Source organism: Pseudophryne corroboree, unplaced genomic scaffold (assembly GCF_028390025.1).
Source record: "Pseudophryne corroboree isolate aPseCor3 unplaced genomic scaffold, aPseCor3.hap2 scaffold_213, whole genome shotgun sequence".
Classification (NCBI taxonomy): Eukaryota; Metazoa; Chordata; class Amphibia; order Anura; family Myobatrachidae; genus Pseudophryne; species Pseudophryne corroboree.
The window spans coordinates 479,735-549,198 of record NW_026968774.1 but is presented as its reverse complement, the minus strand read 5'-3'; the positions used below and the strand labels follow the sequence as shown (position 1 = coordinate 549,198).

At 44.7% G+C, this 69,464-nt stretch overlaps 21 non-coding genes and 2 pseudogenes across 21 annotated transcripts; 2 read left to right on the top strand and 21 right to left on the bottom strand.

Moving 5' to 3' along the window:
• Positions 1-35,081: 35,081 nt before the first annotated feature.
• Positions 35,082-35,260, bottom strand: LOC135006552 (U1 spliceosomal RNA; annotated as a pseudogene).
• A 3,497-nt stretch (positions 35,261-38,757) lies between these two features.
• On the top strand, positions 38,758-38,921 carry LOC135006409 (U1 spliceosomal RNA). The gene has a single exon (XR_010206609.1). It is a non-coding gene; the product is annotated as a U1 spliceosomal RNA (small nuclear RNA).
• Positions 38,922-39,073: 152 nt separating this feature from the next.
• On the top strand, positions 39,074-39,236 carry LOC135006450 (U1 spliceosomal RNA). Its single transcript, XR_010206648.1, has one exon. It is a non-coding gene; the product is annotated as a U1 spliceosomal RNA (small nuclear RNA).
• An 824-nt stretch (positions 39,237-40,060) lies between these two features.
• Positions 40,061-40,223, bottom strand: LOC135006482 (U1 spliceosomal RNA). Its single transcript, XR_010206676.1, has one exon. It is a non-coding gene; the product is annotated as a U1 spliceosomal RNA (small nuclear RNA).
• A 152-nt stretch (positions 40,224-40,375) lies between these two features.
• LOC135006406 (U1 spliceosomal RNA) lies at positions 40,376-40,539 on the bottom strand. Its single transcript, XR_010206606.1, has one exon. It is a non-coding gene; the product is annotated as a U1 spliceosomal RNA (small nuclear RNA).
• Positions 40,540-41,213: 674 nt separating this feature from the next.
• Positions 41,214-41,374, bottom strand: LOC135006537 (U1 spliceosomal RNA). Its single transcript, XR_010206723.1, has one exon. It is a non-coding gene; the product is annotated as a U1 spliceosomal RNA (small nuclear RNA).
• A 152-nt stretch (positions 41,375-41,526) lies between these two features.
• Positions 41,527-41,690, bottom strand: LOC135006628 (U1 spliceosomal RNA). The gene has a single exon (XR_010206803.1). It is a non-coding gene; the product is annotated as a U1 spliceosomal RNA (small nuclear RNA).
• A 674-nt stretch (positions 41,691-42,364) lies between these two features.
• LOC135006472 (U1 spliceosomal RNA) lies at positions 42,365-42,527 on the bottom strand. The gene has a single exon (XR_010206670.1). It is a non-coding gene; the product is annotated as a U1 spliceosomal RNA (small nuclear RNA).
• Positions 42,528-42,679: 152 nt separating this feature from the next.
• LOC135006426 (U1 spliceosomal RNA) lies at positions 42,680-42,842 on the bottom strand. Its single transcript, XR_010206626.1, has one exon. It is a non-coding gene; the product is annotated as a U1 spliceosomal RNA (small nuclear RNA).
• A 674-nt stretch (positions 42,843-43,516) lies between these two features.
• On the bottom strand, positions 43,517-43,679 carry LOC135006471 (U1 spliceosomal RNA). The gene has a single exon (XR_010206669.1). It is a non-coding gene; the product is annotated as a U1 spliceosomal RNA (small nuclear RNA).
• Positions 43,680-43,831: 152 nt separating this feature from the next.
• On the bottom strand, positions 43,832-43,995 carry LOC135006401 (U1 spliceosomal RNA). Its single transcript, XR_010206602.1, has one exon. It is a non-coding gene; the product is annotated as a U1 spliceosomal RNA (small nuclear RNA).
• Positions 43,996-44,669: 674 nt separating this feature from the next.
• Positions 44,670-44,832, bottom strand: LOC135006481 (U1 spliceosomal RNA). The gene has a single exon (XR_010206675.1). It is a non-coding gene; the product is annotated as a U1 spliceosomal RNA (small nuclear RNA).
• Positions 44,833-44,984: 152 nt separating this feature from the next.
• LOC135006400 (U1 spliceosomal RNA) lies at positions 44,985-45,148 on the bottom strand. The gene has a single exon (XR_010206601.1). It is a non-coding gene; the product is annotated as a U1 spliceosomal RNA (small nuclear RNA).
• A 674-nt stretch (positions 45,149-45,822) lies between these two features.
• LOC135006448 (U1 spliceosomal RNA) lies at positions 45,823-45,985 on the bottom strand. The gene has a single exon (XR_010206647.1). It is a non-coding gene; the product is annotated as a U1 spliceosomal RNA (small nuclear RNA).
• A 152-nt stretch (positions 45,986-46,137) lies between these two features.
• On the bottom strand, positions 46,138-46,301 carry LOC135006361 (U1 spliceosomal RNA). The gene has a single exon (XR_010206563.1). It is a non-coding gene; the product is annotated as a U1 spliceosomal RNA (small nuclear RNA).
• Positions 46,302-46,975: 674 nt separating this feature from the next.
• On the bottom strand, positions 46,976-47,138 carry LOC135006453 (U1 spliceosomal RNA). Its single transcript, XR_010206651.1, has one exon. It is a non-coding gene; the product is annotated as a U1 spliceosomal RNA (small nuclear RNA).
• A 152-nt stretch (positions 47,139-47,290) lies between these two features.
• LOC135006466 (U1 spliceosomal RNA) lies at positions 47,291-47,455 on the bottom strand. The gene has a single exon (XR_010206663.1). It is a non-coding gene; the product is annotated as a U1 spliceosomal RNA (small nuclear RNA).
• Positions 47,456-48,126: 671 nt separating this feature from the next.
• Positions 48,127-48,289, bottom strand: LOC135006493 (U1 spliceosomal RNA). Its single transcript, XR_010206686.1, has one exon. It is a non-coding gene; the product is annotated as a U1 spliceosomal RNA (small nuclear RNA).
• A 152-nt stretch (positions 48,290-48,441) lies between these two features.
• Positions 48,442-48,605, bottom strand: LOC135006625 (U1 spliceosomal RNA). The gene has a single exon (XR_010206801.1). It is a non-coding gene; the product is annotated as a U1 spliceosomal RNA (small nuclear RNA).
• Positions 48,606-49,276: 671 nt separating this feature from the next.
• Positions 49,277-49,439, bottom strand: LOC135006447 (U1 spliceosomal RNA). The gene has a single exon (XR_010206646.1). It is a non-coding gene; the product is annotated as a U1 spliceosomal RNA (small nuclear RNA).
• Positions 49,440-49,591: 152 nt separating this feature from the next.
• On the bottom strand, positions 49,592-49,757 carry LOC135006523 (U1 spliceosomal RNA). The gene has a single exon (XR_010206713.1). It is a non-coding gene; the product is annotated as a U1 spliceosomal RNA (small nuclear RNA).
• Positions 49,758-50,449: 692 nt separating this feature from the next.
• On the bottom strand, positions 50,450-50,591 carry LOC135006428 (U1 spliceosomal RNA; annotated as a pseudogene).
• Positions 50,592-50,743: 152 nt separating this feature from the next.
• LOC135006490 (U1 spliceosomal RNA) lies at positions 50,744-50,907 on the bottom strand. Its single transcript, XR_010206684.1, has one exon. It is a non-coding gene; the product is annotated as a U1 spliceosomal RNA (small nuclear RNA).
• Positions 50,908-69,464: the final 18,557 nt, after the last annotated feature.

Here is a 69,464-nt window from a genome sequence, read left to right as displayed (position 1 = left end):
AAAGCTGTATTGTACCTTTGCATTTTTCTCCCAAACGAAAGACACTAGAATGAAAATTTTAAAGCCTCCTGTTAGTGCTTCATCTACACATTATAGCCCTGAATTTTCCAATGCCTAGCTCTTTGCAAAAGAGAGATATTGGCAAGGAAAAGCTGTATTGTACCTTTGCATTTTTCTCCCAAACGAAGGACACTAGAATGAAAATTTTAAAGCCTACTGTTAGTGCTTCATCTACACGTTATAGCCCTGAATTTTCCAATGCCTAGCTCTTTGCAAAAGAGAGATATCGGCAAGGAAAAGCTGTATTGTACCTTTGCATTTTTCTCCAAAACGAAAGACACTAGAATGAAAATTTTAAAGCCTCCTGTTAGTGCTTCATCTACACGTTATAGCCCTGAATTTTCCAATGCCTATCTCTTTGCAAAAGAGAGATATCGGCAAGGAAAAGCTGTATTGAACCTTTGCATTTTTCTCCCAAACGAAGGACACTAGAATGAAAATTTTAAAGCCTCCTATTAGTGCTTCATCTACACGTTATAGCCCTGAATTTTCCAATGCCTATCTCTTTGCAAAAGAGAGATATCGGCAAGGAAAAGCTGTATTGTACCTTTGCATTTTTCTCCCAAACGAAGGACACTAGAATGAAAATTTTAAAGCCTCCTGTTAGTGCTTCATCTACACGTTATAGCCCTGAATTTTCCAATGCCTATCTCTTTGCAAAAGAGAGATATCGGCAAGGAAAAGCTGTATTGTACCTTTGCATTTTTCTCCCAAACGAAAGACACTAGAATGAACATTTTAAAGCCTCCTGTTAGTGCTTCATCTACACGTTATAGCCCTGAATTTTCCAATGCCTATCTCTTTGCAAAAGAGAGATATCGGCAAGGAAATGCTGTATTGTACCTTTGCATTTTTCTCCCAAACGAAAGACACTAGAATGAAAATTTTAAAGCCTCCTGTTAGTGCTTCATCTACACGGTATAGCCCTGAATTTTCCAATGCCTAGCTCTTTGCAAAAGAGAGATATTGGCAAGGAAAAGCTGTATTGTACCTTTGCATTTTTCTCCCAAACGAAGGACACTAGATTGAAAATTTTAAAGCCTCCTGTTAGTGCTTCATCTACACGTTATAGCCCTGAATTTTCCAATGCCTATCTCTTTGCAAAAGAGAGATATCGGCAAGGAAAAGCTGTATTGTACCTTTGCATTTTTCTCCCAAACGAAGGACACTAGAATTAAAATTTTAAAGCCTCCTGTTAGTGCTTCATCAACACGTTATAGCCCTGAATTTTCCAATGCCTATCTCTTTGCAAAAGAGAGATATCGGCAAGGAAAAGCTGTATTGTACCTTTGCATTTTTCTCCCAAACGAAGGACACTAGAATGAAAATTTTAAAGACTCCTGTTAGTGCTTCATCTACACGTTATAGCCCTGCATTTTCCAATGCCTAGCTCTTTGCAAAAGAGAGATATTGGCAAGGAAAAGCTGTATTGTACCTTTGCATTTTTCTCCCAAACGAAAGACACTAGAATGAAAATTTTAAAGCCTCCTGTTAGTGCTTCATCTACGCGTTATAGCCCTGAATTTTCCAATGCCTATCTCTTTGCCAAAGAGAGATATCGGCAAGGAAAAACTGTATTGTACCTTTGCATTTTTCTCCCAAACGAAAGACACTAGAATGAAAATTTTAAAGCCTCCTGTTAGTGCTTCATCTACACGTTATAGCCCTGAATTTTCCAATGCCTATCTCTTTGCCAAAGAGAGATATCGGCAAGGAAAAACTGTATTGTACCTTTGCATTTTTCTCCCAAACGAAGGACACTAGAATTAAAATTTAAAAGCCTCCTGTTAGTGCTTCATCTACACGGTATAGCCCTGAATTTTCCAATGCCTAGCTCTTTGCAAAAGAGAGATATTGGCAAGGAAAAGCTGTATTGTACCTTTGCATTTTTTCTCTCAAACGAAAGACACTAGAATGAAAATTTTAAAGCCTCCTGTTAGTGCTTCATCTTCACGTTATAGCCCTGCATTTTCAAATGCCTATCTCTTTGCAAAAGAGAGATATCGGCAAGGAAAAGCAGCATTGTACTTTTGCATTTTTCTCCCAAACGAAGGAAACTAGAATGAAAATTTAAAAGCCTCCTGTTAGTGCTTCATCTACACGGTATAGCCCTGAATTTTCCAATGCCTAGCTCTTTGCAAAAGAGAGATATTGGCAAGGAAAAGCTGTATTGTACCTTTGCATTTTTCTCCCAAACGAAGGACACTAGAATGAAAATTTTAAAGCCTCCTGTTAGTGCTTCATCTGCACGTTATAGCCCTGAATTTTCCAATGCCTATCTCTTTGCAAAAGAGATATATTGGCAAGGAAAAGCTGTATTGTACCTTTGCATTTTTTCTCTCAAACGAAAGACACTAGAATGAAAATTTTAAAGCCTCCTGTTAGTGCTTCATCTACACGTTATAGCCCTGAATTTTCCAATGCCTATCTCTTTGCAAAAGAGAGATATCGGCAAGGAAAAGCTGTATTGTACCTTTGCATTTTTCTCCCAAACGAAGGACACTAGAATGAAAATTTAAAAGCCTCCTGTTAGTGCTTCATCTACACGGTATAGCCCTGAATTTTCCAATGCCTAGCTCTTTGCAAAAGAGAGATATTGGCAAGGAAAAGCTGTATTGTACCTTTGCATTTTTCTCCCAAACGAAGGACACTAGAATGAAAATTTTAAAGCCTCCTGTTAGTGCTTCATCTGCACGTTATAGCCCTGAATTTTCCAATGCCTATCTCTTTGCAAAAGAGATATATTGGCAAGGAAAAACTGTATTGTACCTTTGCATTTTTCTCCTAAACGAAAGACACTAGAATGAAAATTTTAAAGCCTCCTGTTAGTGCTTCATCTACACGTTATAGCCCTGAATTTTCCAATGCCTAGCTCTTTGCAAAAGAGAGATATTGGCAAGGAAAAGCTGTATTGTACCTTTGCATTTTTCTCCCAAACGAAAGACACTAGAATGAAAATTTTAAAGCCTACTGTTAATGCTTCATCTACACGTTATAGCCCTGAATTTTCCAATGCCTAGCTCTTTGCAAAAGAGAGATATCGGCAAGGAAAAGCTGTATTGTACCTTTGCATTTTTCTCCCAAACGAAAGACACTAGAATGAAAATTTTAAAGCCTCCTGTTAGTGCTTCATCTACACGTTATAGCCCTGAATTTTCCAATGCCTATCTCTTTGCAAAAGAGAGATATCGGCAAGGAAAAGCTGTATTGTACCTTTGCATTTTTCTCCCAAACGAAGGACACTAGAATGCAAATTTTAAAGCCTCCTATTAGTGCTTCATCTACACGTTATAGCCCTGAATTTTCCAATTCCTATCTCTTTGCAAAAGAGAGATATCGGCAAGGAAAAGCTGTATTGTACCTTTGCATTTTTCTCCCAAACGAAGGACACTAGAATAAAAATTTTAAAGCCTCCTGTTAGTGCTTCATCTACACGTTATAGCCCTGAATTTTCCAATGCCTATCTCTTTGCAAAAGAGAGATATCGGCAAGGAAATGCTGTATTGTACCTTTGCATTTTTCTCCCAAACGAAAGACACTAGAATGAAAATTTTAAAGCCTCCTGTTAGTGCTTCATCTACACGTTATAGCCCTGCATTTTCCAATGCCTATCTCTTTGCAAAAGAGAGATATCGGCAAGGAAAAGCTGCATTGTACTTTTGCATTTTTCTCCCAAACGAAAGACACTAGAATGAAAATTTTAAAGCCTCCTGTTAGTGCTTCATCTACACGTAATAGCCCTGAATTTTCCAATGCCTATCTCTTTACAAAAGAGAGATATCGGCAAGGAAATGCTGTATTGTACCTTTGCATTTTTCTCCCAAACGAAAGACACTAGAATGAAAATTTTAAAGCCTCCTGTTAGTGCTTCATCTACACGTTATAGCCCTGCATTTTCCAATGCCTAGCTCTTTGCAAAAGAGAGATATTGGCAAGGAAAAGCTGTATTGTACCTTTGCATTTTTCTCCCAAACGAAAGATACTAGAATGAAAATTTTAAAGCCTCCTGTTAGTGCTTCATCTACGCGTTATAGCCCTGAATTTTCCAATGCCTATCTCTTTGCCAAAGAGAGATATCGGCAAGGAAAAACTGTATTGTACCTTTGCATTTTTCTCCCAAACGAAAGACACTAGAATGAAAATTTTAAAGCCTCCTGTTAGTGCTTCATCTACACGTTATAGCCCTGAATTTTCCAATGCCTATCTCTTTGCCAAAGAGAGATATCGGCAAGGAAAAACTGTATTGTACCTTTGCATTTTTCTCCCAAACGAAAGACACTAGAATTAAAATTTTAAAGCCTCCTGTTAGTGCTTCATCTACACGTTATAGCCCTGAATTTTCCAATGCCTATCTCTTTGCAAAAGAAAGATATCGGCAAGGAAAAGCTGTATTGTACCTTTGCATTTTTCTCCCAAACGAAGGACACTAGAATGAAAATTTAAAAGCCTCCTGTTAGTGCTTCATCTACACGGTATAGCCCTGAATTTTCCAATGCCTAGCTCTTTGCAAAAGAGAGATATTGGCAAGGAAAAGCTGTATTGTACCTTTGCATTTTTCTCCCAAACGAAAGACACTAGAATTAAAATTTTAAAGCCTACTGTTAGTGCTTCATCTACACGTTATAGCCCTGAATTTTCCAATGCCTAGCTCTTTGCAAAAGAGAGATATCGGCAAGGAAAAGCTGTATTGTACCTTTGCATTTTTCTCCCAAACGAAAGACACTAGAATGAAAATTTTAAAGCCTCCTGTTAGTGCTTCATCTACACGTTATAGCCCTGAATTTTCCAATGCCTATCTCTTTGCAAAAGAGAGATATCGGCAAGGAAAAGCTGTATTGTACCTTTGCATTTTTCTCCCAAACGAAGGACACTAGAATGAAAATTTAAAAGCCTCCTGTTAGTGCTTCATCTACACGGTATAGCCCTGAATTTTCCAATGCCTAGCTCTTTGCAAAAGAGAGATATTGGCAAGGAAAAGCTGTATTGTACCTTTGCATTTTTCTCCCAAACGAAGGACACTAGAATGAAAATTTTAAAGCCTCCTGTTAGTGCTTCATCTACACGTTATAGCCCTGAATTTTCCAATGCCTAGCTCTTTGCAAAAGAGAGATATCGGCAAGGAAAATCTGTATTGTACCTTTGCATTTTTCTCCCAAACGAAAGACACTAGAATGAAAATTTTAAAGCCTCCTGTTAGTGCTTCATCTACACGTTATAGCCCTGCATTTTCCAATTGCTATCTCTTTGCAAAAGAGAGATATCGGCAAGGAAAAGCTGCATTGTACTTTTGCATTTTTCTCCCAAACGAAAGACACTAGAATGAAAATTTTAAAGCCTCCTGTTAGTGCTTCATCTACACGTAATAGCCCTGAATTTTCCAATGCCTATCTCTTTACAAAAGAGAGATATCGGCAAGGAAATGCTGTATTGTACCTTTGCATTTTTCTCCCAAACGAAAGACACTAGAATGAAAATTTTAAAGCCTCCTGTTAGTGCTTCATCTACACGTTATAGCCCTGCATTTTCCAATGCCTAGCTCTTTGCAAAAGAGAGATATTGGCAAGGAAAAGCTGTATTGTACCTTTGCATTTTTCTCCCAAACGAAAGACACTAGAATGAAAATTTTAAAGCCTCCTGTTAGTGCTTCATCTACACGTTATAGCCCTGAATTTTCCAATGCCTAGCTCTTTGCAAAAGAGAGATATCGGCAAGGAAAATCTGTATTGTACCTTTGCATTTTTCTCCCAAACGAAAGACACTAGAATGAAAATTTTAAAGCCTCCTGTTAGTGCTTCATCTACACGTTATAGCCCTGCATTTTCCAATTGCTATCTCTTTGCAAAAGAGAGATATTGGCAAGGAAATGCTGTATTGTACCTTTGCATTTTTCTCCCAAACGAAAGACACTAGAATGAAAATTTTAAAGCCTCCTGTTAGTGCTTCATCTACGCGTTATAGCCCTGAATTTTCCAATGCCTATCTCTTTGCCAAAGAGAGATATCGGCAAGGAAAAACTGTATTGTACCTTTGCATTTTTCTCCCAAACGAAAGACACTAGAATGAAAATTTTAAAGCCTCCTGTTAGTGCTTCATCTACACGTTATAGCCCTGAATTTTCCAATGCCTATCTCTTTGCCAAAGAGAGATATCGGCAAGGAAAAACTGTATTGTACCTTTGCATTTTTCTCCCAAACGAAGGACACTAGAATGAAAATTTAAAAGCCTCCTGTTAGTGCTTCATCTACACGGTATAGCCCTGATATTTCCAATGCCTAGCTCTTTGCAAAAGAGAGATATTGGCAAGGAAAAGCTGTATTGTACCTTTGCATTTTTTCTCTCAAACGAAAGACACTAGAATGAAAATTTTAAAGCCTCCTGTTAGTGCTTCATCTACACGTTATAGCCCTGCATTTTCAAATGCCTATCTCTTTGCAAAAGAGAGATATCGGCAAGGAAAAGCAGCATTGTACTTTTGCATTTTTCTCCCAAACGAAAGACACTAGAATGAAAATTTTAAAGCCTCCTGTTAGTGCTTCATCTACACGTTATAGCCCTGAATTTTCCAATGCCTAGCTCTTTGCAAAAGAGAGATATCGGCAAGGAAAAGCTGTATTGTACCTTTGCATTTTTCTCCCAAACGAAGGACACTAGATTGAAAATTTTAAAGCCTCCTATTAGTGCTTCATCTACACGTTATAGCCCTGAATTTTCCAATGCCTATCTCTTTGCAAAAGAGAGATATCGGCAAGGAAAAGCTGTATTGTACCTTTGCATTTTTCTCCCAAACGAAGGACACTAGAATGAAAATTTTAAAGCCTCCTGTTAGTGCTTCATCTACACGTTATAGCCCTGAATTTTCCAATGCCTATCTCTTTGCAAAAGAGAGATATCGGCAAGGAAAAGCTGTATTGTACCTTTGCATTTTTCTCCCAAACGAAAGACACTAGAATGAAAATTTTAAAGCCTCCTGTTAGTGCTTCATCTACACGTTATAGCCCTGAATTTTCCAATGCCTATCTCTTTGCAAAAGAGAGATATCGGCAAGGAAAAGCTGTATTGTACCTTTGCATTTTTCTCCCAAACGAAAGACACTAGAATGAAAATTTTAAAGCCTCCTGTTAGGGCTTCATCTACACGTTATAGCCCTGAATTTTCCAATGCCTATCTCTTTGCAAAAGAGAGATATCGGCAAGGAAAAGCTGTATTGTACCTTTGCATTTTTCTCCCAAACGAAGGACACTAGAATGAAAATTTAAAAGCCTCCTGTTAGTGCTTCATCTACACGGTATAGCCCTGAATTTTCCAATGCCTAGCTCTTTGCAAAAGAGAGATATTGGCAAGGAAAAGCTGTATTGTACCTTTGCATTTTTCTCCCAAACGAAGGACACTAGAATGAAAATTTTAAAGCCTCCTGTTAGTGCTTCATCTGCACGTTATAGCCCTGAATTTTCCAATGCCTATCTCTTTGCAAAAGAGATATATTGGCAAGGAAAAACTGTATTGTACCTTTGCATTTTTCTCCTAAACGAAAGACACTAGAATGAAAATTTTAAAGCCTCCTGTTAGTGCTTCATCTACACGTTATAGCCCTGAATTTTCCAATGCCTATCTCTTTGCAAAAGAGAGATATCGGCAAGGAAAAGCTGTATTGTACCTTTGCATTTTTCTCCCAAACGAAAGACACTAGAATGAAAATTTTAAAGCCTCCTGTTAGTGCTTCATCTACACGTTATAGCCCTGAATTTTCCAATGCCTATCTCTTTGCAAAAGAGAGATATCGGCAAGGAAAAGCTGTATTGTACCTTTGCATTTTTCTCCCAAACGAAGGACACTAGAATGAAAATTTAAAAGCCTCCTGTTAGTGCTTCATCTACACGGTATAGCCCTGAATTTTCCAATGCCTAGCTCTTTGCAAAAGAGAGATATTGGCAAGGAAAAGCTGTATTGTACCTTTGCATTTTTCTCCCAAACGAAAGACACTAGAATGAAAATTTTAAAGCCTCCTGTTAGTGCTTCATCTACGCGTTATAGCCCTGAATTTTCCAATGCCTATCTCTTTGCCAAAGAGAGATATCGGCAAGGAAAAACTGTATTGTACCTTTGCATTTTTCTCCCAAACGAAAGACACTAGAATGAAAATTTAAAAGCCTCCTGTTAGTGCTTCATCTACACGGTATAGCCCTGAATTTTCCAATGCCTAGCTCTTTGCAAAAGAGAGATATCGGCAAGGAAAAGCTGTATTGTACCTTTGCATTTTTCTCCCAAACGAAGGACACTAGAATGAAAATTTTAAAGCCTCCTGTTAGTGCTTCATCTGCACGTTATAGCCCTGAATTTTCCAATGCCTATCTCTTTGCAAAAGAGATATATTGGCAAGGAAAAACTGTATTGTACCTTTGCATTTTTCTCCTAAACGAAAGACACTAGAATGAAAATTTTAAAGCCTCCTGTTAGTGCTTCATCTACACGTTATAGCCCTGAATTTTCCAATGCCTATCTCTTTGCAAAAGAGAGATATCGGCAAGGAAAAGCTGTATTGTACCTTTGCATTTTTCTCCCAAACGAAAGACACTAGAATGAAAATTTTAAAGCCTCCTGTTAGTGCTTCATCTACACGTTATAGCCCTGAATTTTCCAATGCCTATCTCTTTGCAAAAGAGAGATATCGGCAAGGAAATGCTGTATTATACCTTTGCATTTTTCTCCCAAACGAAAGACACTAGAATGAAAATTTTAAAGCCTCCTGTTAGTGCTTCATCTACACGTTATAGCCCTGCATTTTCCAATGCCTATCTCTTTGCAAAAGAGAGATATCGGCAAGGAAAAGCTGCATTGTACTTTTGCATTTTTCTCCCAAACGAAAGACACTAGAATGAAAATTTTAAAGCCTCCTGTTAGTGCTTCATCTACACGTAATAGCCCTGAATTTTCCAATGCCTATCTCTTTACAAAAGAGAGATATCGGCAAGGAATTGCTGTATTGTACCTTTGCATTTTTCTCCCAAACGAAAGACACTAGAATGAAAATTTTAAAGCCTCCTGTTAGTGCTTCATCTACACGTTATAGCCCTGAATTTTCCAATGCCTATCTCTTTGCAAAAGAGAGATATCGGCAAGGAAAAGCTGTATTGTACCTTTGCATTTTTCTCCCAAACGAAAGACACTAGAATGAAAATTTTAAAGCCTCCTGTTAGTGCTTCATCTACACGTTATAGCCCTGAATTTTCCAATGCCTATCTCTTTGCCAAAGAGAGATATCGGCAAGGAAAAACTGTATTGTACCTTTGCATTTTTCTCCCAAACGAAAGACACTAGAATTAAAATTTTAAAGCCTCCTGTTAGTGCTTCATCTACACGTAATAGCCCTGAATTTTCCAATGCCTATCTCTTTACAAAAGAGAGATATCGGCAAGGAAATGCTGTATTGTACCTTTGCATTTTTCTCCCAAACGAAAGACACTAGAATGAAAATTTTAAAGCCTCCTGTTAGTGCTTCATCTACACGTTATAGCCCTGCATTTTCCAATGCCTATCTCTTTGCAAAAGAGAGATATCGGCAAGGAAAAGCTGCATTGTACTTTTGCATTTTTCTCCCAAACGAAAGACACTAGAATGAAAATTTTAAAGCCTCCTGTTAGTGCTTCATCTACACGTTATAGCCCTGAATTTTCCAATGCCTATCTCTTTGCCAAAGAGAGATATCGGCAAGGAAAAACTGTATTGTACCTTTGCATTTTTCTCCCAAACGAAAGACACTAGAATTAAAATTTTAAAGCCTCCTGTTAGTGCTTCATCTACACGTTATAGCCCTGAATTTTCCAATGCCTATCTCTTTGCAAAAGAGAGATATCGGCAAGGAAAAGCTGTATTGTACCTTTGCATTTTTCTCCCAAACGAAGGACACTAGAATGAAAATTTAAAAGCCTCCTGTTAGTGCTTCATCTACACGGTATAGCCCTGAATTTTCCAATGCCTAGCTCTTTGCAAAAGAGAGATATTGGCAAGGAAAAGCTGTATTGTACCTTTGCATTTTTCTCCCAAACGAAAGACACTAGAATGAAGATTTTAAAGCCTCCTGTTAGTGCTTCATCTACACGTTATAGCCCTGAATTTTCCAATGCCTATCTCTTTGCAAAAGAGAGATATCGGCAAGGAAAAGCTGTATTGTACCTTTGCATTTTTCTCCCAAACGAAAGACACTAGAATGAAAATTTTAAAGCCTCCTGTTAGGGCTTCATCTACACGTTATAGCCCTGAATTTTCCAATGCCTATCTCTTTGCAAAAGAGAGATATCGGCAAGGAAAAGCTGTATTGTACCTTTGCATTTTTCTCCCAAACGAAGGACACTAGAATGAAAATTTAAAAGCCTCCTGTTAGTGCTTCATCTACACGGTATAGCCCTGAATTTTCCAATGCCTAGCTCTTTGCAAAAGAGAGATATTGGCAAGGAAAAGCTGTATTGTACCTTTGCATTTTTCTCCCAAACGAAGGACACTAGAATGAAAATTTTAAAGCCTCCTGTTAGTGCTTCATCTGCACGTTATAGCCCTGAATTTTCCAATGCCTATCTCTTTGCAAAAGAGATATATTGGCAAGGAAAAACTGTATTGTACCTTTGCATTTTTCTCCTAAACGAAAGACACTAGAATGAAAATTTTAAAGCCTCCTGTTAGTGCTTCATCTACACGTTATAGCCCTGAATTTTCCAATGCCTATCTCTTTGCAAAAGAGAGATATCGGCAAGGAAAAGCTGTATTGTACCTTTGCATTTTTCTCCCAAACGAAAGACACTAGAATGAAAATTTTAAAGCCTCCTGTTAGTGCTTCATCTACACGTTATAGCCCTGAATTTTCCAATGCCTATCTCTTTGCAAAAGAGAGATATCGGCAAGGAAAAGCTGTATTGTACCTTTGCATTTTTCTCCCAAACGAAGGACACTAGAATGAAAATTTAAAAGCCTCCTGTTAGTGCTTCATCTACACGGTATAGCCCTGAATTTTCCAATGCCTAGCTCTTTGCAAAAGAGAGATATTGGCAAGGAAAAGCTGTATTGTACCTTTGCATTTTTCTCCCAAACGAAAGACACTAGAATGAAAATTTTAAAGCCTCCTGTTAGTGCTTCATCTACGCGTTATAGCCCTGAATTTTCCAATGCCTATCTCTTTGCCAAAGAGAGATATCGGCAAGGAAAAACTGTATTGTACCTTTGCATTTTTCTCCCAAACGAAAGACACTAGAATGAAAATTTAAAAGCCTCCTGTTAGTGCTTCATCTACACGGTATAGCCCTGAATTTTCCAATGCCTAGCTCTTTGCAAAAGAGAGATATCGGCAAGGAAAAGCTGTATTGTACCTTTGCATTTTTCTCCCAAACGAAGGACACTAGAATGAAAATTTTAAAGCCTCCTGTTAGTGCTTCATCTGCACGTTATAGCCCTGAATTTTCCAATGCCTATCTCTTTGCAAAAGAGATATATTGGCAAGGAAAAACTGTATTGTACCTTTGCATTTTTCTCCTAAACGAAAGACACTAGAATGAAAATTTTAAAGCCTCCTGTTAGTGCTTCATCTACACGTTATAGCCCTGAATTTTCCAATGCCTATCTCTTTGCAAAAGAGAGATATCGGCAAGGAAAAGCTGTATTGTACCTTTGCATTTTTCTCCCAAACGAAAGACACTAGAATGAAAATTTTAAAGCCTCCTGTTAGTGCTTCATCTACACGTTATAGCCCTGAATTTTCCAATGCCTATCTCTTTGCAAAAGAGAGATATCGGCAAGGAAATGCTGTATTATACCTTTGCATTTTTCTCCCAAACGAAAGACACTAGAATGAAAATTTTAAAGCCTCCTGTTAGTGCTTCATCTACACGTTATAGCCCTGCATTTTCCAATGCCTATCTCTTTGCAAAAGAGAGATATCGGCAAGGAAAAGCTGCATTGTACTTTTGCATTTTTCTCCCAAACGAAAGACACTAGAATGAAAATTTTAAAGCCTCCTGTTAGTGCTTCATCTACACGTAATAGCCCTGAATTTTCCAATGCCTATCTCTTTACAAAAGAGAGATATCGGCAAGGAATTGCTGTATTGTACCTTTGCATTTTTCTCCCAAACGAAAGACACTAGAATGAAAATTTTAAAGCCTCCTGTTAGTGCTTCATCTACACGTTATAGCCCTGAATTTTCCAATGCCTATCTCTTTGCAAAAGAGAGATATCGGCAAGGAAAAGCTGTATTGTACCTTTGCATTTTTCTCCCAAACGAAAGACACTAGAATGAAAATTTTAAAGCCTCCTGTTAGTGCTTCATCTACACGTTATAGCCCTGAATTTTCCAATGCCTATCTCTTTGCCAAAGAGAGATATCGGCAAGGAAAAACTGTATTGTACCTTTGCATTTTTCTCCCAAACGAAAGACACTAGAATTAAAATTTTAAAGCCTCCTGTTAGTGCTTCATCTACACGTAATAGCCCTGAATTTTCCAATGCCTATCTCTTTACAAAAGAGAGATATCGGCAAGGAAATGCTGTATTGTACCTTTGCATTTTTCTCCCAAACGAAAGACACTAGAATGAAAATTTTAAAGCCTCCTGTTAGTGCTTCATCTACACGTTATAGCCCTGCATTTTCCAATGCCTATCTCTTTGCAAAAGAGAGATATCGGCAAGGAAAAGCTGCATTGTACTTTTGCATTTTTCTCCCAAACGAAAGACACTAGAATGAAAATTTTAAAGCCTCCTGTTAGTGCTTCATCTACACGTTATAGCCCTGAATTTTCCAATGCCTATCTCTTTGCCAAAGAGAGATATCGGCAAGGAAAAACTGTATTGTACCTTTGCATTTTTCTCCCAAACGAAAGACACTAGAATTAAAATTTTAAAGCCTCCTGTTAGTGCTTCATCTACACGTTATAGCCCTGAATTTTCCAATGCCTATCTCTTTGCAAAAGAGAGATATCGGCAAGGAAAAGCTGTATTGTACCTTTGCATTTTTCTCCCAAACGAAAGACACTAGAATGAAAATTTTAAAGCCTACTGTTAGTGCTTCATCTACACGTTATAGCCCTGAATTTTCCAATGCCTAGCTCTTTGCAAAAGAGAGATATCGGCAAGGAAAAGCTGTATTGTACCTTTGCATTTTTCTCCCAAACGAAAGACACTAGAATGAAAATTTTAAAGCCTCCTGTCAGTGCTTCATCTACACGTTATAGCCCTGAATTTTCCAATGCCTATCTCTTTGCAAAAGAGAGATATCGGCAAGGAAAAGCTGTATTGTACCTTTGCATTTTTCTCCCAAACGAAGGACACTAGAATGAAAATTTAAAAGCCTCCTGTTAGTGCTTCAACTACACGGTATAGCCCTGAATTTTCCAATGCCTAGCTCTTTGCAAAAGAGAGATATTGGCAAGGAAAAGCTGTATTGTACCTTTGCATTTTTCTCCCAAACGAAGGACACTAGAATGAAAATTTTAAAGCCTCCTGTTAGTGCTTCATCTACACGTTATAGCCCTGAATTTTCCAATGCCTAGCTCTTTGCAAAAGAGAGATATCGGCAAGGAAAATCTGTATTGTACCTTTGCATTTTTCTCCCAAACGAAAGACACTAGAATGAAAATTTTAAAGCCTCCTGTTAGTGCTTCATCTACACGTTATAGCCCTGCATTTTCCAATGCCTATCTCTTTGCAAAAGAGAGATATTGGCAAGGAAAAGCTGTATTGTACCTTTGCATTTTTCTCCCAAACGAAAGACACTAGAATGAAAATTTTAAAGCCTACTGTTAGTGCTTCATCTACACGTTATAGCTCTGAATTTTCCAATGCCTAGCTCTTTGCAAAAGAGAGATATCGGCAAGGAAAAGCTGTATTGTACCTTTGCATTTTTCTCCCAAACGAAAGACACTAGAATGAAAATTTTAAAGCCTCCTGTTAGTGTTTCGTCTACACGTTATAGCCCTGAATTTTCCAATGCCTATCTCTTTGCAAAAGAGAGATATCGGCAAGGAAAAGCTGTATTGTACCTTTGCATTTTTCTCCCAAACGAAGGACACTAGAATGAAAATTTTAAAGCCTCCTATTAGTGCTTCATCTACACGTTATAGCCCTGAATTTTCCAATGCCTATCTCTTTGCAAAAGAGAGATATCGGCAAGGAAAAGCTGTATTGTACCTTTGCATTTTTCTCCCAAACGAAAGACACTAGAATGAAAATTTTAAAGCCTCCTGTTAGTGCTTCATCTACACGTTATAGCGCTGCATTTTCCAATGCCTATCTCTTTGCAAAAGAGAGATATCGGCAAGGAAAAGCTGCATTGTACTTTTGCATTTTTCTCCCAAACGAAAGACACTAGAATGAAAAATTTAAAGCCTCCTGTTAGTGCTTCATCTACACGTAATAGCCCTGAATTTTCCAATGCCTATCTCTTTGCAAAAGAGAGATATCGGCAAGGAAATGCTGTATTGTACCTTTGCATTTTTCTCCCAAACGAAAGACACTAGAATGAAAATTTTAAAGCCTCCTGTTAGTGCTTCATCTACACGTTATAGCCCTGCATTTTCCAATGCCTATCTCTTTGCAAAAGAGAGATATCGGCAAGGAAAAGCTGCATTGTACTTTTGCATTTTTCTCCCAAACGAAAGACACTAGAATGAAAATTTTAAAGCCTCCTGTTAGTGCTTCATCTACACGTTATAGCCCTGAATTTTCCAATTCCTATCTCTTTGCAAAAGAGAGATATCGGCAAGGAAAAGCTGTATTGTACCTTTGCATTTTTCTCCCAAACGAAGGACTATAGAATGAAAATTTTAAAGCCTCCTATTAGTGCTTCATCTACACGTTATAGCCCTGAATTTTCCAATGCCTATCTCTTTGCAAAAGAGAGATATCGGCAAGGAAAAGCTGTATTGTACCTTTGCATTTTTCTCCCAAACGAAGGACACTAGAATGAAAATTTTAAAGCCTCCTATTAGTGCTTCATCTACACGTTATAGCCCTGAATTTTCCAATGCCTATCTCTTTGCAAAAGAGAGATATCGGCAAGGAAAAGCTGTATTGCACCTTTGCATTTTTCTCCCAAACGAAGGACACTAGAATGAAAATTTTAAAGCCTCCTGTTAGTGCTTAATCTACACGTTATAGCCCTGAATTTTCCAATGCCTATCTCTTTGCAAAAGAGAGATATCGGCAAGGAAATGCTGTAATGTACCTTTGCATTTTTCTCCCAAACGAAAGACACTAGAATGAAAATTTTAAAGCCTCCTGTTAGTGCTTCATCTACACGTTATAGCCCTGCATTTTCCAATGCCTATCTCTTTGCAAAAGAGAGATATCGGCAAGGAAAAGCTGCATTGTACTTTTGCATTTTTCTCCCAAACGAAAGACACTAGAATGAAAATTTTAAAGCCTCCTGTTAGTGCTTCATCTACACGTTATAGCCCTGAATTTTCCAATGCCTATCTCTTTGCCAAAGAGAGATATCGGCAAGGAAAAACTGTATTGTACCTTTGCATTTTTCTCCCAAACGAAAGACACTAGAATTAAAATTTTAAAGCCTCCTGTTAGTGCTTCATCTACACGTTATAGCCCTGAATTTTCCAATGCCTATCTCTTTGCAAAAGAGAGATATCGGCAAGGAAAAGCTGTATTGTACCTTTGCATTTTTCTCCCAAACGAAGGACACTAGAATGAAAATTTAAAAGCCTCCTGTTAGTGCTTCATCTACACGGTATAGCCCTGAATTTTCCAATGCCTAGCTCTTTGCAAAAGAGAGATATTGGCAAGGAAAAGCTGTATTGTACCTTTGCATTTTTCTCCCAAACGAAAGACACTAGAATGAAAATTTTAAAGCCTACTGTTAGTGCTTCATCTACACGTTATAGCCCTGAATTTTCCAATGCCTAGCTCTTTGCAAAAGAGAGATATCGGCAAGGAAAAGCTGTATTGTACCTTTGCATTTTTCTCCCAAACGAAAGACACTAGAATGAAAATTTTAAAGCCTCCTGTCAGTGCTTCATCTACACGTTATAGCCCTGAATTTTCCAATGCCTATCTCTTTGCAAAAGAGAGATATCGGCAAGGAAAAGCTGTATTGTACCTTTGCATTTTTCTCCCAAACGAAGGACACTAGAATGAAAATTTAAAAGCCTCCTGTTAGTGCTTCAACTACACGGTATAGCCCTGAATTTTCCAATGCCTAGCTCTTTGCAAAAGAGAGATATTGGCAAGGAAAAGCTGTATTGTACCTTTGCATTTTTCTCCCAAACGAAGGACACTAGAATGAAAATTTTAAAGCCTCCTGTTAGTGCTTCATCTACACGTTATAGCCCTGAATTTTCCAATGCCTAGCTCTTTGCAAAAGAGAGATATCGGCAAGGAAAATCTGTATTGTACCTTTGCATTTTTCTCCCAAACGAAAGACACTAGAATGAAAATTTTAAAGCCTCCTGTTAGTGCTTCATCTACACGTTATAGCCCTGCATTTTCCAAAGCCTATCTCTTTGCAAAAGAGAGATATTGGCAAGGAAAAGCTGTATTGTACCTTTGCATTTTTCTCCCAAACGAAAGACACTAGAATGAAAATTTTAAAGCCTACTGTTAGTGCTTCATCTACACGTTATAGCTCTGAATTTTCCAATGCCTAGCTCTTTGCAAAAGAGAGATATCGGCAAGGAAAAGCTGTATTGTACCTTTGCATTTTTCTCCCAAACGAAAGACACTAGAATGAAAATTTTAAAGCCTCCTGTTAGTGCTTCGTCTACACGTTATAGCCCTGAATTTTCCAATGCCTATCTCTTTGCAAAAGAGAGATATCGGCAAGGAAAAGCTGTATTGTACCTTTGCATTTTTCTCCCAAACGAAGGACACTAGAATGAAAATTTTAAAGCCTCCTATTAGTGCTTCATCTACACGTTATAGCCCTGAATTTTCCAATGCCTATCTCTTTGCAAAAGAGAGATATCGGCAAGGAAAAGCTGTATTGTACCTTTGCATTTTTCTCCCAAACGAAAGACACTAGAATGAAAATTTTAAAGCCTCCTGTTAGTGCTTCATCTACACGTTATAGCGCTGCATTTTCCAATGCCTATCTCTTTGCAAAAGAGAGATATCGGCAAGGAAAAGCTGCATTGTACTTTTGCATTTTTCTCCCAAACGAAAGACACTAGAATGAAAAATTTAAAGCCTCCTGTTAGTGCTTCATCTACACGTAATAGCCCTGAATTTTCCAATGCCTATCTCTTTGCAAAAGAGAGATATCGGCAAGGAAATGCTGTATTGTACCTTTGCATTTTTCTCCCAAACGAAAGACACTAGAATGAAAATTTTAAAGCCTCCTGTTAGTGCTTCATCTACACGTTATAGCCCTGCATTTTCCAATGCCTATCTCTTTGCAAAAGAGAGATATCGGCAAGGAAAAGCTGCATTGTACTTTTGCATTTTTCTCCCAAACGAAAGACACTAGAATGAAAATTTTAAAGCCTCCTGTTAGTGCTTCATCTACACGTTATAGCCCTGAATTTTCCAATTCCTATCTCTTTGCAAAAGAGAGATATCGGCAAGGAAAAGCTGTATTGTACCTTTGCATTTTTCTCCCAAACGAAGGACACTAGAATGAAAATTTTAAAGCCTCCTATTAGTGCTTCATCTACACGTTATAGCCCTGAATTTTCCAATGCCTATCTCTTTGCAAAAGAGAGATATCGGCAAGGAAAAGCTGTATTGTACCTTTGCATTTTTCTCCCAAACGAAGGACACTAGAATGAAAATTTTAAAGCCTCCTATTAGTGCTTCATCTACACGTTATAGCCCTGAATTTTCCAATGCCTATCTCTTTGCAAAAGAGAGATATCGGCAAGGAAAAGCTGTATTGCACCTTTGCATTTTTCTCCCAAACGAAGGACACTAGAATGAAAATTTTAAAGCCTCCTGTTAGTGCTTAATCTACACGTTATAGCCCTGAATTTTCCAATGCCTATCTCTTTGCAAAAGAGAGATATCGGCAAGGAAATGCTGTAATGTACCTTTGCATTTTTCTCCCAAACGAAAGACACTAGAATGAAAATTTTAAAGCCTCCTGTTAGTGCTTCATCTACACGTTATAGCCCTGCATTTTCCAATGCCTATCTCTTTGCAAAAGAGAGATATCGGCAAGGAAAAGCTGCATTGTACTTTTGCATTTTTCTCCCAAACGAAAGACACTAGAATGAAAATTTTAAAGCCTCCTGTTAGTGCTTCATCTACACGTAATAGCCCTGAATTTTCCAATGCCTATCTCTTTGCAAAAGAGAGATATCGGCAAGGAAATGCTGTATTGTACCTTTGCATTTTTCTCCCAAACGAAAGACACTAGAATGAAAATTTTAAAGCCTCCTGTTAGTGCTTCATCTACACGTTATAGCCCTGCATTTTCCAATGCCTATCTCTTTGCAAAAGAGAGATATCGGCAAGGAAAAGCTGCATTGTACTTTTGCATTTTTCTCCCAAACGAAAGACACTAGAATGAAAATTTTAAAGCCTCCTGTTAGTGCTTCATCTACACGTTATAGCCCTGAATTTTCCAATGCCTATCTCTTTGCAAAAGAGAGATATCGGCAAGGAAAAGCTGTATTGTACCTTTGCATTTTTCTCCCAAACGAAGGACACTAGAATAAAAATTTTAAAGCCTCCTGTTAGTGCTTCATCTACACGTTATAGCCCTGAATTTTCCAATGCCTATCTCTTTGCAAAAGAGAGATATCGGCAAGGAAAAGCTGTATTGTACCTTTGCATTTTTCTCCCAAACGAAGGACACTAGAATGAAAATTTTAAAGCCTCCTGTTAATGCTTCATCTACACGTTATAGCCCTGAATTTTCCAATGCCTATCTCTTTGCAAAAGAGAGATATCGGCAAGGAAAAGCTGTATTGTACCTTTGCATTTTTCTCCCAAACGAAAGACACTAGAATGAAAATTTTAAAGCCTCCTGTTAGTGCTTCATCTACTTGTTATAGCCCTGAATTTTCCAATGCCTATCTCTTTGTTATCATGCTGTTAACTGGGTTCAGATCACAAGTTGTACGGTGTGATTGGTGTGGCTGGTATGAGTCTTACCCGGGATTCAAAATCCTTCCTTATTGTGTACGCTCGTCCGGGCACAGTATCCTAACTGAGGCTTGGAGGAGGGTCATAGGGGGAGGAGCCAGTGCACATCAGCTAGTCCTAAAGCTTTTACTTTGTGCCCAGTCTCCTGCGGAGCCGCTATTCCCCATGGTCCTTTCGGAGTCCCCAGCATCCACTACGGACTATGAGAAATAGAATTATCGGTAAGTAAATTCTTATTTTCTGGACTGTGTCCAGGATCATCCTTAGGAATAGAAGACGTGTCGTCGGGATCAGCTGCGATTTTGGAATATTAAGAATCCAACCGTGCTGCCGCAACACTACCTGAGATAGTGCTACCCCGACTACCAACTGTTCCCTGGATCTTGCCCTTATCCGGAGATCGTCCAAGTAAGGGATAATTAAAACTCCCTTCCTTCGAAGGAGTATCATCATTTCGGCCATTACTTTGGTAAAGACCCGGGGTGCCGTGGACAAACCAAACGGCAGCGTCTGAAACTGATAGTGACAGTTCTGTACCACAAACCTGAGGTACCCTTGGTGAGAAGGGTAATTTGGGACATGGAGATAAGCATCCTTGATGTCCAGAGACACCATATAATCCCCTTCTTCCCGGTTTGCCATCACCGCTCTGAGTGACTCCATCTTGAATTTGAACCTTTGTATGTAAGTGTTCAAGGATTTCAGATTTAAATTAGGTCTCACCGAGCCATCCGGCTTCGGTACCACAAACAGCGTGGAATAATACCCCTTTCCCTGTTGTAGGAGGGGTACCTTGATTATCACCTGCTGGGAATACAGCTTGTGAATGGCTTCCCATACCGCCTCCCTGTCGGAGGGAGACGTCGGTAAAGCAGACTTTAGGAAAACGGCGAAGGGGAGACGTCTCGAATTCCAATTTGTACCCCTGAGATACCACCTGAAGGATCCAGGGGTCCACCTGTGAGTGAGCCCACTGCACGCTGAAATTTATGAGACGGGCCCACACCGTTTCTGTTCCTGGGAACTGGCTGTTTGCTGCAGCCTTTTTCCTCTCCCTCTGCCACGGGGCAGAAATGAGGAGCCTTTTGCCCGCTTGCCCTTATGGGGCCCAAAGGACTGCGCCTGATAATACGGCGTCTTCTTATGTTGAGAGGCTACCTGGGGTAAAAATGTGGATTTCCCAGCCGTTGCCGTGGCCACCAGGTCTGTTAGACCTACCCCAAATAACTCCTCCCTTTTATAAGGCGATACTTCCATATGCCTTTTGGAATCAGCATCACCTGACCACTGTCTTGTCCATAACCCTCTTCTGGCAGAAATGGACAGCGCACTTACTCTTGATGCCAGTCGGCAAATATCCCTCTGTGCATCACGCATATATAGAAAGCATATTTTAAATGCTCTATAGTCAGTAATATACTGTCCCTATCTAGGGTATCAATATTGTCAGTCAGGGAATCCGACCAAGCCACCCCAGCACTGCACATCCAGGCTGAGGCGATTGCTGGTCGCAGTATCACACCCGTGTGAGTGTATATACATTTTAGGATATTTTACTGCTTTCTGTCAGCAGGTTCCTTAAGGGCGGCCGTATCCGGGGACGGTAGTGCCACCTGTTTAGACAAGCGTGTGAGCGCTTTATTCACCCTAGGGGGTGTTTCCCAATGTGCCCTATCCTCTGGCGGGAAGGGGTATGATGCTAATAACTTTTTAGGAATTAACAGTTTTTATCGGGGGAAACCCACGCATCATCACACACTTCATTTAATTCCTCAGATGCAGGAAAAACTACAGGCAGTTTTTTCTCACCCAACATAATACCCTTTTTAGTGGTACTGGTATTATCAGAAATGTGTAAAAACATTTTCCATAGCCTCAATCATGTAACGTGTGGCCCTACTGGAAGTCACATTCGTCTCTTAATCGTCGACACTGGAATCAGTATCCGTGTCGGCGTCTGTATCTGCCATCTGCGGTAACGGGCGTTTTAGAGCCCCTGATGGCTTTTGAGACACCTGGACAGGCACAGGCTGAGTAGCCGGCTGTCTCATGTCATCAATCTTTTGTAAAGAGCTGACACTGTCACGTAATTCCTTCCATAAGCTCAGCCACTCAGGTGTTGACTCCCTAGGGGGTGACAACTCCATTACAGGCAATTGCTCCGCCTCCACACCATTTTCCTCCTCATACATGTCGACACAATCGTACCGACATACAGCACACACACAGGGAATGCTCTGATAGAGGACAGGACCCCACTAGCCCTTTGGGGAGACAGAGGGAGAGTATGCCAGCACACACCAGAGCGCTAATAATATATATACAGGGATAACCTTATATAAGTGTTTTTCCCCTTATAGCTGCTGTATTGTTATACTACGCCTAATTAGTGCCCCCCTCTCTTTTTTAACCCCTTTCTGTAGTGTAGTAACTGCAGGGGAGAGCCAGGGAGCTTCCCTCCAACGGAGCTGTGAGAGAAAATGGCGCCAGTGTGCTGAGGAGATAGGCTCCGCCCCCTTCTCGGCGGCCTTTTCTCCCGTTTTTCTGTGGAATCTGGCAGGGGTTAAAATTCATCCATATAGCCCTGGGGGCTATATGTGATGTATTTTCGCCAGCCAAGGTGTTTCTATTGCTGCTCAGGGCGCCCCCCCCCTAGCGCCCTGCACCCTCAGTGACCGAAGTGTGAAGTGTGCTGAGGAGCAATGGCGCACAGCTGCAGTGCTGTGCGCTACCTTGGTGAAGACAGGATGTCTTCTGCCGCCGATTTTCCGGACCTCTTCTTGCTTCTGGCTCTGTAAGGGGGCCGGCGGCGCGGCTCTGGGACCGAGCTCCGAGGCTGGGCCTGTGTTCGGTCCCTCTGGAGCTAATGGTGTCCAGTAGCCTAAGAAGCCCAATCCACTCTGCACGCAGGTGAGTTCGCTTCTTCTCCCCTTAGTCCCTCGATGCAGTGAGCCTGTTGCCAGCAGGTCTCACTGAAAATAAAAAACCTAAAACTAAACTTTCACTAAGAAGCTCAGGAGAGCCCCTAGTGTGCACCCTTCTCGGCCGGGCACAACAATCTAACTGAGGCTTGGAGGATTGTCATAGGGGGAGGAGCCAGTGCACACCAGGTAGTCCTAAAGCTTTACTTTTGTGCCCAGTCTCCAGCGGAGCCGCTAATCCCCATGGTCCTTATGGAGTTCCCAGCATCCACTAGGACGTCAGAGAAACACTGATAGAGTACATTATATTTATGAATTAATTGCTTCCAGATTCTGCAGCAGCATCATCAGCACCACCAGTGTTACTCACAGTCACTTCACACTGACTGCTGCACAACACATCACTTAATTTCCGGGCCGCCCGCCACCTGGTGAAGAGACATGGGAGATGAAGGACCAGCAGTGCCACGTTGAGCGGAAGTATTGTGAATTAGTTACCCACACACTCCTTGTGACACCTGCTCCCCGTCTGCCCTCCCACCCGCCGCCTGCCGTCCGGAACCCGCACTGACAAGTAAGTCTCAGCAGAATGTGTCTGCCAGCAGCTCCCAGTCCCTCCTAGAGGAACACTGCCAGTGGTGTGGCGGCCGCGGCACACTAGGACTGAGAGACCGCAGCAGGAGGAAAGCACAGGTGGGCGGGAGGAGAGCATGGGCGGACATCACCATGTCACATTGCAAGGTGACGCCAGTCCCCCCAGTGAGGCCGCCGACGAATGCACTCAGCATAGTATTAGCAGCAGGCAGAGGGGGGTCGGGTGCAGCGGTGGTGGGAGGTACGGAAATGAGCTGCAGGCTAGGCTCCACCGATCACACACTCAGCGATCACTGTGCTACAGCAAGCGTGGCGTGCAGCGGTGCTGGACATTAGGGAGTGCCTGTGCGCACCAGGCACCCCCTGTACGCACGCCTATGCGCTACCACCACCCATATGCCACACTACATCACTATGCTACAGCCCTCCCATATGCTGCACTTCATAATTACACTATACCCCCCATACAACATACTACATCACCACACTACACTACTCACAATAAAATTAAAACATCCCAGTTCCTCATTCTTAATGAGCTCACGTGAGTTCTCTCCCCAACGGAGCTCCAGACCAAGTAACAATGAAGACACACGCTTTCAAAATTCGACTTTAAAATTCGACATTTGACAAATTCGACTTTTCTGCAATGGTACAAATGCGGCAATTCGACAAAAGTATATTCAATTGAAGTTTGTAAATTCGACAACAGTGCTTTTAAACAGTAAATTCGTCATTTTCAATCCGCCACACTTTGCTGGCGGAATCTAATAAAAAAAATTTAAAAACATGTTTTTTTTTTGCAGTTTTTTTTTTTTGGTAATAGCATATCTATTTATATTAGAAGGGATTAGGTACTTGGTTTGTCTTTTTTGGAGGCACAAGTATTATTTATATATTTTTTAAAATATTATTTATTTTTTAAATGGAATGTGAAAAACCCGAAAAAAAATTGCGTGGGTCCCCCCTCCAAAGCATAACCAGCCTCGGGCTCTTCGAGCCGGTCCTGGTTCTAAAAATCTGGGGGAAAAACGGACAGGGGATCCCCCGTATTTTTAAAACCAGCACCGGGCTCTGCGCCTGGTGCTGGTGCAAAAAATACGGGGAACAAAAAGAGTAGGGGTCCCCCGTATTTTTTACACCAGCATCGGGCTCCACTAGCTGGACAGATAATGCCACAGCCGGGGGTCACTTTTATACAGTGCCCTGCGGCCGTGGCATTAAATATCCAACTAGTCACCCCTGGCCGGGGTACCCTTGGGGAGTGGGGACCCCTTCAATCAAGGGGTCCCCCCCAGCCACCCAAGGGCCAGGGGTGAAGCCCGAGGCTGTCCCCCCCATCCAAGGGCTGCGGATGGGAGGCTGATAGCCTTGAGAAAATTTAAATAATATTGTTTTTTCTAGTAGTACTACAAGTCCCAGCAAGCCTCCCCCGCAAGCTGGTACTTGGAGAACCACAAGTACCAGCATGCAGGAGAAAAACGGGCCCGCTGGTACCTGTAGTTCTACTGGGGAAAAAATACCCAAATAAAAACAGGACACAGACACCGTAAAAATTTAACTTTATTTCCCACCTGCCGACACACCCATACTTACCTATGTTGACATGAAGCAGTCGGTCCTCTTCTCCAAGTAGAATCCACGGGTACCTGAAAATAAAAGATAATTATACTCACCTGATCCAGGTTCCAGATTAAATCCACGTACTTGGCAAAACAACAAACCGAACACCCGGACCAGACGGACTGAAAGGGGTCCCATGTTTACACATGGGATCCCTTTCCACGAATGCAGACATCCGAATCTCGCGAGAATCCGACAGCGGGATGATGACGTTCGTGCGCGCTCGGGCTAGCCGAGCAAGGCGGGAAGGTTCGAACCTGCCTCGGACCCGTGTAAAATGGGTGAAGTTCGGGGGGTTCGGATTCCGACGAACCGAACCCACTCATCACTAGTATGTACGTGAGTGTCTGGTGCCGTGCGCGTACATACGTGTCAGTGCCGTGCGTGTACGTACGTGTGTGTCAAGTGTCGTGCGTGTACGTGTGTGTGTGTGTGTCAGGTGGCGCGTACCTACATGTGTGTATGTCAGGTGCTGTGCATGTGTGTACGTACAGGCGTGTGTCAGGTGCCGCGCGTGTACGTACGTGTGTGTGTGTGCCAGGAGCCACGCGTGTACATGCGTGTGGGTGTCAGGAGCCGTGCGTATACGTACATACGTGTAGGTGTCAGGTGCCGTGCGTATACGTATATACGTGTGTGTGTCAGGAGCCGCGCGTGTTCGTACATGTGTGTGTGTGTCAGGAGCCACGCGTGTGTGTGTGTGTGTGTCAGGAGCCGCGCGTGTTCGTACATGTGTGTCAGGTGCCGCACGTGTATGTGTGTGTGTGTGTTAAATTCCGCGTGTGTACGTACGTATGTGTGTGCCTGGAGCCGCGCGTGTACATACATGTGTGTGTGTGTCAGGTGCTGTACGTGTATGTGTGTGTCTCAGGTGCTGCACGTGTATATGTGTGTATCTCAGGTGCTGCATTTGTATGCGTCAGCTGCCACGTGGGTGTCAGGTGTTGAGCGTGTATGTGTTTGTGTCGCATCTGTATGTGTGTGACTGTCAGGTGCTGCACGTGTATGTGTGTGTCAGGTGCTGCATGTATATATGTGTGTGTTAGGTGCTGTTCATGTATGTGGGAGTGGCAGGTGCTACATGTGTATATATGTGTGAGTGGCAGGTGCTGCGTGTGTATACGAGTGTGTGTGAGGTGCTGCGAGTGTATGTGTGTGTTAGGTGCTCTGAGTGTATATGATTGTGTGTCAGGTGCTGTGCGTGTGTGCGTTAAATGCCACATGTATGTATGTATGTGTGTCAGGTGCTGCGTGTGTGTGTGGGTGTGTCAGGTGCTGCATGTCTGTGTGTGTGGGTGTGTCAGGTGCTGCATGTGTGTGTGTGTGTCTGTCAGGTGCTGCATGTGTGTGTCAGGTGCTGCATGTCTGCGTGTGTGTCAGGCGCTGCATGTCTGTGTCAGGTGCTGCGTGTGTGTGTGTGTCAGGTGCTGTGTGTGTGTGTGTGTGTGTGTCAGGTGCTGCGTGTCTGCGTGTGTGTGTCAGGTGCTGCGTGTCTGCGTGTGTGTGTCAGGTGCTGCGTGTGTGTGTGTGTGTGTGTGTGTGTGTGTCAGGTGCTGCGTGTCTGCGTGTGTGTGTCAGGTGCTGCATGTCTGCGTGTGTGTGTCAGGCGCTGCATGTCTGTGTGTCAGGTGCTGCGTGTGTGTGTGTCAGGTGCTGTGTGTGTGTGTCAGGTGCTGCGTGCCGTGTGCGTGTGTCAGGTGCGTGAGTGTGCGTGTGTCAGGTGCGTGAGTGTGTGTGTGTCAGGTGCGTGAGTGTGTGTGTGTGTGTCAGGTGCGTGAGTGTGTGTGTCAGGTGCGTGAGTGTGTGTGTGTCAGGCACTGCGTGTCTGTGTGTGTCAGGCGCTGCGTGTCTGTGTGTGTAAGGCGCTGCGTGTGAGTGTGTGCGTGTGTGTCAGGTCCGTGTGAGTGTCAGGTGCTGCGTCTGTGTGTGTGTGTCAGGTGCTGCGTGTGTGCGTGTGTGTCAGGCGCTGCGTGTGCGTGTGTCAGGCGCTGCAGGGAGGGCGGGGGGGACGGACAGCAGGGAGGGCGGGGGGGGGGGACGGACACACAGCAGGGAGGGCGGGGGGAGAACGGACACACAGCAGAGAGGAGGAGGGGGGGTGGCCGGACACAGCGGGAGGAGGGGGGGTGGCCGGACACAGCGGGAGGAGGGGGGTGGCCGGACACAGCGGGAGGAGGGGGGGTGGCCGGACACAGCGGGAGGAGAGGGGGTGGCCGGACACAGCGGGAGGGGGGGGTGGCCGGACACAGCGGGAGGGGGGGGTGGCCGGACACAGCGGGAGGGGGGGGGTGGATGGACACAGCGGGAGGGGGGGGGTGGCCGGACACAGCGGGAGGGGGGGGGGTGGCCGGACACAGCGGGAGGAGGGGAGGGTGGCCGGACACAGCGGGAGGGGGGGGTGGCCAGACACAGCGGGAGGGGGGGGTGGCCGGACACAGCGGGAGGGGGGGGTGGCCGGACACAGCGGGAGGGGGGGTGGACGGACACAGCGAGAGGGGGGGGTGGCCGGACACAGCGGGAGGGGGGTGTGGCCGGACACAGCGGGAGGAGGGGAGGGTGGCCGGACACAGCGGGAGGAGGGGAGGGTGGCCGGACACACAGCAGGGAGGGCGCGGGGGGGAACACACTGCAGGGAGGAGGGGGGGGGGGACACACAGCAGGGAGGGCAAGGGGGGGGGCGACGGACACACAGCAGGGGGGGGGGGGAGGGAGACGGACACACAGCAGGGAGGGCGAGAGGGGGAGGGGGGGGTGACTGGTGACCATAGAGACCTTGATAAATACCGCATACTGCACGGAGGGAGGGCCGGACACAGCGGGAGGAGGAGGAGGGAGGAGTGGCCGGACACAGCTGCCCGAGGCGCCTCCTACTGCCAGCCGCACTACAGACGCGGGGAGGAGACGCAGGCAGCCACCAGGGAAGGTCCGGCGGGCGGCCGGGCACACAGCGGGCGAGCGGGGCGGGGCGAGCGGGCGGGGCGGGCGGGCGGGAGGGGAGGGTGGCCGGGCGGGCGGGAGGGGAGGGTGGCCGGACACGCGGGGGAGAAGTGGAAGCTGGGTACACAGCGGTGGGCTGCCTGACAGAACTCACCCAGTGCTACGCAGCTCCGGCGATCTCCTCCCGCTTCATGGACCTCAATGAACTCACACGCCGGGAACCGCTGGCTGTCCTCCTGCAGCTCCACGTGACTCCTTCCCGCTCTGTCTCCTCGTGCCCAACTGCCAGAGCTACTCTCTGTACACCCCCTGCTGGCGGTCACTGCGCAGGCGCAACAAATTGAAATGCCCTATCTCTATAATGGGGCATATTTCTCTTAATTAAAAAAACCCTATAACTTTCTGAAAAACCACAACCCCAAAAGGCACTACACTGGGGCATACTCTATCTAGTAAAACAAACCCCAAGTCTTAATTCGTCCTCTATCCTGACTTATGCCTTCCCAAAAAAATCTTCATTCACTCTATGGGAAAACGTTGTCAAAAAGCCACAGAGGGAGTGGCAGAAAAAAACTGACAGTTGGAAATTTAGCTTACTCCCAATTCCTCATTTTTTATTATTTTGCCCTGAAATTTGTCCTGCAGCAGCGGGTGACGATTCTACGCGTCCATACCAAATTTCAGCTCAGTACGTCCAATCAGTTTTGAGGTGTAGCCCCTCAAACACCATGCCCCCATCTCAGAAGTTCCCTATGGGAGAATTCCGTTTGTTCGATTCAGCCTTAATATAAGGGCACGACCGTGCCCTTATAATTGACTGTATTGTTTTCTTTCAAAAATCCACTTAATTTTCTTTACCCGATTATTAAAATGGTAATTGACAAAAACAAACTACATTGTCACCAGAAGAGCAATACAAAATGTACAAGTGATATATTAAAATCATCTTTCCAGCTTGAATTTCAATGATGCATTGGGGCAACGATTTTGTGAGAAACATCTTCACCCTTAAATAAAGATTTTCTTAATTCCTTACCTGTGTGCTAATTAGATATCACCTTGTTTTCACATTAAACAGACTTCCACATGAGAAAACAGCAAAGATGCAGTGGCGTTAATGTTTCCTGGTGTCAACCTGTATTATTTCCGTAGATATTGAAATGAGGATGCATCTTGCTGCCTTTCCAATGAAGCAAGTTTAATTTAGTAATAGGTGAAAAACCATCCCTACAAAGATGTTAATCAGATACTTGGCTTTGTGGACACTTTTCAGAGAACAAATTTGTTATCATAAAAATAAAGCCAGAAAATGAAGAGCTGTTTAATCACTCAATTGGATTTTTCTGCCAGCATTTTTCTTTTTCTCTGCAACCCACTGCTAAATTGTGCTTCCTAGCTGTTTTTTTATAAAATCACTTAATCAAATCTAACTCTGATTACATCAGAGAAGGCCAGGTACCCTACACCATAAGAGGGGGTTTGCAATTTTGACTTGTCTACTTAAATATCACCAAAATCTGATCACAAGGTCAATTACGTCCCTGGGTGGGATTGAACCACCAACCTTTTGATTAATAGCTGAACACACTAACCGATTGCGCCACAGAGACACTTTGCAAAAATTATATACTGACAAAGACTAATAAGCATTCATCTAGAACGTTTCCTAGAAAAACTTTAAAAAGTCAATAATCTGGAGAGTTTTTGTAAGATGTTTCTTCCAGCAACCAATGAAGAAACACATTGGTACTTTCGCATGATGAGTGAGTGCTTCAGGATCTCTTGCACTTACATGTGCAGCAGAGTACTGCAATGGAAGCATGCTGGGCCCATAACCCAGAGGTAGGCAGATTGAAACTATCCTTTGCTATATGCATTTTTTTTGTACATTAAAGTAATCCAAAACTGGGATTGATATTTTAGCTTTTATTTTTACTTAAAGTACAATAACTTTTACCATTTTAATTTGTTTTAATAGTATATTGACAGTATTGTTTTCTTTCAAAAATCCACTTAATTTTCTTTACCCTATTATTAAAATGGTAATTGACAAAAACAAACTACATTGTCACCAGAAGAGCAATACAAAATGTACAAGTGATATATTAAAATCATCTTTCCAGCTTGAATTTCAATGATGCATTGGGGCAACGATTTTGTGAGAAACATCTTCACCCTTAAATAAAGATTTTCTTAATTCCTTACCTGTGTGCTAATTAGATATCACCTTGTTTTCACATTAAACAGACTTCCACATGAGAAAGCAGCAAGGATGCAGTGGCGTTAATGTTTCCTGGTGTCAACCTGTATTATTTCAGTAGATATTGAAATGAGGATGCATCTTGCTGCCTTTCCAATGAAGCAAGTTTAATTTAGTAATAGGTGAAAAACCATCCCTACAAATATGTTAATCAGATACTTGGCTTTGTGGACACTTTTCAGAGAACAAATTAGTTAGCATAAAAATAAAGCCAGAAAATGAAGAGCTGTTTAATCACTCAATTGGATTTTTCTGCCAGCATATTTCTTTTTCTCTGCAACCCACTGCTAAATTGTGCTTCCTAGCTGTTTTTATAAAATCACTGAATCAAATCTAACTCTGATTACATCAGAGAAGGCCAGGTACCCTACACCATAACAGGGGGTTTGAAATTTTGACTTGTCTACTTAAAGATCACCAAAATCTGATAACAAGGTCAATTAAGTCCCTGGGTGGAATTGAACCACCAACCTTTTGGTTAATAGCCTTACACACTAACTGATTGCGCCACAGCAACACTTTGCAAAAGTAGATACTGACAAAGGCTAATAAGCATTCATCTAGAACGATTCCTAGAAACATTTTAAAAAGTCAATAATGTGGAGAGTTTTTGTAAGATGTTTCTTCCATCAACCAATGAAGAAACACATTGGTACTTTCCCATGATGAGTGAGTGCTTCAGGATCTCTTGCACTTACATGTGCAGCAGAGTACTGTAATGGAAGCATGCTGGGTCCATAACCCAGAGGTAGGCAGATTGAAACTATCCTCTGCTATATGCATTTTTTTTTGTTAATTAAAGTAATCCAAAACTGGGATTGATATTTTTGCTCTTTTATTTTTACTTAAAGTACAATAACTTTTACCATTTTAATTTGTTTTAATAGTATATTGACAGTATTGTTTTCTTTCAAAAATCCAATTAATTTTCTTTACCCGATTATTAAAATGGTAATTGACAAAAGCAAACTACATTGTCACCAGAAGAGCAATACAAAATGTACAAGTGATATATTAAAATCATCTTTCCAGCTTGAATTTCAATGATGCATTGGGGCAACGATTTTGTGAGAAACATCTTCACCCTTAAATAAAGATTTTCTTAATTCCTTACCTGTGTGCTAATTAGATATCTCCTTGTTTTCACATTAAACAGACTTCCACATGAGAAAGCAGCAAGGATGCAGTGGCGTTGATGTTTCCTGGTGTCAACCTGTATTATTTCAGTAGATATTGAAATGAGGATGCATCTTGCTGCCTTTCCAATGAAGCAAGTTTAATTTAGTAATAGGTGAAAAACCATCCCTACAAAGATGTTAATCAGATACTTGGCTTTGTGGACACTTTTCAGAGAACAAATTTGTTAGCATAAAAATAAAGCCAGAAAATGAAGAGCTGTTTAATCACTCAATTGGATTTTTTTGCCAGCATATTTCTTTTTCTCTGCAACCCACTGCTAAATTGTGCTTCCTAGCTGTTTTTATAAAATCACTGAATCAAATCTATTTCTGATTACATCAGAGAAGGCCAGGTACCCTACACCATAACAGGGGTATTCGAAATTTTGACTTGTCTACTTAAAGATCAACAAAATCTGATAACAAGGTCAATTACGTCCCTGGGTGGGATTGAACCACCAACCTTTTGGTTAATTGCCGTACACACTAACTGATTGCGCCACAGCGATACTTTTCAAAAGTACATACTGACAAAGGCTAATAAGCATTCATCTAGAACGTTTCCTATAAAAACTTTAAATAGTCAATAATCTGGAGAGTTTTTGTAAGATGTTTCTTCCATCAACCAATGAAGAAACACATTGGTACTTTCCCATGATGAGTGAGTGCTTCAGGATCTCTTGCACTTACATGTGCAGCAGAGTACTGTAATGGAAGCATGCTGGGTCCATAACCCAGAGGTAGGCAGATTGAAACTATCCTCTGCTATATGCATTTTTTTTTGTTAATTAAAGTAATCCAAAACTGGGATTGACATTTTTGCTCTTTTATTTTTACTTAAAGTACAATAACTTTTACCATTTTAATTTGTTTTAATAGTATATTGACAGTATTGTTTTCTTTCAAAAATCCAATTAATTTTCTTTACCCGATTATTAAAATGGTAATTGACAAAAACAAACTACATTGTCACCAGAAGAGCAATACAAAATGTACAAGTGATATATTAAAATCATCTTTCCAGCTTGAATTTCAATGATGCATTGGGGCAACGATTTTGTGAGAAACATCTTCACCCTTAAATAAAGATTTTCTTAATTCCTTACCTGTGTGCTAATTAGATATCACCTTGTTTTCACATTAAACAGACTTCCACATGAGAAAACAGCAAAGATGCAGTGGTGTTAATGTTTCCTGGTGTCAACCTGTATTATTTCCGTAGATATTGAAATGAGGATGCATCTTGCTGCCTTTCCAATGAAGCATGTTTAATTTAGTAATAGGTGAAAAACCATCCCTACAAAGATGTTAATCAGATACTTGGCTTTGTGGACACTTTTCAGAGAACAAATTTGTTATCATAAAAATAAAGCCAGAAAATGAAGAGCTGTTTAATCACTCAATTGGATTTTTCTGCCAGCATTTTTCTTTTTCTCTGCAACCCACTGCTAAATTGTGCTTCCTAGCTGTTTTTTTTATAAAATCACTTAATCAAATCTAACTCTGATTACATCAGAGAAGGCCAGGTACCCTACACCATAAGAGGGGGTTTGCAATTTTGACTTGTCTACTAAAATATCACCAAAATCTGATCACAAGGTCAATTACGTCCCTGGGTGGGATTGAACCACCAACCTTTTGATTAATAGCTGAACACACTAACCGATTGCGCCACAGAGACACTTTGCAAAAAGTACATACTGACAAAGACTAATAAGCATTCATCTAGAACGTTTCCTAGAAAAACTTTAAAAAGTCAATAATCTGGAGAGTTTTTGTAAGATGTTTCTTCCAGCAACCAATGAAGAAACACATTGGTACTTTCGCATGATGAGTGAGTGCTTCAGGATCTCTTGCACTTACATGTGTAGCAGAGTACTGCACTGGAAGCATGCTGGGCCCATAACCCAGAGGTAGGCAGATTGAAACTATCCTTTGCTATATGCATTTTTTTTTGTTCATTAAAGTAATCCAAAACTGGGATTGATATTTTAGCTTTTATTTTTACTTAAAGTACAATAACTTTTACCATTTTAATTTGTTTTAATAGTATATTGACAGTATTGTTTTCTTTCAAAAATCCAATTAATTTTCTTTACCCGATTATTAAAATGGTAATTGACAAAAACAAACTACATTGTCACCAGAAGAGCAATACAAAATGTACAAGTGATATATTAAAATCATCTTTCCAGCTTGAATTTCAATGATGCATTGGGGCAACGATTTTGTGAGAAACATCTTCACCCTTAAATAAAGATTTTCTTAATTCCTTACCTGTGTGCTAATTAGATATCACCTTGTTTTCACATTAAACAGACTTCCATATGAGAAAACAGCAAAGATGCAGTGGCTTGGATTTTTGAAAGAAAACAATACTGTCAATATACTATTAAAACAAATTAAAATGGTAAAAGTTATTGTACTTTAAGTAAAAATAAAAGCTAAAATATCAATCCCAGTTATGAATTACTTTAATGTACAAAAAAATAATGCATATAGCAAAGGATAGTTTCAATCTTCCTACCTCTGGGTTATGGGCCCAGCATGCTTCCATTGCAGTACTCTGCTGCACATGTAAGTGCAAGAGATCCTGAAGCACTCACTCATCATGCGAAAGTACCAATGTGTTTCTTCATTGGTTGCTGGAAGAAACATCTTACAAAAACTCTCCAGATTATTGACTTTTTAAAGTTTTTCTAGGAAACGTTCTAGATGAATGCTTATTAGTCTTTGTCAGTATGTATTTTCTGCAAAGTGTCTCTGTGGCGCAATCGGTTAGTGTGTTCAGCTATTTATCAAAAGGTTGGTGGTTCAATCCCACCCAGGGACGTAATTGACCTTGTGATCAGATTTTGGTGATATTTAAGTAGACAAGTCAAAATTGCAAACCCCCTCTTATGGTGTAGGGTACCTGGCCTTCTCTGATGTAATCAGAGTTAGATTTGATTAAGTGATTTTATAAAAAAAACAGCTAGGAAGCACAATTTAGCAGTGGGTTGCAGAGAAAAAGAAAAATGCTGGCAGAAAAATCCAATTGAGTGATTAAACAGCTCTTCATTTTCTGGCTTTATTTTTATGATAACAAATTTGTTCTCAGAAAAGTGTCCACAAAGCCAAGTATCTGATTAACATCTTTGTAGGGATGGTTTTTCACCTATTACTAAATTAAACTTGCTTCATTGGAAAGGCAGCAAGATGCATCCTCATTTCAATATCTACGGAAATAATACAGGTTGACACCAGGAAACATTAACACCACTGCATCTTTGCTGTTTTCTCATGTGGAAGTCTGTTTAATATGAAAACAAGGTGATATCTAATTAGCACACAGGTAAGGAATTAAGAAAATCTTTATTTAAGGGTGAAGATGTTTCTCACAAAATCGTTGCCCCAATGCATCATTGAAATTCAAGCTGGAAAGATAATTTTAATATATCACTTGTACATTTTGTATTGCTCTTCTGGTGACAATGTAGTTTGTTTTTGTCAATTACCATTTTAATAATCGGGTAAAGAAAATTAATTGGATTTTTGAAAGAAAACAATACTGTCAATATACTATTAAAACAAATTAAAATGGTAAAAGTTATTGTACTTTAAGTAAAAATAAAAGAGCAAAAATATCAATCCCAGTTTTGGATTACTTTAATTAACAAAAAAAAATGCATATAGCAGAGGATAGTTTCAATCTGCCTACCTCTGGGTTATGGACCCAGCACTTCCATTACAGTACTCTGCTGCACATGTAAGTGCAAAAGATCCTGAAGCACTCACTCATCATGGGAAAGTACCAATGTGTTTCTTCATTGGTTGATGGAAGAAACATCTTACAAAAACTCTCCACATTATTGACTTTTTAAAATGTTTCTAGGAATCGTTCTAGATGAATGCTTATTAGCCTTTGTCAGTATGGACTTTTGCAAAGTGTTGCTGTGGCGCAATCAGTTAGTGTGTAAGGCTATTAACCAAAAGGTTGGTGGTTCAATCCCACCCAGAGACTTAATTGACCTTGTTATCAGATTTTGGTGATCTTTAAGTAGACAAGTCAAAATTTCAAACCCCCTGTAATGGTGTAGGGTACCTGGCCTTCTCTGATGTAATCAGAGTTAGATTTGATTCAGTGATTTTATAAAAACAGCTAGGAAGCACAATTTAGCAGTGGGTTGCAGAGAAAAAAAATATGCTGGCAGAAAAATCCAATTGAGTGATTAAACAGCTCTTCATTTTCTGGCTTTATTTTATGCTAACAAATTTGTGCTCTGAAAAGTGTCCACAAAGCCAAGTATCTGATTAACACCTTTGTAGGGATGGTTTTTCACCTATTATTAAATTAAACTTGCTTCATTGGAAAGGCAGCAAGTGATGTCATCCAAGCAGTGGGTCAAAGTTGGCTTCAAACCTCGTCTGCTTATGAAAAGAGAAAAGGGGTATGCAGGGCATGGCGGCCTTTTGCGGTGCTTGGATGACCCCTAGTTCGCATTAAATAATGCAGTCGAGTTTCCCACATTTGGGGAAATCACAGGGGTCAGCATACCCAGAATGCAATGAATGAACCGCTCCCTGGGAGAACAGTCTTCATGACCATGGTATCTCCTATGCAAAATAAGTATGATTTGGGATAGGGCTGGGGAGGGCCGCTGCTCAGGCACATCTCTGTCAAGTAAAGGAGATTCAACTGAGGCAGCACAAGGGAACTCTCATCTGGGGACAACAACTGCAGGGAGAACACATATTTTCAGATGAACATGGGAGGGCAGAAGGCTGCCTAATACTGAAGCACCCCCAAACAACAAACCAAATGCAACAACTAGTGCAAGCATTCCTGGGGGAAGGCCTGCAGCAGATGGATTTGCATATGGCGATGTCATCCAAGCAGTGGGTCAAAGTTGGCTTCAACCCTCGTCTGCATATGAAAAGAGAAAAGGGGCGTGCAGGGCATGGCGGCCTTTTGCGGCACTTGGATGACCCCTAGTTCACATTTCTTGCAGCAGCTGGGCACTGTAACAGCTCCAGAGCTGCTCTGTAAGGCAAGTAAAAGGGTGTGGGCCCTGCAGCACTACCTGTAGTTCGCATTGTGCGAGACCCCTAGTTCGCATTAAACACCCCCACCCTCCTTCGGTGTGGGGCTCATGTTGGCCATGCCCCAGCCCCTGAAGCATTCACGCTGATTTCTTGCAGCAGCTGGGCACTGTAACAGCTCAAGAGCTGCTCTGTAAGGCAAGTAAAAGGGTGTGGGCCCTGCAGCACTACCTGTAGTTTGCATTGTGCTTTGGAAGGCACAAAGTAAGCAGACGGGAAGAGAAGTCAGGATAGTGCACAAGGGTATAGACGGGAGGGGCTCAAGAAAAAAGAAGTGGACACAGACAGCAAACTAGTCTTCCAATGCACAATGCAAACTACAGGTAGTGCTGCAGGGCCCACACCCTTTTACTTGCCTTACAGAGCAGCTCTGGAGCTGTTTAATCACTCAATTGGATTTTTCTGCCAGCATAATTTTTCTCTTACGTCCTAGAGGATGCTGGGGACTCCGTAAGGACCATGGGGGATAGACGGGCTCCGCAGGAGACATGGGCACTTTAAGAAAGACTTTAGATCTGGGTGTGCACTGGCTCCTCCCTCTATGCCCCTCCTCCAGACCTCAGTTTACTACTGTGCCCAGAGGAGACTGGGTGCTTTTCAGGGAGCTCTCCTGAGTTTCCTGACAGAAAGTATATTTGTTAGATTTTTTTATTTTCAGGGAGCCTGCTGGCAACAGACTCCCTGCATCGAGGGGCAGAGGGGAGAGATGCACACCTACTTCTGTGAGTTGATAGGCTCTGCTTCTTAGGCTACTGTACAGCATTAGCTCCAGAGGGATCGGTACGCAGGTCTCACCCTCGCCGTCCGTCCCAGCGCCGCGCCGCCGTCCCCCTCGCAGAGCCGGAAGATAGAAGCCGGGTGAGTATGAGAAGAAAAGAAGACTTCAGAGGCGGCGGAAGACTTCATGATCTTCACTGAGGTAACGCACAGCAGTAAAGCTGTGCTCCATTGCTCCCATACACCTCTCACACGGCAGTCAGTGTAAGGGTGAAGGGCGCAGGGGGGACACCCTGGGCAGCAATATAGACCTCTCTTTGGCAAAATAAATATATATGCAGCTAGGCACTGTATATATATATAAGAGCCCCCGCCTTTTTTTTACTATATTTGAGCGGGACAGAAGCCCGTCGCTGAGGGGGTGGGGCTTCTCCCTCAGCACTCACCAGCGCCATTTTCTCCACAGCACCGCTGAGGGGAAGCTCCACGGACTCTCCCCTGCTTATACCACGGTAGAAAGAGGGTCTTAAAGAAGAGGGGGGCACATAATTAGGCGCATATATATATGGAAATACAGCGCTACTGGGTAAACATAAAATTATTGTGTTTTTTTCCTGGGTCATATAGCGCTGGGGTGTGTGCTGGCATACTCTCTCTCTCTGTCTCTCCAAAGGGCCTTGTTGGGGAACTGTCCTCAGATAAGAGGATTCCCTGAGTGTATGGTGTGTCGGTACACGTGTGTCGACATGTCTGAGGTAGAAGGCTCTCCTAGAGAGGAGCAGGAGCAAATTAATGTGGTGTCTCCATCGACAACGCCGACACCTGACTGGATGGATATGTGGAATGTTTTAAGTGCTAATGTAAACTTATTACACAAGAGATTAGACAAAGCTGAAGCTAGGGAACAGTCAGGGAGTCAACCCATGCCTGTCCCTATGTCGCAGGGACCTTCGGGGTCTCAAAAGCGCCCACTATCCCAAATAGTTGACACAGATACCGACACGGATTCTGACTCCAGTGTCGACTACGATGATGCAAAGTTACAGCCAAAATTGGCTAAATGTATTCGATATATGATTATTGCACTAAAAGATGTTTTGCACATCACAGAGTCCCCTGTCCCTGACACGAGGGTACACATGTATAAGGGAAAGAAACCTGAGATAACCTTTCCCCCCTCACATGAGTTGAACGAATTATGTGAAAAAGCTTGGGAATCTCCAGACAAAAAGCTGCAGATTCCCAAAAGGATTCTTATGGCGTATCCTTTCCCGCCAATGGACAGGATACGGTGGGAATCCTCCCCTAGGGTGGATAAAGCATTGACACGCTTATCCAAAAAGGTAGCGCTGCCATCCCAGGATACGGCTACCATCAGGGACCCTGCTGACCGCAAGCAGGAGGTTACCCTAAAGTCCATTTACACACATTCTGGTACCTTACTCAGACCGGCAATTGCGTCGGCCGGGGTTGTAGCGCGGTGGCAGCGGAATTGCAGACCCGTCCTCAATTCCTGCTAAAAGTGGAATCATCCTTTCATATGAACCAACCTATTGTGATGCCTGTGGCTACGCGTGACTTGGAGGATTCCGAGTCCCTTGATGTGGTCAGGGCTTTGAAAATTTACGTGGCCAGAACGGCTAGAGTCAGAAAAACAGAAGCACTGTTTGTCCTGTATGCAGCCAACAAGATTGGCACCCCTGCTTCAAAGCAGACTATTGCTCTCTGGATCTGTAACACGATTCAGCAGGCGCATTCTATGGCGGCAAATCCATCTGCGAACTACAGGTAGTGCTGCAGGGCCCACACCCTTTTACTTGCCTTACAGAGCAGCTCTGGAGCTGTTACAGTGCCCAGCTGCTGCAAGAATTCAGCTTGAATGCTTCAGGGGCTGGGGCATAGCCAACATGAGCCCCACACCAAAGGAGGGTGGAGGTGTTTAATGCAAACTAGGGGTCAGCCAAGCGCCGCAAAAGGCCACCATGCCCTGCACGCCCCTTTTCTCTTTTCATATGCAGACGAGGGTTGAAGCCAACTTTGACCAACTGCTTGGATGACATCACCATATGCAAATCCATCTGCGGCAGGCCTTCCCCCAGGAATGCTTGCACTAGTTGTTGCATTTGGTTTGTTGTTTGGGGGTGCTTCAGTATTAGGCAGCCTTCTGCCCTCCCATGTTCATCTGAAAATATATGTTCTCCCTGCAGTTGTTGTCCCAAGATGAGAGTTCCCTTGTGCTGCCTCAGTTGAATCTCCTTTACTTGACAGAGATGTGCATGAGCAGCGGCCCTCCCCAGCCCTATTCAAAATCATACTTATTTTGCATAGGAGATACCATGGTCATGAAGATTTTTCTCCCAGGGTGAGGTTCATTCATTGCATTTTGGGTATGCTGACCCCTGTGATTTCCCCAAATGTGGGAAACTCGACTGCATTATTTGTGGTAGTGGGAGGCTGTGTTTGTGATTTCTTCTGGTCAGCTCTGGTAAAAGTCAGATTTCTTTGTTTCAGATTTTCCTTTAGCCTTGTTCTTCTTTCGAGAGTTCCCTTGTGCTGCCTCAGTTGGATCTCCTTCACTTAACAGGGGGGTGCCCGAGCAGCGACCCTCCCCAGCTCTAGCCCAACTCCTACTTACCTGCCAGGTGAGATACTATGATCATGAAGGTGCTTCTCCCAGGGCAAGGCTCACCCATTGCACTCTGGGTGTGCTGCCCCTGCGATTTCCCCAAATGTGGGAAACTTGACTGCATAATTTGTGTTTCCCCTGGTCGGCTCTCGTATAATTCAGATCTCTTTGTCTCAGATCTCTCTCCAGCCTAGTTTGCTGTCTGTTTCCACTTCTCTTTTCTTCAGCCGCTCCCTTCTATACCCTTGTGCACTATCCTGACTTCTCCTCCCGTCTGCTTACTTTGTGCCTTCCAATGCACAATGCAAACTACAGGTAGTGCTGCAGGGCCCACACCCTTTTACTTGCCTTACAGAGCGTCTCTGGAGCTGTTACAGTGCCCAGCTGCTGCAAGAAATCTGCTTGAATGCTTCAGGGGATTGGACATGGCCAACATAAGCCCCACACCAAAGGAGGGTGGAGCAGAAGGCTGCCTAATACTGAAGCACCCCCAAACAACAAACCAAATGCAACAACTAGTGCAAGCATTCCTGGGGGAAGGCCTGCCGCAGATGGATTTGTGGTGATGTCATCCAAGCAGTTGGTCAAAGGTGGCTTCAACCCTCGTCTGCATATGAAAACAGAAAAGGGGCGTGCAGGGCATGGTGGCCTTTTGCGGCGCTTGACTGACCCCTAGTTTGCATTAAACACCTCCACCCTCCTTCGGTGTGGGGCTCATGTTGGCTATGCCCCAGCCCCTGAAGCATTCAAGCTGATTTCTTGCAGCAGCTGGCCACTGTAACAGCTCCAGAGCTGCTCTGTAAGGCAAGTAAAAGGGTGTGGGCCCTGCAGCACTACCTGTAGTTTGCATTGTGCATTGGAAGGCACAAAGTAAGCAGACGGGAGGAGAAGTCAGGATAGTGCACAAGGGTATAGAAGGGAGCGGCTGAAGAAAAGAGAAGTGGAAACAGACAGCAAACTAGGCTGGAGAGAGACCTGAGACAAAGAGATCTGAATTATACGAGAGCCGACCAGGGGAAACACAAATTATGCAGTCAAGTTTCCCACATTTGGGGAAATCGCAGGAGCAGCACACCCAGAGTACAATGGGTGAGCCTTGCCCTGGGAGAAGCACCTTCATGATCATAGTATCTCACCTGGCAGGTAAGTAGGAGTTGGGCTAGAGCTGGGGAGGGTCGCTGCTCGGGTACCCCCCTGTAAAGTGAAGGAGATCCAACTGAGGCAGCACAAGGGAACTCTCGAAAGAAGAACAAGGCTAAAGGAAAATCTGAAACAAAGAAATCTGACTTTTACCAGAGCTGACCAGAAGAAATCACAAACACAGCCTCCCACTACCACAAATAATGCAGTCAAGTTTCCCACATTTGGGGAAATCACAGGGGTCAGCATACCCAAAATGCAATGAATAAACCTCACCCTGGGAGAAAAATCTTCATGACCATGGTATCTCCTATGCAAAATAAGTATGATTTGGAATAGGGCTGGGGAGGGCCGCTACTCATGCACATCTCTGTCAAGTAAAGGAGATTTAACTGAGGCAACACAAGGGAACTCTCATCTGGGGACAACAACTGCAGGGAGAACATATATTTTCAGATGAACATGGGAGGGCAGAAGGCTGCCTAATACTGAAGCACCCCCAAACAACAAACCAAATGCAACAACTAGTGCAAGCATTCCTGGGGGAAGGCCTGCCGCAGATGGATTTGCATATGGTGATGTCATCCAAGCAGTGGGTCAAAGTTGGCTTCAACCCTCGTCTGCATATGAAAAGAGAAAAGGGGCGTGCAGGGCATGGTGGCCTTTTGCGGCGCTTGGCTGACCCCTAGTTTGCATTAAACACCTCCACCCTCCTTTGGTGTGGGGCTCATGTTGGCTATGCCCCAGCCCCTGAAGCATTCAAGCTGATTTCTTGCAGCAGCTGGGCACTGTAACAGCTCCAGAGCTGCTCTGTAAGGCAAGTAAAAGGGTGTGGGCCCTGCAGCACTACCTGTAGTTCGCATTGTGCGTTGGAAGGCACAAAGTAAGCAGACAGGAGGAGAAGTCAGGATAGTGCGCAAGGGCATAGAAGGGAGCGGCTCAAGAAAAGAGAAGTGGAAACAGACAGCAAACTAGGCTGGAGAGAGACCTGAGACAAAGAGATCTGAATTATACGAGAGCCGACCAGGGGAAACACAAATTATGCAGTCAAGTTTCCCACATTTGGGGAAATCGCAGGAGCAGCACACCCAGAGCAATGGGTGAGCCTTGCCCTGGGAGAAGCACCTTCATGATCATAGTATCTCACCTGGCAGGTAAGTAGGAGTTGGGCTAGAGCTGGGGAGGGTCGCTGCTCGGGTACCCCCCTGTAAAGTGAAGGAGATCCAACTGAGGCAGCACAAGGGAACTCTCGAAAGAAGAACAAGGCTAGAGGAAAATCTGAGACAAAGAAATCTGACTTTTACCAGAGCTGACCAGAGGAAAGCACAAACACAGTCCCCCACTACCACAAATAATGCAGTCAAGTTTCCCACATTTGGGGAAATCACAGGGGTCAGCATACCCAAAATGCAATGAATGAACCTCACCCTGGGAGAACAATCTTCATGACCATGGTATCTCCTATGCAAAATAAGTATGATTTGGAATAGGGCTGGGGAGGGCCGCTGCTCATGCACATCTCTGTCAAGTAAAGGAGATTCAACTGAGGCAGCACAAGGAAACTCTCATCTGGGGACAACAACTGCAGGGAGAACACATATTTTCAGATGAACATGGGAGGGCAGAAGGCTGCCTAATACTGAAGCACCCCCAAACAACAAACCAAATGCAACAACTAGTGCAAGCATTCCTGGGGGAAGTTCTGCAGAAGACGGATTTGCATACGGTGATGTCATCCAAGCAGTGGGTCAAAGTTGGCTTCAACCCTCATCTGCATATGAAAAGAGAAAAGGGGCGTGCAGGGCATGGCGGCCTTTTGCAGTGCTTGGATGACCCCTAGTTCGCATTAAACACCTCCACCCTCCTTTGGTGTGGGGCTCATGTTGGCCATGCCCCATCCCCTGAAGCATTCAAGCAGATTTCTTGCAGCAGCTGGGCACTGTAACAGCTCCAGAGCTGCTCTGTAAGGCAAGTAAAAGGGTGTGGGCCCTGCAGCACTACCTGTAGTTTGCATTGTGCATTGGAAGGCACAAAGTAAGCAGACGGGAGGAGAAGTCAGGATAGTGCACAAGGGTATAGAAGGGAGCGGCTGAAGAAAAGAGAAGTGGAAACAGACAGCAAACTAGGCTGGAGAGAGACCTGAGACAAAGAGATCTGAATTATACGAGAGCCGACCAGGGGAAACACAAATTATGCAGTCAAGTTTCCCACATTTGGGGAAATCGCAGGGGCAGCACACCCAGAGTGCAATGGGTGAGCCTTGCCCTGGGAGAAGCACCATCATGATCATAGTATCTCACCTGGCAGGTAAGTAGGAGTTGGGCTAGAGCTGGGGAGGGTCTCTACTCGGGCACCCCCCTGTCAAGTGAAGGAGATCCAACTGAGGCAGCACAAGGGAACTCTCAAAAGAAGAACAAGGCTAGAGGAAGATCTGAAACAAAGAAATCTGACTTTTACCAGAGCTGACCAGAGGAAAACACAAACACAGTCTCCCACTACCACAAATAATGCAGTCAAGTTTCCCACATTTGGGGAAATCACAGGGGTCAGCATACCCAAAATGCAATGAATGAACTCACCCTGGGAGAAAAATCTTCATGACCATGGTATCTCCTATGCAAAATAAGTATGATTTGGAATAGGGCTGGGGAGGGCCGCTGCTCATGCACATCTCTGTCAAGTAAAGGAGATTCAACTGAGGCAGCAAAAGGGAACTCTCATCTTGGGACAACAACTGCAGGGAGAACACATATTTTCAGATGAACATGGGAGGGCAGAAGGCTGCCTAATACTGAAGCACCCCCAAACAACAAACCAAATGCAACAACTAGTGCAAGCATTCCTGGGGGAAGGCCTGCCGCAGATGGATTTGCATATGGTGATGTCATCCAAGCAGTGGGTCAAAGTTGGCTTCAACCCTCGTCTGCATATGAAAACAGAAAAGGGGCGTGCAGGGCATGGTGGCCTTTTGCGGCGCTTGTCTGACCCCTAGTTTGCATTAAACACCTCCACCCTCCTTCGGTGTGGGGCTCATGTTGGCTATGCCCCAGCCCCTGAAGCATTCAAGCTGATTTCTTGCAGCAGCTGGGCACTGTAACAGCTCCAGAGCTGCTCTGTAAGGCAAGTAAAAGGGTGTGGGCCCTGCAGCACTACCTGTAGTTTGCATTGTGCATTGGAAGGCACAAAGTAAGCAGACGGGAGGAGAAGTCAGGATAGTGCGCAAGGGCATAGAAGGGAGTGGCTCAAGAAAAGAGAAGTTGAAACAGACAGCAAACTAGGCTGGAGAGAGACCTGAGACAAAGAGATCTGAATTATACGAGAGCCGACCAGGGGAAACACAAATTATGCAGTCAAGTTTCCCACATTTGGGGAAATTGCAGGAGCAGCACACCCAGAGTACAATGGGTGAGCCTTGCCCTGGGAGAAGCACCTTCATGATCATAGTATCTCACCTGGCAGGTAAGTAGGAGTTGGGCTAGAGCTGGGGAGGGTCGCTGCTCGGGTACCCCCCTGTAAAGTGAAGGAGATCCAACTGAGGCAGCACAAGGGAACTCTCGAAAGAAGAACAAGGCTAAAGGAAAATCTGAGACAAAGAAATCTGACTTTTACCAGAGCTGACCAGAGGAAAGCACAAACACAGTCTCCCACTACCACAAATAATGCAGTCAAGTTTCCCACATTTGGGGAAATCACAGGGGTCAGCATACCCAAAATGCAATGAATGAACCTCACCCTGGGAGAAAAATCTTCATGACCATGGTATCTCCTATGCAAAATAAGTATGATTTGGAATAGGGCTGGGGAGGGCCGCTGCTCATGCACATCTCTGTCAAGTAAAGGAGATTCAACTGAGGCAGCACAAGGGAACTCTCATCTTGGGACAACAACTGCAGGGAGAACACATATTTTCAGATGAACATGGGAGGGCAGAAGGCTGCCTAATACTGAAGCACCCCCAAACAACAAACCAAATGCAACAACTAGTGCAAGCATTCCTGGGGGAAGTTCTGCAGAAGACGGATTTGCATACGGTGATGTCATCCAAGCAGTGGGTCAAAGTTGGCTTCAACCCTCATCTGCATATGAAAAGAGAAAAGGGGCGTGCAGGGCATGGCGGCCTTTTGCGGTGCTTGGATGACCCCTAGTTCGCATTAAACACCTCCACCCTCCTTTGGTGTGGGGCTCATGTTGGCCATGCCCCATCCCCTGAAGCATTCAAGCTGATTTCTTGCAGCAGCTGGGCACTGTAACAGCTCCAGAGCTGCTCTGTAAGGCAAGTAAAAGGGTGTGGGCCCTGCAGCACTACCTGTAGTTTGCATTGTGCATTGGAAGGCACAAAGTAAGCAGACGGGAGGAGAAGTCAGGATAGTGCACAAGGGTATAGAAGGGAGCGGCTGAAGAAAAGAGAAGTGGAAACAGACAGCAAACTAGGCTGGAGAGAGACCTGTGACAAAGAGATCTGAATTATACGAGAGCCGACCAGGGGAAACACAAATTATGCAGTCAAGTTTCCCACATTTGGGGAAATCGCAGGAGCAGCACACCCAGAGTACAATGGGTGAGCCTTGCCCTGGGAGAAGCACCTTCATGATCATAGTATCTCACCTGGCAGGTAAGTAGGAGTTGGGCTAGAGCTGGGGAGGGTCGCTGCTCGGGTACCCCCCTGTAAAGTGAAGGAGATCCAACTGAGGCAGCACAAGGGAACTCTCGAAAGAAGAACAAGGCTAAAGGAAAATCTGAGACAAAGAAATCTGACTTTTACCAGAGCTGACCAGAGGAAAGCACAAACACAGTCTCCCACTACCACAAATAATGCAGTCAAGTTTCCCACATTTGGGGAAATCACAGGGGTCAGCATACCCAAAATGCAATGAATGAACCTCACCCTGGGAGAAAAATCTTCATGACCATGGTATCTCCTATGCAAAATAAGTATGATTTGGAATAGGGCTGGGGAGGGCCGCTGCTCATGCACATCTCTGTCAAGTAAAGGAGATTCAACTGAGGCAGCACAAGGGAACTTTCATCTGGGGACAACAACTGCAGGGAGAACACATATTTTCAGATGAACATGGGAGGGCAGAAGGCTGCCTAATACTGAAGCACCCCCAAACAACAAACCAAATGCAACAACTAGTCCAAGCATTCCTGGGGGAAGTTCTGCAGAAGACGGATTTGCATACGGTGATGTCATCCAAGCAGTGGGTCAAAGTTGGCTTCAACCCTCATCTGCATATGAAAAGAGAAAAGGGGCGTGCAGGGCATGGCGGCCTTTTGCGGTGCTTGGATGACCCCTAGTTCGCATTAAACACCTCCACCCTCCTTTGGTGTGGGGCTCATGTTGGCCATGCCCCATCCCCTGAAGCATTCAAGCTGATTTCTTGCAGCAGCTGGGCACTGTAACAGCTCCAGAGCTGCTCTGTAAGGCAAGTAAAAGGGTGTGGGCCCTGCAGCACTACCTGTAGTTTGCATTGTGCATTGGAAGGCACAAAGTAAGCAGATGGGAGGAGAAGTCAGGATAGTGCACAAGGGTATAGAAGGGAGCGGCTGAAGAAAAGAGAAGTGGAAACAGACAGCAAACTAGGCTGGAGAGAGACCTGAGACAAAGAGATCTGAATTATACGAGAGCCGACCAGGGGAAACACAAATTATGCAGTCAAGTTTCCCACATTTGGGGAAATCGCAGGGGCAGCACACCCAGAGTGCAATGGGTGAGCCTTGCCCTGGGAGAAGCACCTTCATGATCATAGTATCTCACCTGGCAGGTAAGTAGGAGTTGGGCTAGAGCTGGGGAAAGTCGCTGTTCGGGCACCCCCCTGTCAAGTGAAAGAGATCCAACTGAGGCAGCACAAGGGAACTCTCGAAAGAAGAACAAGGCTAGAGGAAGATCTGAGACAAAGAAATCTGACTTTTTCCAGAGCTGACCAGAGGAAAGCACAAACACAGTCCCCCACTACCACAAATAATGCAGTCGAGTTTCCCACATTTGGGGAAATCACAGGGGTCAGCATACCCAAAATGCAATGAATGAACCTCACCCTGGGAGAACAATCTTCATGACCATGGTATCTCCTATGCAAAATAAGTATGATTTGGGATAGGGCTGGGGAGGGCCGCTGCTCATGCACATCTCTGTCAAGTAAAGGAGATTCAACTGAGGCAGCACAAGGAAACTCTCATCTGGGGACAACAACTGCAGGGAGAACACATATTTTCAGATGAACATGGGAGGGCAGAAGGCTGCCTAATACTGAAGCACCCCCAAACAACAAACCAAATGCAACAACTAGTACAAGCATTCCTGGGGGAAGTTCTGCAGAAGACGGAATTGCATACGGTGATGTCATCCAAGCAGTGGGCCAAAGTTGGCTGGAACCCTCATCTGCATATGAAAAGAGAAAAGGGGTATGCAGGGCATGGCGGCCTTTTGCGGCGCTTGGATGACCCTTAGTTCGCATTAAACACCCCCACCCTCCTTCGGTGTGGGGCTCATGTTGGCCATGCCCCATCCCCTGAAGCATTCAAGCTGATTTCTTGCAGCAGCTTGGCACTGTAACAGCTCCAGAGCTGTTCTGTTAGGCAAGTAAAAGGGTGTGGGCCCTGCAGCACTACCTGTAGTTTGCATTGCGCATTGGAAGGCACAAAGTAAGCAGACAGGAGGAGAAGTCAGGATAGTGCACAAGGGTATAAAAGGGAGCGGCTCAAGAAAAGAGAAGTTGAAACAGACAGCAAACTAGGCTGGAGAGAGACCTGAGACAAAGAGATCTGAATTATACGAGACCTGACCAGGGGAAACACAAATTATGCAGTCAAGTTTCCCACATTTGGGGAAATCGCAGGGGCAGCACACCCAGAGTGCAATGGGTGAGCCTTGCCCTGGGAGAAGCACCTTCATGATCATAGTATCTCACCTGGCAGGTAAGTAGGAGTTGGGCTAGAGCTGGGGAGGGTCGCTGCTCGGGCACCCCCCTGTCAAGTGAAGGAGATCCAACTGAGGCAGCACAAGGAAACTCTCGAAAGAAGAACAAGGCTAGAGGAAGATCTGAGACAAAGAAATTTGACTTTTACCAGAGCTGACCAGAGGAAAACACAAACACAGTCCCCCACTACCAACAAATAAAGCAGTCGCGTTTCCCACATTTGGGGAAATCACAGGGGTCAGCATACCCAGAATGCAATGAATGAACCTCACCCTGGGAGAGTAATCTTCATGACCATGGTATCTCCTATGCAAAATAAGTATGATTTGGGATAGGGCTGGGGAGGGCCGCTGCTCATGCACATCTCTGTCAAGTAAAGGAGATTCAACTGAGGCAGCACAAGGGAACTCTCATCTGGGGACAACAACTGCAGGGAGAACACATATTTTCAGATGAACATGGGAGGGCAGAAGGCTACCTAATACTGAAGCACCCCCAAACAACAAACCAAATGCAACAACTAGTGCAAGCATTCCTGGGGTAAGTTCTGCAGAAGACGGATTTGCATACGGTGATGTCATCCAAGCAGTGGGTCAAAGTTGGCTTCAACCCTCATCTGCATATGAAAAGAGAAAAGGGGCGTGCAGGGCATGGCGGCCTTTTGCGCTGCTTGGATGACCCCTAGTTCGCATTAAACACCCCCACCCTCCTTTGGTGTGGGGCTCATGTTGGCCATGCCCCATCCCCTGAAGCATTCAAGCTGATTTATTGCAGCAGCTGGGCACTGTAACAGCTCCAGAGCTGCTCTGAACGGCAAGTAAAAGGGTGTGGGCCCTGCAGCACTACCTGTAGTTTGCATTGTGCATTGGAAGGCACAAAGTAAGCAGACGGGAGAAGTCAGGATAGTGCGCAAGGGCATAGAAGGGAGCGGCTCAAGAAAAGAGAAGTTGAAACAGACAGCAAACTAGGCTGGAGAGAGACCTGAGACAAAGAGATCTGAATTATACGAGAGCCGACCAGGGGAAACACAAATTATGCAGTCAAGTTTCCCACATTTGGGGAAATCGCAGGAGCAGCACACCCAGAGTGCAATGGGTGAGCCTTGCCCTGGGAGAAGCACCTTCCTGATTATAGTATCTCACCTGGCAGGTAAGTAGGAGTTGGGCTAGAGCTTGGGAGGGTCGCTGCTCGGGCACCCCCCTGTCAAGTGAAGGAGATCCAACTGAGGCAGCACAAGGAAACTCTCGAAAGAAGAACAAGGCTAGAGGAAGATCTGAGACAAAGAAATCTGACTTTTACCAGAGCTGACCAGAGGAAAGCACAAACACAGTCCCCCACTACCACAAATAATGCAGTCGAGTTTCCCAAATTTGGGGAAATCACAGGGGTCAGCATACCCAGAATGCAATGAATGAACCTCACCCTGGGAGAACAATCTTCATGACCATGGTATCTCCTATGCAAAATAAGTATGATTTGGGATAGGGCTGGGGAGGGCCGCTGCTCAGGCACATCTCTGTCAAGTAAAGGAGATTCAACTGAGGCAGCACAAGGGAACTCTCATCTGGGGACAACAACTGCAGGGAGAACACATATTTTCAGATGAACATGGGAGGACAGAAGGCTGCCTAATACTGAAGCACCCCCAAACAACAAACCAAATGCAACAACTAGTAAAAGCATTCCTGGGTGAAGGTCTGCAGAAGACGGATTTGCATACGGTGATGTCATCCAAGCAGTGGGCCAAAGTTGGCTGGAACCCTCATCTGCATATGAAAAGAGAAAAGGGTTATGCAGGGCATGGAGGCCTTTTGCGGCGCTTGGATGACCCCTAGTTCGCATTAAACACCTCCACCCTCCTTCGGTGTGGGGCTCATGTTGGCTATGCCCCAGCCCCTGAAGCATTCAAGCTGATTTCTTGCAGCAGCTGGGCACTGTAACAGCTCCAGAGCTGCTCTGTAAGGCAACTAAAAGGGTGTGGGCCCTGCAGCACTACCTGTAGTTCGCATTGTGCGTAGGAAGGCACAAAGTAAGCAGACGGGAGAAGTCAGGATAGTGCGCAAGGGCATAGAAGGGAGCGGCTCAAGAAAAGAGAAGTGGAAACAGACAGCAAACTAGGCTGGAGAGAGACCTGAGACAAAGAGATCTGAATTATACGAGAGCCGACCAGGGGAAACACAAATTATGCAGTCAAGTTTCCCACATTTGGGGAAATCGCAGGGGCAGCACACCCAGAGTGCAATGGGTGAGCCTTGCCCTGGGAGAAGCACCTTCATGATCATAGTATCTCACCTGGCAGGTAAGTAGGAGTTGGGCAAGAGCTGGGGAGGGTCGCTGCTCGGGCACCCCCCTGTCAAGTGAAGGAGATCCAACTGAGGCAGCACAAAGGAACTCTCGAAAGAAGAACAAGGCTAGAGGAAGATCTGAGACAAAGAAATCTGACTTTTACCAGAGCTGACCAGAAGAAAGCACAAACACAGTCCCCCCACTACCAACAAATAAAGCAGTCGCGTTTCCCACATTTGGGGAAATCACAGGGGTCAGCATACCCAGAATGCAATGAATGAACCTCACCCTGGGAGAGTAATCTTCATGACCATGGTATCTCCTATGGAAAATAAGTATGATTTGGGATAGGGCTGGGGAGGGCCGCTGCTCATGCACATCTCTGTCAAGTAAAGGAGATTCAACTGAGGCAGCACAAGGGAACTCTCATCTGGGGACAACAACTGCAGGGAGAACACATATTTTCAGATGAACATGGGAGGGCAGAAGGCTGCCTAATACTGAAGCACCCCCAAACAACAAACCAAATGCAACAACTAGTGCAAGCATTCCTGGGGGAAGGCCTGCAGCAGATGGATTTGCATATGGTGATGTCATCCAAGCAGTGGGTCAAAGTTGGCTTCAACCCTCGTCTGCATATGAAAAGAGAAAAGGGGCGTGCAGGGCATGGCGGCCTTTTGCGGCGCTTGGATGACCCCTAGTTCGCATTAAACACCTCCACCCTCCTTCGGTGTGGGGCTCATGTTGGCTATGCCCCAGCCCCTGAAGCATTCAAGCTGATTTCTTGCAGCAGCTGGGCACTGTAACAGCTCCAGAGCTGCTCTGAACGGCAAGTAAAAGGGTGTGGGCCCTGCAGCACTACCTGTAGTTTGCATTGTGCATTGGAAGGCACAAAGTAAGCAGACGGGAGAAGTCAGGATAGTGCGCAAGGGCATAGAAGGGAGCGGCTCAAGAAAAGAGAAGTTGAAACAGACAGCAAACTAGGCTGGAGAGAGACCTGAGACAAAGAGATCTGAATTATATGAGAGCCGACCAGGGGAAACACAAATTATGCAGTCAAGTTTCCCACATTTGGGGAAATCGCAGGAGCAGCACACCCAGAGTGCAATGGGTGAGCCTTGCCCTGGGAGAAGCACCTACATGATCATAGTATCTCACCTGCCAGGTAAGTAGAAGTTGGGCTAGAGCTGGGGAGGGTCGCTGCTCGGGTACCCCCCTGTCAAGTGAAGGAGATCCAACTGAGGCAGCACAAGGGAACTCTCGAAAGAAGAACAAGGCTAGAGGAAGATCTGAGACAAATAAATCTGACTTTTACCAGAGCTGACCAGAGGAAAGCACAAACACAGTCCCCCACTACCACAAATAATGCAGTCGAGTTTCCCACATTTGGGGAAATCACAGGGGTCAGCATACCCAGAATGCAATGAATGAACCTCACCCTGGGAGAACAATCTTCATGACCATGGTATCTCCTATGCAAAATAAGTATGATTTGGGATAGGGCTGGGGAGGGCCGCTGCTCAGGCACATCTCTGTCAAGTAAAGGAGATTCAACTGAGGCAGCACAAGGGAACTCTCATCTGGGGACAACAACTGCAGGGAGAACACAAATTTTCAGATGAACATGGGAGGGCAGAAGGCTGCCTAATAATGAAGCACCCCCAAACAACAAACCAAATGCAACAACTAGTGCAAGCATTCCTGGGGGAAGGCCTGCAGCAGATGGATTTGCATACGGTGATGTCATCCAAGCAGTGGGTCAAACAACAAACCAAATGCAACAACTAGTGCAAGCATTCCTGGGGGAAGGCCTGCAGCAGATGGATTTGCATACGGTGATGTCATCCAAGCAGTGGGTCAAAGTTGGCTTCAACCCTCGTCTGCATATGAAAAGAGAAAAGGGGCGTGCAGGGCATGGCGGCCTTTTGCGGCGCTTGGATGACCCCTAGTTCGCATTAAACACCTCCACCCTCCTTCGGTGTGGGGCTCATGTTGGCTATGCCCCAGCCCCTGAAGCATTCAAGCTGATTTCTTGCAGCAGCTGGGCACTGTAACAGATCCAGAGCTACTCTGTACGGCAAGTAAAAGGGTGTGGGCCCTGCAGCACTACCTGTAGTTTGCATTGTGCATTGGAAGGCACAAAGTAAGCAGGCAAGGTCCAGAGAACAGTTAGAGGTCGGAGTAGCACTATCTCAAGTAGTACTACGACAGCACGGATGGATTCTAAATATTCCAAAATCGCAGCTGATTCCGACGACACGTCTGCTGTTCCTAGGGATGATTCTGGACACAGTACAGAAAAAGGTGTTTCTCCCGGAGGAGAAAGCCAAGGAGTTATCCGACATAGTCAGGAACCTCCTAAGACCAGGCCAAGTGTCAGTACAATGCACAATGGTCCTGGGAAAGATGGTGGCTTCTTACGAAGCGATTCCATTCGGCAGATTCCATGCAAGAACTTTTCAGTGGGATCTGCTGGACAAATGGTCCGGATCGCATCTTCAAATGCATCAGCGGATAACCCTGTCTCCAAGGACAAGGATGTCTCTCCTGTGGTGGTTACAGAGTGCTCATCTCCTAGAGGGCCGCAGATTCGGCATTCAGGATTGGGTCCTGGTGACCACGGATGCCAGCCTGAGAGGCTGGGGAGCAGTCACACAGGGAAGAAATTTCCTGGGCTTGTGGTCAAGCATGGAAACGTCACTTCACATAAATATCCTGGAACTAAGGGCCATTTACAATGCCCTAAGTCAGGCAAGACCTCTGCTTCAGGGTCAGCCGGTGTTGATCCAGTCGGACAACATCACGGCAGTCGCCCACGTAAACAGACAGGGCGGCACAAGAAGCAGGAGGGCAATGATGGAAGTGGCAAGGATTCTTCGCTGGGCGGAGAATCATGTGATAGCACTGTCAGCAGTGTTCATTCCGGGAGTGGACAACTGGGAAGCAGACTTCCTCAGCAGACACGATCTTCACCCGGGGGAGTGGGGACTTCACCCAGAAGTCTTCCACATGATTGTGAACCGTTGGGAAAAACCAAAGGGTGGACATGATGGCGTCCCGCCTCAACAAAAAGCTGGACAGATATTGCGCCAGGTCAAGGGACCCTCAGGCAATAGCTGTGGACTCTCTGGTAACACCGTGGGTGTACCAGTCAGTGTATGTGTTCCCTCCTCTTCCTCTCATACCAAAAGTACTGAGAATCATAAGAAGGAGAGGAGTAAAGACTATACTCGTGGCTCCGGATTGGCCAAGAAGGACTTGGTACCCGGAAATTCAAGAGATGCTCATGGAAGACCCGTGGCCTCTACCTCTAAGAAAGGACCTGCTCCAGCAGGGACCATGTCTGTTCCAAGACTTACCGCGGCTGCGTTTGACGGCATGGCGGTTGAACGCCGGATCCTGAAGGAAAAAGGCATTCCGGATGAAGTCATCCCTACCCTGATCAAAGCCAGGAAGGATGTAACCATACAACATTATCACCGTATTTGGCGTAAATATGTTGCGTGGTGCGAAACCAGGAAGGCCCCTACAGAGGAATTTCAACTGGGTCGTTTCCTGCATTTCCTGCAAACAGGACTGTCTATGGGCCTCAAATTAGGGTCCATTAAGGTTCAAATTTCGGCCCTGTCAATATTCTTCCAAAAAGAACTGGCTTCTGTTCCTGAAGTTCAGACGTTTGTCAAGGGAGTACTGCATATACAGCCTCCTTTTGTGCCTCCAGTGGCACCTTGGGATCTCAATGTAGTTTTGGGATTCCTAAAATCACATTGGTTTGAACCACTCACCACTGTGGACTTAAAATATCTCACATGGAAAGTGGTAATGCTGTTAGCCCTGGCTTCAGCCAGGCGTGTCTCAGAATTGACCAAAACAAAAAACTGCAACAAACGAGCGCCTAATCATCAAAATAAAAAGTGAAAACCAATACGTGTTTCATAGAATTAAATAATCACAATTTTATGTTCCTGATAGTCTGCGCTTGCCGGAATACTATGTGTAGTATTGTGGTGATAGCATAGAAAAAGAACAAACGGCTGCGCTGAATATCAGGAACGAAACATGATGTACAGAGAGCCAACGTAAAAAATAACAATGTTTATTAATAAAACATATAAAAAGATTAATTGTCAAATAACCGGTGAAAAATATATACAAATATATATAAGAACAGTCACTAGACGTGAACTAGTGGTATATTGTAATGACTCAGCTTATTGGGGTGAAAAGTTCAGTGATTCACTTGTTAGATAGTTGATAAATACCAGGTGTGTTGGTAGGATCCTAATGAATAAAAAAGTCCCTCAGTTGAAATTGATATTCAATACCTTTCCAAAATGGGCTGGTAAGAGCCGAGCGTCCTCGGCTTCAATGTCCTGCAATGCCCATATACGCTGTGCAGCGGAAAGGAATGGACCGTCTCTCTCACAACCCGGTCGTGGCGGCGTGTGCGCTGAAGCCGCTGATGTCGGATGCTGTAGAAGGAGGGTGCAGCGGGGACCAAGGAACACCTGGAAGATTTCACCTGAGCTGAGTGTGGATAGGGGCGGGTCCTGACGCGTTTCGTCACGTTCACGTGACTTTCTCAAAGGTAGAATGTTCTTATATATATTTATATATATTTTTCACCGGTTATTTGACAATTAATCTTTTTATATGTTTTATTAATAAACATTGTTATTTTTTACGTTGGCTCTCTGTACATCGTGTCTCAGAATTGGCGGCTTTATCCTATAAAAGCCCTTACCTAATTTTTCATATGTGGTGCCTGCGGCTACTAGGGACTTGGAGGATTCCAAGTTGCTGGACGTAGTCAGGGCCCTGAAAATATATGTTTCCAGGACGGCTGGAGTCAGAAAATCTGATTCGCTGTTTATCCTGTATGCACCCAGCAAGCTGGGTGCTCCTGCTTCTAAGCAGACGATTGCTCGTTGGATTTGTAGTACAATTCAGCTTGCACATTCTGTGGCAGGCCTGCCACAGCCAAAATCTGTAAAAGCCCATTCCACACGGAAAGTGGGCTCATCTTGGGCGGCTGCCCGAGGGGTCTCGGCTTTACAACTTTGCCGAGCAGCTACTTGGTCAGGGGAAAACATGTTTGCTAAATTCTACAAATTTGATACCCTGGCTGAGGAGGACCTGGAGTTCTCTCATTCGGTGCTGCAGAGTCATCCGCACTCTCCCACCCGGTTGGGAGCTTTGGTATAATCCCCATGGTCCTTTCGGAGTCCCCAGCATCCACTAGGACGTTAGAGAAAATAAGAATTTACTTACCGATAATTCTATTTCTCATAGTCCATAGTGGATGCTGGGCGCCCATCCCAAGTGCGGATTGTCTGCATTACTTGTACATAGTTATTGTTACAAAAATCGGGTTATTGTTGTTGTGAGCCATCTTTTCAGAGGCTCCTTCTGTTATCATGCTGTTAACTGGGTTCAGATCACAAGTTGTACGGTGTGATTGGTGTGGCTGGTATGAGTCTTACCCGGGATTCAAAATCCTTCCTTATTGTGTACGCTCGTCCGGGCACAGTATCCTAACTGAGGCTTGGAGGAGGGTCATAGGGGGAGGAGCCAGTGCACACCAGCTAGTCCTAAAGCTTTTACTTTGTGCCCAGTCTCCTGCGGAGCCGCTATTCCCCATGGTCCTTTCGGAGTCCCCAGCATCCACTACGGACTATGAGAAATAGAATTATCGGTAAGTAAATTCTTATTTTCTGGACTGTGTCCAGGATCATCCTTAGGAATAGAAGACGTGTCGTCGGAATCAGCTGCGATTTTGGAATATTAAGAATCCAACCGTGCTGCCGCAACACTACTTGAGATAGTGCTACCCCGACTACCAACTGTTCCCTGGATCTTGCCCTTATCCGGAGATCGTCCAAGTAAGGGATAATTAAAACTCCCTTCCTTCGAAGGAGTATCATCATTTCGGCCATTACTTTGGTAAAGACCCGGGGTGCCGTGGACAAACCAAACGGCAGCGTCTGAAACTGATAGTGACAGTTCTGTACCACAAACCTGAGGTACCCTTGGTGAGAAGGGTAATTTGGGACATGGAGATAAGCATCATTGATGTCCAGAGACACCATATAATCCCCTTCTTCCCGGTTTGCCATCACCGCTCTGAGTGACTCCATCTTGAATTTGAACCTTTGTATGTAAGTGTTCAAGGATTTCAGATTTAAATTAGGTCTCACCGAGCCGTCCGGCTTCGGTACCACAAACAGCGTGGAATAATACCCCTTTCCCTGTTGTAGGAGGGGTACCTTGATTATCACCTGCTGGGAATACAGCTTGTGAATGGCTTCCCATACCGCCTCCCTGTCGGAGGGAGACGTCGGTAAAGCAGACTTTAGGAAAACGGCGAAGGGGAGACGTCTCGAATTCCAATTTGTACCCCTGAGATACCACCTGAAGGATCCAGGGGTCCACCTGTGAGTGAGCCCACTGCACGCTGAAATTTATGAGACGGGCCCCCACCGTTTCTGTTCCTGGGAACTGGCTGTTTGCTGCAGCCTTTTTCCTCTCCCTCTGCCACGGGGCAGAAATGAGGAGCCTTTTGCCCGCTTGCCCTTATGGGGCCCAAAGGACTGCGCCTGATAATACGGCGTCTTCTTATGTTGAGAGGCTACCTGGGGTAAAAATGTGGATTTCCCAGCCGTTGCCGTGGCCACCAGGTCTGTTAGACCTACCCCAAATAACTCCTCCCTTTTATAAGGCGATACTTCCATATGCCTTTTGGAATCAGCATCACCTGACCACTGTCTTGTCCATAACCCTCTTCTGGCAGAAATGGACAGCGCACTTACTCTTGATGCCAGTCGGCAAATATCCCTCTGTGCATCACGCATATATAGAAAGCATCTTTTAAATGCTCTATAGTCAGTAATATACTGTCCCTATCTAGGGTATCAATATTGTCAGTCAGGGAATCCGACCAAGCCACCCCAGCACTGCACATCCAGGCTGAGGCGATTGCTGGTCGCAGTATCACACCCGTGTGAGTGTATATACATTTTAGGATATTTTACTGCTTTCTGTCAGCAGGTTCCTTAAGGGCGGCCGTATCCGGGGACGGTAGTGCCACCTGTTTAGACAAGCGTGTGAGCGCTTTATTCACCCTAGGGGGTGTTTCCCAATGTGCCCTATCCTCTGGCGGGAAGGGGTATGATGCTAATAACTTTTTAGGAATTAACAGTTTTTATCGGGGGAAACCCACGCATCATCACACACTTCATTTAATTCCTCAGATGCAGGAAAAACTACAGGCAGTTTTTTCTCACCCAACATAATACCCTTTTTAGTGGTACTGGTATTATCAGAAATGTGTAAAAACATTTTCCATAGCCTCAATCATGTAACGTGTGGCCCTACTGGAAGTCACATTCGTCTCTTAATCGTCGACACTGGAATCAGTATCCGTGTCGGCGTCTGTATCTGCCATCTGCGGTAACGGGCGTTTTAGAGCCCCTGATGGCTTTTGAGACACCTGGACAGGCACAGGCTGAGTAGCCGGCTGTCTCATGTCATCAATCTTTTGTAAAGAGCTGACACTGTCACGTAATTCCTTCCATAAGCTCAGCCACTCAGGTGTCGACTCCCTAGGGGGTGACAACTCCATTACAGGCAATTGCTCCGCCTCCACACCATTTTCCTCCTCATACATGTCGACACAATCGTACCGACACACACACACACACACACAGGGAATGCTCTGATAGAGGACAGGACCCCACTAGCCCTTTGGGGAGACAGAGGGAGAGTATGCCAGCACACACCAGAGCGCTATATATATATATATATATATATATACAGGGATAACCTTATATAAGTGTTTTTCCCCTTATAGCTGCTGTATTGTTATACTACGCCTAATTAGTGCCCCCCTCTCTTTTTTAACCCCTTTCTGTAGTGTAGTAACTGCAGGGGAGAGCCAGGGAGTTTCCCTCCAACGGAGCTGTGAGAGAAAATGGCGCCAGTGTGCTGAGGAGATAGGCTCCGCCCCCTTCTCGGCGGCCTTTTCTCCCGTTTTTCTGTGGAATCTGCCAGGGGTTAAAATTCATCCATATAGCCCTGGGGGCTATATGTGATGTATTTTCGCCAGCCAAGGTGTTTCTATTGCTGCTCAGGGTGCCCCCCCCTAGCGCCCTGCACCCTCAGTGACCGAAGTGTGAAGTGTGCTGAGGAGCAATGGCGCACAGCTGCAGTGCTGTGCGCTACCTTGGTGAAGACAGGATGTCTTCTGCCGCCGATTTTCCGGACCTCTTCTTGCTTCTGGCTCTGTAAGGGGGCCGGCGGCGCGGCTCTGGGACCGAGCTCCGAGGCTGGGCCTGTGTTCGGTCCCTCTGGAGCTAATGGTGTCCAGTAGCCTAAGAAGCCCAATCCACTCTGCACGCAGGTGAGTTCGCTTCTTCTCCCCTTAGTCCCTCGATGCAGTGAGCCTGTTGCCAGCAGGTCTCACTGAAAATAAAAAACCTAAAACTAAACTTTCACTAAGAAGCTCAGGAGAGCCCCTAGTGTGCACCCTTCTCGGCCGGGCACAAAAATCTAACTGAGGCTTGGAGGATTGTCATAGGGGGAGGAGCCAGTGCACACCAGGTAGTCCTAAAGCTTTACTTTTGTGCCCAGTATCCTGCGGAGCCGCTAATCCCCATGGTCCTTACGGAGTTCCCAGCATCCACTAGGACGTCAGAGAAACACTGATAGAGTACATTATATTTATGAATTAATTGCTTCCAGATTCTGCAGCAGCATCATCAGCACCACCAGTGTTACTCACAGTCACTTCACACTGACTGCTGCACAACACATCACTTAATTTCCGGGCCGCCCGCCACCTGGTGAAGAGACATGGGAGATGAAGGACCAGCAGTGCCACGTTGAGCGGAAGTATTGTGAATTAGTTACCCACACACTCCTTGTGACACCTGCTCCCCGTCTGCCCTCCCACCCGCCGCCTGCCGTCCGGAACCCGCACTGACAAGTAAGTCTCAGCAGAATGTGTCTGCCAGCAGCTCCCAGTCCCTCCTAGAGGAACACTGCCAGTGGTGTGGCGGCCGCGGCACACTAGGACTGAGAGACCGCAGCAGGAGGAAAGCACAGGTGGGCGGGAGGAGAGCATGGGCGGACATCACCACGTCACATTGCAAGGTGACGCCAGTCCCCCCAGTGAGGCCGCCGACGAATGCACTCAGCATAGTATTAGCAGCAGGCAGAGGGGGGTCGGGTGCAGCGGTGGTGGGAGGTACGGAAATGAGCTGCAGGCTAGGCTCCACCGATCACACAGTCAGCGATCACTGTGCTACAGCAAGCGTGGCGTGCAGCGGTGCTGGACATTAGGGAGTGCCTGTGCGCACCAGGCACCCCCTGTACGCACGCCTATGCGCTACCACCCCCCATATGCCACACTACATCACTATGCTACAGCCCTCCCATATGCTGCACTTCATAATTACACTATACCCCCCATACAACATACTACATCACCACACTACACTACTCACAATAAAATTAAAACATCCCAGTTCCTCATTCTTAATGCGCTCACGTGAGTTCTCTCCCCAACGGAGCTCCAGACCAAGTAACAATGAAGACACCAGCAGCGTGTAGGGGGCAGGCCTGGTCCACTTGTCAGGAGAGAGCAGTCACAGGAGGGTAAGAAGGGGGCGGGGCCTAGTCCTACAGACGGGAGAGAGCACAGACAGGAGAGAGCAAGGTACAGGGGTAGAAGGGGACGGAGCCTATTCTTACAGGCTTTCAAAATTCGACTTTAAAATTCGACATTTGACAAATTCGACTTTTCTGCAATGGTACAAATGCGGCAATTCGACAAAAGTATATTCAATTGAAGTTTGTAAATTCGACAACAGTGCTTTTAAACAGTAAATTCGTCATTTTCAATCCGCCACACTTTGCTGGCGGAATCTAATAAAAAAAATTTAAAAACATGTTTTTTTTTTTGCAGTTTTTTTTTTTGGTAATAGCATATCTATTTATATTAGAAGGGATTAGGTACTTGGTTTGTCTTTTTTGGAGGCACAAGTATTATTTATATATTTTTTAAAATATTATTTATTTTTTAAATGGAATGTGAAAAACCCGAAAAAAAAATTGCGTGGGTCCCCCCTCCAAAGCATAACCAGCCTCGGGCTCTTCGAGCCGGTCCTGGTTCTAAAAATCCGGGGGAAAAACGGACAGGGGATCCCCCGTATTTTTAAAACCAGCACCGGGCTCTGCGCCTGGTGCTGGTGCAAAAAATACGGGGGACAAAAAGAGTAGGGGTCCCCCGTATTTTTTACACCAGCATCGGGCTCCACTAGCTGGACAGATAATGCCACAGCCGGGGGTCACTTTTATACAGTGCCCTGCGGCCGTGGCATTAAATATCCAACTAGTCACCCCTGGCCGGGGTACCCTGGGGGAGTGGTGACCCCTTCAATCAAGGGGTCCCCCCCCCCAGCCACCTAAGGGCCAGGGGTGAAGCCCGAGGCTGTCCCCCCCATCCAAGGGCTGCGGATGGGAGGCTGATAGCCTTGAGAAAATTTAAAGAATATTGTTTTTTCTAGTAGTACTACAAGTCCCAGCAAGCCTCCCCCGCAAGCTGGTACTTGGAGAACCACAAGTACCAGCATGCAGGAGAAAAACGGGCCCGCTGGTACCTGTAGTTCCACTGGGGAAAAAATACCCAAATAAAAACAGGACACAGACACCGTGAAAGTATAACTTTATTTCCCACCTGCCGACACACACATACTTACCTATGTTGACATGAAGCAGTCGGTCCTCTTCTCCAAGTAGAATCCACGGGTACCTGAAAATAAAAGATAATTATACTCACCTGATCCAGGTTCCAGATTAAATCCACGTACTTGGCAAAACAACAAACCGAACACCCGGACCAGACGGACTGAAAGGGGTCCCATGTTTACACATGGGATCCCTTTCCACGAATGCAGACATCCGAATCTCGCGAGAATCCGACAGCGGGATGATGACGTTCGTGCGCGCTCAGGCTAGCCGAGCAAGGCGGGAAGGTTCGAACCTGCCTCGGACCCGTGTAAAATGGGTGAAGTTCGGGGGGTTCGGATTCCGACGAACCGAACCCACTCATCACTAGTATGTACGTGAGTGTCAGGTGCCGTGCGCGTACATACGTGTCAGTGCCGTGCGTGTACGTACGTGTGTGTCAAGTGTCGTACGTGTACGTGTGTGTGTGTGTGTGTGTCTGGTGGCGCGTACCTACATGTGTGTATGTCAGGTGCTGTGCATGTGTGTACGTACAGGCGTGTGTCAGGTGCCGCGCGTGTACGTACGTGTGTGTGTGTGTGTGTGCCAGGAGCCGCGCGTGTACATGCGTGTGGGTGTCAGGAGCCGTGCGTATACGTACATACGTGTAGGTGTCAGGTGCCGTGCGTATACGTATATACGTGTGTGTGTCAGGAGCCGCGCGTGTTCGTACATGTGTGTGTGTGTGTGTGTGTGTCAGGAGCCACGCGTGTGTGTGTGTCAGGAGCCACGCGTGTTCGTACATGTGTGTCAGGTGCCGCACGTGTATGTGTGTGTGTGTGTTAAATTCCGCGTGTGTACGTACGTATGTGTGTGCCTGGAGCCGCGCGTGTACATACATGTGTGTGTGTGTCAGGTGCTGTACGTGTATGTGTGTGTCTCAGGTGCTGCACGTGTATATGTGTGTATCTCAGGTGCTGCATTTGTATGCGTCAGCTGCCACGTGGGTGTCAGGTGTTGAGCGTGTATGTGTTTGTGTCGCATCTGTATGTGTGTGACTGTCAGGTGCTGCACGTGTATGTGTGTGTCAGGTGCTGCATGTGTGTGTCAGGTGCTGCATGTGTGTGTTAGGTGCTGTTCATGTATGTGGGAGTGGCAGGTGCTACATGTGTATATATGTGTGAGTGGCAGGTGCTGCGTGTGTATACGAGTGTGTGTGAGGTGCTGCGAGTGTATGTGTGTGTTAGGTGCTCTGAGTGTATATGATTGTGTGTCAGGTGCTGTGCGTGTGTGCGTTAAATGCCACATGTATGTATGTGTGTCAGGTGCTGCGTGTGTGTGTGGGTGTGTCAGGTGCTGCATGTCTGTGTGTGTGGGTGTGTCAGGTGCTGCATGTGTGTGTGTGTGTGTGTGTGTGTCTGTCAGGTGCTGCATGTGTGTGTCAGGTGCTGCATGTCTGCGTGTGTGTGTCAGGCGCTGCATGTCTGTGTCAGGTGCTGCGTGTGTGTGTGTCAGGTGCTGTGTGTGTGTCAGGTGCTGCGTGTCTGTGTCAGGTGCTGCGTGTCTGCGTGTGTGTGTCAGGTGCTGCGTGTCTGCGTGTGTGTGTCAGGTGCTGCATGTCTGCGTGTGTGTGTCAGGTGCTGCGTGTGTGTGTGTGTCAGGTGCTGCGTGTCTGCGTGTGTGTGTCAGGTGCTGCGTGTCTGTGTGTGTGTGTCAGGCGCTGCATGTCTGTGTGTCAGGTGCTGCGTGTGTGTGTGTGTGTCAGGTGCTGTGTGTGTGTGTCAGGTGCTGCGTGCCGTGTGCGTGTGTCAGGTGCGTGAGTGTGCGTGTGTCAGGTGCGTGAGTGTGTGTGTGTCAGGTGCGTGAGTGTGTGTGTGTGTGTCAGGTGCGTGAGTGTGTGTGTCAGGCGCTGCGTGTCTGTGTGTGTCAGGCGCTGCGTGTGAGTGTGTGCGTGTGTGTCAGGTCCGTGTGAATGTCAGGTGCTGCGTCTGTGTGTGTGTGTCAGGTGCTGCGTGTGTGCGTGTGTGTCAGGCGCTGCGTGTGCGTGTGTCAGGCGCTGCAGGGAGGGCGGGGGGGGACGGACACACAGCAGGGAGGGCGGGGGGAGAACGGACACACAGCAGAGAGGAGGAGGGGGGGTGGACAGACACAGCGGGAGGAGGGGGGGTGGCCTGACACAGCGGGAGGAGGGGGGGTGGCCGGACACAGCGGGAGGAGGGGGGGGTGGCCGGACACAGCGGGAGGGGGAGGGTGGCCGGACACAGCGGGAGGGGGGGGTGGACGGACACAGCGGGAGGGGGGGTGGCCGGACACAGCGGGAGGGGGGGTGGCCGGACACAGCGGGAGGAGGGGAGGGTGGCCGGACACAGCGGGAGGAGGGGAGGGTGGCCGGACACAGCGGGAGGGGGGGGGTGGCCTGACACAGCGGGAGTGGGGGGGGTGGCCGGTCACAGCGGGAGGGGGGGTGGCCGGACACAGCGGGAGGGGGGGGGTGGACGGACACAGCGAGAGGGGGGGGGGTGGCCGGACACAGCGGGAGGGGGGGTGGCCGGACACAGCGGGAGGAGGGGAGGGTGGCCGGACACACAGCAGGGAGGGCACGGGGGGAACACACTGCAGGGAGGAGGGGGGGACACACAGCAGGGAGGGCAAGGGGGGGGCGACGGACACACAGCAGGGGGGGGGAGACGTACACACAGCAGGGAGGGCGAGAGGGGGAAGGGGGGGTGACTGGTGACCATAGAGACCTTGATAAATACCGCATACTGCAGGTAGGGAGGGCCGGACACAGCGGGAGGAGGAGGAGGGAGGAGTGGCCGGACACAGCTGCCCGAGACGCCTCCTACTGCCAGCCGCACCACAGACGCGGGGAGGAGACGCAGGCAGCCAGGCACACAGCGGGCAAGCGGGCGGGCGAGCGGGCGAGCGGGCGGGCGGGCGGGCGGGAGGGGAGGGTGGCCGGGCGGGCGGGAAGGGAGGGTGGCCGGACACGCGGGGGAGAAGTGGAAGCTGGGTACACAGCGGTGGGCTGCCTGACAGAACTCACCCAGTGCTACGCAGCTCCGGCGATCTCCTCCCGCTTCATGGACCTCAATGAACTCACACGCCGGGAACCGCTGGCTGTCCTCCTGCAGCTCCACGTGACTCCTTCCCGCTCTGTCTCCTCGTGCCCAACTGCCAGAGCTACTCTCTGTACACCCCCTGCTGGCGGTCACTGCGCAGGCGCAACAAATTGAAATGCCCTATCTCTATAATGGGGCATATTTCTCTTAATTAAAAAAACCCTATAACTTTCTGAAAAACCACAACCCCAAAAGGCACTACACTGGGGCATACTCTATCTAGTAAAACAAACCCCAAGTCTTAATTCGTCCTCTATCCTGAGTTATGCCTTCCCAAAAAAATCTTCATTCACTCTATAGGAAAACGTTGTCAAAAAGCCACAGAGGGAGTGGCAGAAAAAAACTGACAGTTGGAACTTTAGCTTACTCCCAATTCCTCATTTTTTATTATTTTGCCCTGAAATTTGGCCTGCAGCAGCGGGTGACGATTCTACGCGTCCATGCCAAATTTCAGCTCAATACGTCCTATCAGTTTTGAGGTGTAGCCCCTCAAACACCATGCCCCCATCTCAGAAGTTCCCTATGGGAGAATTCCGTTTGTTCGATTCAGCCTTAATATAAGGGCACGACCGTGCCCTTATAATTGACAGTATTGTTTTCTTTCAAAAATCCACTTAATTTTCTTTACCCGATTATTAAAATGGTAATTGACAAAAACAAACTACATTGTCACCAGAAGAGCAATACAAAATGTACTAGTGATATATTAAAATCATCTTTCCAGCTTGAATTTCAATGATGCATTGGCGCAACGATTTTGTGAGAAACATCTTCACCCTTAAATAAAGATTTTCTTAATTCCTTACCTGTGTGCTAATTAGATATCACCTTGTTTTCACATTAAACAGACTTCCACATGAGAAAACAGCAAAGATGCAGTGGCGTTAATGTTTCCTGGTGTCAACCTGTATTATTTCCGTAGACATTGAAATGAGGATGCATCTTGCTGCCTTTCCAATGAAGCAAGTTTAATTTAGTAATAGGTGAAAAACCATCCCTACAAAGATGTTAATCAGATACTTGGCTTTGTGGACACTTTTCAGAGAACAAATTAGTTAGCATAAAAATAAAGCCAGAAAATGAAGAGCTGTTTAATCACTCAATTGGATTTTTCTGCCAGCATTTTTCTTTTTCTCTGCAACCCACTGCTAAATTGTGCTTCCTAGCTGTTTTTTTATAAAATCACTGAATCAAATCTAACTCTGATTACATCAGAGAAGGCCAGGTACCCTACACCATAAGAGGCGGTTTGCAATTTTGACTTGTCTACTTAAATATCACCAAAATCTGATCACAAGGTCAATTACGTCCCTGGGTGGGATTGAACCACCAACCTTTTGATTAATAGCTGAACACACTAACCGATTGCGCCACAGAGACACTTTGCAAAAAGAATATACTGACAAAGACTAATAAGCATTCATCTAGAACGTTTCCTAGAAAAACTTTAAAAAGTCAATAATCTGGAGAGTGTTTGTAAGATGTTTCTTCCAGCAACCAATGAAGAAACACATTGGTACTTTCGCATGATGAGTGAGTGCTTCAGGATCTCTTGCACTTACATGTGCAGCAGAGTACTGCAATGGAAGCATGCTGGGTCCATAACCCAGAGGTAGGCAGATTGAAACTATCCTTTGCTATATGCATTTTTTTGTTGTTCATTAAAGTAATCCAAAACTGGGATTGATATTTTAGCTTTTATTTTTACTTAAAGTACAATAACTTTTACCATTTTAATTTGTTTTAATAGTATATTGACAGTATTGTTTTCTTTCAAAAATCCACTTAATTTTCTTTACCCTATTATTAAAATGGTAATTGACAAAAACAAACTACATTGTCACCAGAAGGGCAATACAAAATGTACAAGTGATATATTAAAATCATCTTTCCAGCTTGAATTTCAATGATGCATTGGGGCAACGATTTTGTGAGAAACATCTTCACCCTTAAATAAAGATTTTCTTAATTCCTTACCTGTGTGCTAATTAGATATCACCTTGTTTTCACATTAAACAGACTTCCACATGAGAAAGCAGCAAGGATGCAGTGGCGTTAATGTTTCCTGGTGTCAACCTGTATTATTTCAGTAGATATTGAAATGAGGATGCATCTTGCTGCCTTTCCAATGAAGCAAGTTTAATTTAGTAATAGGTGAAAAACCATCCCTACAAATATGTTAATCAGATACTTGGCTTTGTGGACACTTTTCAGAGAACAAATTAGTTAGCATAAAAATAAAGCCAGAAAATGAAGAGCTGTTTAATCACTCAATTGGATTTTTCTGCCAGCATTTTTCTTTTTCTCTGCAACCCACTGCTAAATTGTGCTTCCTAGCTGTTTTTATAAAATCACTGAATCAAATCTAACTCTGATTACATCAGAGAAGGCTAGGTACCCTACACCATAACAGGGGGTTTGAAATTTTGACTTGTCTACTTAAAGATCACCAAAATCTGATAACAAGGTCAATTAAGTCCCTGGGTGGGATTGAACCACCAACCTTTTGGTTAATAGCCTTACACACTAACTGATTGCGCCACCGCGACACTTTACAAAAGTACATACTGACAAAGGCTAATAAGCATTCATCTAGAACGATTCCTAGAAACATTTTAAAAAGTCAATAATGTGGAGAGTTTTTGTATGATGTTTCTTCCATCAACCAATGAAGAAACACATTGGTACTTTCCCATGATGAGTGAGTGCTTCAGGATCTCTTGCACTTACATGTGCAGCAGAGTACTGTAATGGAAGCATGCTGGGTCCATAACCCAGAGGTAGGCAGATTGAAACTATCCTCTGCTATATGCATTTTTTTTTTGTTAATTAAAGTAATCCAAAACTGGGATTGATATTTTTGCTCTTTTATTTTTACTTAAAGTACAATAACTTTTACCATTTTAATTTGTTTTAATAGTATATTGACAGTATTGTTTTCTTTCAAAAATCCAATTAATTTTCTTTACCCGATTATTAAAATGGTAATTGACAAAAGCAAACTACATTGTCACCAGAAGAGCAATACAAAATGTACAAGTGATATATTAAAATCATCTTTCCAGCTTGAATTTCAATGATGCATTGGGGCAACGATTTTGTGAGAAACATCTTCACCCTTAAATAAAGATTTTCTTAATTCCTTACCTGTGTGCTAATTAGATATCACCTTGTTTTCACATTAAACAGACTTCCACATGAGAAAGCAGCAAGGATGCAGTGGCGTTAATGTTTCCTGGTGTCAACCTGTATTATTTCAGTAGATATTGAAATGAGGATGCATCTTGCTGCCTTTCCAATGAAGCAAGTTTAATTTAGTAATAGGTGAAAAACCATCCCTACAAAGATGTTAATCAGATACTTGGCTTTGTGGACACTTTTCAGAGAACAAATTTGTTAGCATAAAAATAAAGCCAGAAAATGAAGAGCTGTTTAATCAGTCAATTGGATTTTTTTGCCAGCATATTTCTTTTTCTCTGCAACCCACTGCTAAATTGTGCTTCCTAGCTGTTTTTATAAAATCACTGAATCAAATCTAACTCTGATTACATCAGAGAAGGCCAGGTACCCTACACCATAACAGGGGTTTTCGAAATTTTGACTTGTCTACTTAAAGATCACCAAAATCTGATAACAAGGTCAATTAAGTCCCTGGGTGGGATTGAACCACCAACCTTTTGGTTAATAGCCTTACACACTAACTGATTGCGCCACCGCGACACTTTGCAAAAGTACATACTGACAAAGGCTAATAAGCATTCATCTAGAACGATTCCTAGAAACATTTTAAAAAGTCAATAATGTGGAGAGTTTTTGTATGATGTTTCTTCCATCAACCAATGAAGAAACACATTGGTACTTTCCCATGATAAGTGAGTGCTTCAGGATCTCTTGCACTTACATGTGCAGCAGAGTACTGTAATGGAAGCATGCTGGGTCCATAACCCAGAGGTAGGCAGATTGAAACTATCCTCTGCTATATGCATTTTTTTTTTGTTAATTAAAGTAATCCAAAACTGGGATTGATATTTTTGCTCTTTTATTTTTACTTAAAGTACAATAACTTTTACCATTTTAATTTGTTTTAATAGTATATTGACAGTATTGTTTTCTTTCAAAAATCCAATTAATTTTCTTTACCCGATTATTAAAATGGTAATTGACAAAAGCAAACTACATTGTCACCAGAAGAGCAATACAAAATGTACAAGTGATATATTAAAATCATCTTTCCAGCTTGAATTTCAATGATGCATTGGGGCAACGATTTTGTGAGAAACATCTTCACCCTTAAATAAAGATTTTCTTAATTCCTTACCTGTGTGCTAATTAGATATCACCTTGTTTTCACATTAAACAGACTTCCACATGAGAAAGCAGCAAGGATGCAGTGGCGTTAATGTTTCCTGGTGTCAACCTGTATTATTTCAGTAGATATTGAAATGAGGATGCATCTTGCTGCCTTTCCAATGAAGCAAGTTTAATTTAGTAATAGGTGAAAAACCATCCCTACAAAGATGTTAATCAGATACTTGGCTTTGTGGACACTTTTCAGAGAACAAATTTGTTAGCATAAAAATAAAGCCAGAAAATGAAGAGCTGTTTAATCAGTCAATTGGATTTTTTTGCCAGCATATTTCTTTTTCTCTGCAACCCACTGCTAAATTGTGCTTCCTAGCTGTTTTTATAAAATCACTGAATCAAATCTAACTCTGATTACATCAGAGAAGGCCAGGTACCCTACACCATAACAGGGGTTTTCGAAATTTTGACTTGTCTACTTAAATATCACCAAAATCTGATCACAAGGTCAATTACATCCGTGGGTGGGATTGAACCACCAACCTTTTGATTAATAGCTGAACACACTAACCGATTGCGCCACAGAGACACTTTGCAAAAAGTACATTCTGACAAAGACTAATAAGCATTCATCTAGAACGTTTCCTAGAAAAACTTTAAAAAGTCAATAATCTGGAGAGTTTTTGTAAGATGTTTCTTCCAGCAACCAATGAAGAAACACATTGGTACTTTCGCATGATGAGTGAGTGCTTCAGGATCTCTTGCACTTACATGTGCAGCAGAGTACTGCACTGGAAGCATGCTGGGCCCATAACCCAGAGGTAGGCAGATTGAAACTATCCTTTGCTATATGCATTTTTTTTTTGTTCATTAAAGTAATCCAAAACTGGGATTGATATTTTAGCTTTTTTTTTTACTTAAAGTACAATAACTTTTACCATTTTAATTTTTTTTAATAGTATATTGACAGTATTGTTTTCTTTCAAAAATCCAATTAATTTTCTTTACCCGATTATTAAAATGGTAATTGACAAAAACAAACTACATTGTCACCAGAAGAGCAATACAAAATGTACAAGTGATATATTAAAATCATCTTTCCAGCTTGAATTTCAATGATGCATTGGGGCAACGATTTTGTGAGAAACATCTTCACCCTTAAATAAAGATTTTCTTAATTCCTTACCTGTGTGCTAATTAGATATCACCTTGTTTTCACATTAAACAGACTTCCACATGAGAAAGCAGCAAGGATGCAGTGGCGTTAATGTTTCCTGGTGTCAACCTGTATTATTTCAGTAGATATTGAAATGAGGATGCATCTTGCTGCCTTTCCAATGAAGCAAGTTTAATTTAGTAATAGGTGAAAAACCATCCCTACAAATATGTTAATCAGATACTTGGCTTTGTGGACACTTTTCAGAGAACAAATTAGTTAGCATAAAAATAAAGCCAGAAAATGAAGAGCTGTTTAATCACTCAATTGGATTTTTCTGCCAGCATTTTTCTTTTTCTCTGCAACCCACTGCTAAATTGTGCTTCCTAGCTGTTTTTATAAAATCACTGAATCAAATCTAACTCTGATTACATCAGAGAAGGCCAGGTACCCTACACCATAACAGGGGGTTTGAAATTTTGACTTGTCTACTTAAAGATCACCAAAATCTGATAACAAGGTCAATTAAGTCCCTGGGTGGGATTGAACCACCAACCTTTTGGTTAATAGCCTTACACACTAACTGATTGCGCCACCGCTACACTTTGCAAAAGTACATACTGACAAAGGCTAATAAGCATTCATCTAGAACGATTCCTAGAAACATTTTAAAAAGTCAATAATGTGGAGAGTTTTTGTATGATGTTTCTTCCATCAACCAATGAAGAAACACATTGGTAC